General features: G+C 46.4%; 1 protein-coding gene across 1 annotated transcript; it reads right to left on the reverse strand.

Annotated features, from left to right (window-relative positions):
- Window positions 1-27,830: 27,830 nt before the first annotated feature.
- LOC126520708 (sn-1-specific diacylglycerol lipase ABHD11-like) lies at window positions 27,831-50,061 on the reverse strand. Its single transcript, XM_055064607.2, has 7 exons — window positions 49,978-50,061; window positions 39,753-39,934; window positions 35,259-35,415; window positions 33,916-34,089; window positions 30,908-31,093; window positions 29,650-29,834; window positions 27,831-28,443 (listed from the first exon to the last, which is right to left on the reverse strand). The coding sequence occupies exons 2-7, from the start codon at window positions 39,914-39,916 to the stop codon at window positions 28,269-28,271; spliced, it is 1,041 nt and encodes a 346-aa protein (XP_054920582.2). The 5' UTR covers window positions 39,917-39,934; window positions 49,978-50,061; the 3' UTR covers window positions 27,831-28,268.
- Window positions 50,062-72,089: the final 22,028 nt, after the last annotated feature.

Genomic DNA, 72,089 nt, shown 5'->3' on the forward strand with positions numbered 1-72,089 from the left:
TGGTCTCCGGTGTATTATTCAATATGCGATGGCTTATGCCAATCGCCGTGCGAAAATATATCGTGAATGCTTTAATCTACAGTGCGCTGCGTTATGGCTTGACTGGTTATGGTCGCTGCACCCTCAGATGGAGCTCAAGAATTAGCTCAATTTACGTTCACTGTTGTCAATAATGGCATACGATTTGTGCCTAAGGAAAGACACATATGCCGTCCAGTTGTTCAACTTGCCAAACTTCCCTGATTGTCGAAAGTGTTGTCATTAAACACTTTTGGAATAATGATTTTAAGATACAGAATACACCAGCACGTCCCCATAGACCGAAAGAACTGTATGTATGTGATCCCCAAGATGGCAACAAAGTATGCAAGAAGAACGCGGCAATATTATGTTCCAGCCATCTTTAATAAATGACCAACGCCTGCGTTAGAAGCTAACACAAGACGTGGGATCCAGAAATTACTCAAGATTTTCGAAGTTTAAAAGAACATTTTGTATAACTTCTTCAATATTTCGTTCCGACCTGCTAATAGCTAAGTCTGCTAGTAACCACATGCAATTTTCTGTGACCTGATTGTCAAGCAGTGCCAGTCAAGCCCTCTGAGGCTTTGGCAGGCCTGCTATCCGTATTTTGTTTTGCCTTATGCACAATAAAGGTTGTATTGTGTTGTATCGTACCTTTTTTAAGAAAGCAACATGAAGAATTAAACACGAAGAAAAAAGCAAGACAGGAAGCGGCAGAGGAATTCTCAAACAAAATAAAGACTCTGTTCACTCCGGAAAGCAGGAAGCCACTCTCGGGGAAAGACAGACTGGCCATAAAGAGAACGTTAAGTGGTTTGGGGTTTGGCTTCAGCGTCTATAAAATGGACCTGCCGTTGGCTTCCGCGATGGCAATGAATGCCACCAAAACGGCCAAAAGCGTGTCGACGCGCTTGCTCTAATGGAACGACGGTAGCTGTCGAGAGCATTGTGCGCACCTCGCGAACGGGTGCCCCGCATTGCGTGCCGTTCGAGCTCCGTAATGCTTTAGCAATGGACGCTCACAGTGGCGTTGGAAGGAGTGCATAAGAGCGTACATTAATCTGGGTGTCCTAGATGTTTGTTTTTTCCTACATTGTTTGGGACTTTATTTCAGACCTTGTCGTGGTAACTTTGTGTTACGTTGTCCGTGGTTTTGGTGATTTAGAATCCTGTGATTTATTATGCGTCGTTCATCGAGAAAACGTAGGGCTTTCTATTATGCAAGAAATGTCGTATAAGCGAACTTGAAGGTAGAAGTTGTGTTTGAATGGAAAAAGGTAAGAGCAAACATGTTAATACTTGATTTTTTTTTTTCGCTCGTCCGTATAATGTAGAAATAATAGTAAATGCTTCGAATAAAGGTTAGCTCGTTCAAGATTGTGTACAAGCCGACCCAGATGTAGATCTAAAACATAATTCCGCTCACTAATACCGCACACCATAGAGCTACCTCTCAACTGGTTTGAAAGAGGCTTCATCTATGGGCTTAACGGTTCTTCACGTGTTAACATCACAATCCACCGGGTGCAGGCACGTGGTCACGACCACAACAATGACCCTGCAAACCTCAATGCTCACTTCTTCTCGCCAGCATTTAACCTCTCCACTTACCGCTTCCTCTGATCCCCGCTCTGTTCTCATTCTTCCCAAAAATCTAACCTCCGGCGGTAGACGCATTGAATAACGCCCCCCTTCCTCGCGCATGCGTGCTTCCTTCCGAACAGTCTTTCTCGTGTGGTGGAGGCCTGGGAGCTTGACTGCGAGTCTTATATTCGATGTACATTGTAGGCTGACTCAGCCAGTGGCATTGTCGTCACCCTCCACACGTTCGCCACCGCAGGGACACCTTTCGTCTGGCAACCTGTTTATCCGCTAGGAGGCGCCACCCTAAATTTCCGACTCGCGTGTGTGCGCTAACGACGTCTGTCGGCCTGCCCGACAACGGAGTCGGGAGAAAGGGAGTTGCTTCGCAACGACATTTCCGGTGTTTTGAGCTCGCCGCCCCGGAAGTGAGTCAATTTAGGGGCAGCAAACGACTGGTATTAGTGCTGGGAAAGTAAGTTGCTCGGAGAGATGATGAGCTCGCCCTCTCTGTGTCGTAAAACTGTAAAGTGTGGACAACAGTGAGCACGGGGAGCAATAATAATTCCGGTATGGGTTCAGTCAGACAAAAGTGTGCGGCTAGAGAGCGTGTTCGTGTCGATTGCGATGGTTAGACTCCTTTGTTGACGCATTGTCATCATTCTATATTTCTGCATGTTTCTCAGTCGCTGCGGCTTTTTTTTTATTATTTACCCTTATATGTTCGTAGAAGAGCCGGTCTCCCGTCGCTTATTTGCCCATACTCACAGAATTTAAACGACAACGACGACTCCAACGAAATGTCTGTTTTTCCCTTCGTGTTTTATATACAAAAATGGAGCCGGACTTGGCAATCGGAAGTTGTTTACTTTTGTCGAGCCCGGGGAGGCGAGGCCAGGCGCAAACACCGCCAGCTACGGCTGCTTTTTGCCACCATTTGGTTCGGCTGTCTTGTTTACTAAGCAAGGGCGGGAAGTCGCCGGTCGTGTACTCTACGGGAATTTCGCGCAAGCGTTACCCACTGAATACTTTATTATTTCTGGTCGTTCTCTTTTGGGAACATAAAAAATGGAAACACGTACTCGGCACGCCTCCTGTCACGCTCGGCTATTCTCGGTCGCACTTCTATCAGCGTGCGAGTGTGACGAGTGAACGCCGTCCTACAGCGACGTGCGGTGGCGACGACAAGCCGAGAGGCGCGGAGGAATGGATGCTCATGCACGCTTCGCAGCTCCAGCAAATTCGCGGTGTTTACTAAGTTAGTTCTGTGCACTACTGTCAGAGCGTGTCCGTTCGGGCTGACAGATATATGCAATGTAGCCTACACTGCACAGCCACGATGCCTACTGAGCCGACTATAGGCCTCGTATACGGGCCACGATGCTGTACACAGATGGGCGTCTACCGTTGCTTTACCAAAGGGACTGTCAGCGGCTGCGGCAACCGCAAGTTTTCGAGCATCTTGCAAGCGCACTTCGCCACACTCCTCGCACTGCAGCAAAAGCCCCCTTTCGGGCGGTGCCGACTGATCGTACAATCGTCGCGAAACAGTGATGCTTTGTACTAGCGATACTCTGAGTTCCATTTTATTTCCTTACGTACATTTGCACCTTTAGTTAGGTACCATGGCCTCCTAACAAGGAAGTGAACTTCAACGTTGCACTGCGCGTGGCGCCAAGAAACAGCCAAATAGTTGAACTCGAAGCGCCCAAGGGATCTATCTGTACGTTAAACAGGTGTGTCAGCCTCAAGTGATGGAAGCGAAGGGATTCTAACATGTACTTTAAGTCCTGATACACTCTGGTAAACTGTTCACTCGAAGGCACCAGGATTTTGTGCCCAAACTTGGCTTTTCACTGTGAAACAATGTCAACAAGCATGGTAAACACGTTGAGCAATGACAGCTTAAGCTTTGTAAAGTTCAAGCACTTCATACCTACTGCAAGTTGAAACCTATTGCAAGTACGCGTACTCGAATGAAGGCTAAACGAATCATTCATTCATCACTATTCTTTTAGGGGGAGGTGGGGTGGGGGGAGCGAGCTATCTTCAGCAGCACTGCAATCTAATATAGAAAGCGTTAAGTGAACAGAAAGCGTTCCCATAACTCTTCCTTTATCTTCAGCACGGAAGCCTTTCAAATTTCTTGTTGTCTTCTGGTATTCTAGGTTTTCGTTCTCTGCGGTGAATCCCTATAACATTCTCGAAACCCGCCGTGGTTGCTCAGTGGCTATGGTGTTGGGCTGCTGAGCACGACGTCGCGGGATCGAATCCCGGCCACAGCGGCCGCATTTCAATGCAGGCGAAATGTGAAAACACCCTGTGTACTTAGATTTAGGTGCACGTTAAAGAACCCCAGGTGGTCAAATTTTCCGGAGTCCTCCACTATGGTGTGCCTCATAAGCAGAAAGTGGTTTTGGCACGTAAAAACCCATAATATAATTTCATTTTCTTATTAACATTCTCGAAGCCGTTGCCGTCTCCTCATTCTGCTTGCGATCGCGTTGTCGTTGCGTCGGTGGCTTTAGTGCGATCAACGGTGGTGCAGCTCTCAATTTTTCAGCGAAAGACCCGTCTCAAAGAATGTAGTTTATTTCAATACATTTTGTTGTGTGTTTAAACTGTCGTATGTCCTGTGGTTCGTCTTCAGATATGAATCACATTCGTCTGGAATATCATGCTAGGCGTGCCGACAGGCAAACCCCTCCGGTTTTCGTTAAATAGCACCCTTCTCTCTCTAAACACGCACGCACGCGCAGACACACGCACGCGCACACACACGCACACACACACACATGCTCGCGCACATGTGCACATACGTATATACCCTCTCACTCAAGCAATAGCGCGCGCGCATTCGCACGAACACTTACACACACAAGGAAGCCCGCTCAACGTTCAACGTCCCAGCGTCTCTGTCGCAACTGCTTCGTGACTAACGGCCGCAGCTTCAAACAATGCCAGTGATTAATCGACGCCGTGAGCTGCGGCTGAGTGTCCCCCCCCCACCGCCGACGTCTCCGGTTTTAAAATACGGGAGCCGCGTCTTCGGCGCTCTTTTGTGGAATGAGCGGAGGCCTTGGCGCTCGCTCCGAGTGCTCTGGACTCTGTCCTCTTGTAGTAGCGAGCATGCCGCACCCGGCTCCATGCACGCGTGGCAGCGCAAATATACGGCGGATAATAGCAACGGCCGTTTGCATAAGGGATGTGGGGCGCTCTCATCTCGGTTACGCAAAAGTAGTGGTTTCCGGTTACAAACAAAAACACTCCCGATGGCGGTGAAAAATCCGGCCGACTTCACGTGTTTTTTGAAAGGGCATTTTTATAAGACGTGTGTTGAATTGATAAATTGCTTGCGAACGTTAGTTAACGTGCATTTGTGATTCCCTCTTTCTAGGTTTATACATTAGTAGTATATCATTGTGTTAGTTTAGTGGTTTAATAACACTTTCTTTTCTTTTTTATATTCTCCGTGGTTCACGGACTTGCAGCGTTAGTATTTTAACATTTTTGCCTCGTGTAATAACGGAGAATTGCAGGGCTCCGTAGACTACATTGCCCGAGCGTCGAGAGATCCCTAGAATTTTCGATCACACAAGCCTGCCAGTCTAGGACCCACTGTTATCACTCTTGTTTGCAGTTATTAACAGCTCTACCTATCAATTTTACTAAGCAGCGTAGACGAAGTGGCACGTGAATCGATTTACGAAGCGGGTTTCTTATACAGTTGAGCTCTTTGAAACATATTGTGAGTTGTGTTTAGTGTATATACGCGTGCGTGATTTCACTTTAAATTTGACTTTACCTAAGGGTATAGTGTTTTTTTCCTCGTTGTTGTATTGCTGGTGGCATTTTATAATACCTAACTTTATGGCAAAAAGAATAGCCGGCAGCACACGCAGTCGTCAAGCTCTTCTATATCTAATATATTTGTTTTCTGCGGGCAGGGGGCTGTCAGAAAAATGCTACTGGATATTTTTTTTAGGGGGGCAGACTTTTTTACCTGATAAACATAAAGGCAATCCGTGCACCTTATGTGCACGGCCCTGAGCCTTCACAGTGTATGGAAAGCGAGAATGCGAGTGTGACACGCCGGTGACAACACACGTTGTGGGCGAAAACATTTTATTGAAAAAAAGTGTCCTACCTCGTCGTGGTGCGTACATGGCATAGCCCGAACGCACACAATGATTAAGGTTGCTTTATGACATCTTATGCTTAATGAAGTTATAGATAGCGCTTCTACATTAGGGCCTGCATGTCTTGTATTGTTTTTGGCAACCTTTTGGCAACTTGGAAGTCTGTTTCCACAATGTCCACATCTTCCCACGCTGTCTAACAGCGCCTATGAACCGCGTGGGAGAATATAGAGACGCAGAGACAGTAAATTCTTTTTGTCTTGTAGACTAGATGTAGTGCTAGTGTGTTGCTCGGCATCCGTTTAGCTTTAGCGCTAGGGAGAACCTAGGTAGTTCTCTCCCTAGGTTCTTGGCTCTCGCTATGAGTGAGAACAGACAACTGCGCGATACGTTAGAATGACCCGATACACTGGAAAGTGTTTATTATTGCGATAACAGCTATATGGACACTCCGAGCACACGTCTGCCATCGCCTTCGTCACCGTGATGTTCCGCATAAAATCCGAACACGATAACACCGTCGCCGCGCGCTGTACGCTGTATGTGCGAGTGAAAGCATACGACCGAGGCTCAATCTCGCACGCGCGTGAGAGGAAGGCGGCGGGAAGCGTGCCATCTTCTGCGTGCGAGACACCGGAGGGAAGCGAGGAAGAGGGCCTGGAGGGGAAGCCATTTTACTCCGGCGCCTCGTGCTTACGGAGTGGCTGCGCGGGCACTGTATCTTGAAAGCGATCTGCGCTGCGGACAAAGGGCGCATCAGCGCGGGCCTCGTCTTCAAAGCGATCTGTGATATGGACAAAGTGTAGGCGCCAAGTGCCGGTAGCTTGTATGCGCTCTGCTTTAGACGTTTGGTTCGCGCTGAAGCGAGAGACAACATGAAGGTCAATTCGCTCGCTGCTGCTGCCGCGTTTCCTAACTCCAGCGTTCTGACAGCAATTTTCCGCGGTAATCGAGCGCTATGTTCTTATGTTTACCTCTGCGCGCATGACACTCTGCTTGTTTATTTATTTAGTAACCGAATGTTTACAACTTTGTAGGGCCGGTAAAACTACTATCCCTACTTCGTATAGCAGTCTGCTAATTTTCTATCGGAATCGATGCTTCGCCTTTAGGGTAGAACTGCGAATTTTTGTTTTCGTGTAAGTGCACTAGAAGATGTGCAGAAAGACTCTTCCAGGAGCTTTCTTCATTATCCAAATAACTTTGTGCTCATGCAGTCGCGCTATTGGGTGTGCTGTAAGTTGTATTTCGTTGTTTCCACTCATCGTTATGCGATTTTCTACTGATACACCAGCAAAGAATCGCTGAGGAAGCTCATGAAAATCAATCCTAATGCCATTTATTATAGTTATTTTCAGATATGCAGTACGATCAGTGAACGATCCATACTCATGTATTTCGGAAGTCTTGTGTAACTTCAGCTACGATAAGAAAAAGTGAGTCACTTTAGCCTCTGCCACAGAGGGTGAATGCGAAAGCCTGCACGCTCAAGAGAAATTCATTAAATTACTTGACATTCTCATTCGAATCCGTTGTTACTGCTTATTACTGGTTTTCTCCGACTAAAGGTCGTGGGTTCCAGTGCCTTAATTACCGCTACCTTAATTATCTGTGCCATAATTATATTCGCCTTAATTAACACCAAAACTCGACGGTGCGACTCCCATAAAAGGTCGTGGGTTCGAGTGCCTTGACTAACTGTATATTACTTATCTGTGCGTTAATTAACTTCGCCTTGACACCAAAGGTCGTGGTTCGACTTACATATAAGGTCGAGGGTTCGACTCCCGCCGAAGTTCGTGGGTTCGAGTGCCAAAATTAACTCTATCTTATTTAACTCGGCCTTTTTTTTCTTGGCGCGATGAACGGCATTCGAGCCAGCTGTGGACGAAGATGACGACGAACGCACGACCAGTGACAAGAGCACATGTTGGCGCGAGGCAACCTCACGTGACTTTTTGTACAGCACGCCGCCTTTTCCAAACCACCGGGTGTATGGTGCATGAGCCATAAGGCTCATAAAGCTATTGCCTTAAAGGGAAGCTGAAACACTTTTCGAAAAAAATGTGTTCTCTGCGGCATTCTACAGTTTTGAGTCCACTGAACACGAATATCTCTTTTAAAAAGGGCGGAAACAAACGCAAGCGGCTGTTTTTTGCAAGAAAACGCGCACCAGCGCCTCAGGGCATCGGGCGAACGCCGCTGTTGCCCGTGATCGGTCGGGACCGCTTTGACGTCATTCACGGGGATCGCCGGTCGGCGCCGCCGCTTCAGAGCGTAGCACGCTGTTCTGTTCTGGCTTCACAGCTGATTTGTAAGCATTATGGAACGTTCTCGCTGTCTCGGAGAGCTTGTATTTTCGCCGTACATGTTCGAATCGACAACCGATACAGAAAACGATGGCGGCAACGGGGGCAACGACGATGTTGAGTGTGCCAACAGCGAGAGCGATGTGTGCACCTTCTCGCGCGTTGGAAGTCTTAGCTGGTACAAATGTCTTTTCATGTAGCTGCACGTTCCAATCACGGGAGAAAAAACGCGCTAAAGTGTCACTCGGAACTTGCTGCTGGAAGAATGCCGAAGCACTAACATCTCATTGGATTGTAACCATGCGTGCAGTTCCGCGATGTCATGCACCTTGCCGCTGCTTGTCTAAAGTACCGTGGTTTTTTGCGTGTTCATACACGATCGCGAACATAAGTGCCGCGTTTGGCTACTTCAAACTCAACATTATCTGCCTGTGAAACACTGGCTGCTTCAAACTCTTCGATTGGCGATGGTAGTGGTACAGGTTCATCAGGGGCTCGGTTCTCAAGGTGCTCTGCTAGAACCTGAAAGTGTGCAAGGCATGGATGTCGTGAATTTCAGCATATCACGCATATCAGCAAACATGACAACCGTTGGATGACTTACAGTAATTGAAATACTCTCAGTAATTTATGTGATGGATTAGTTGTCTAGTGATTTAGTAATGTGAATTATTTGGTGTTTGTAATTTCATGGCTAAAGTAATTTATTAATTGCGTTAAATATGCACCAGTAAGCTGTGTACGGCGTCAAAACGTTGGTAGTGTCGTGAGGTGTCGTGGAGGCACATGGGGGGGAGGGCATGAAATGTTGGCAAGTGTATGTTACCTTCAAGAAAGGTTGGCGTCTCTTTATACTTTGCTTTTTGCTTCTTGTTTGCATGAAAACGTTTTGGAAGCAATCGTAAAGTAATACCATTACTTTTTTGAAAGCGGTAATTGGTAATGTAATTCAAATCAACGAGCGTAATAAGAAAGTAATGAGTAATGTGTTATATTTACTTTCAAATAATTTTGCCATGCGTGATGCACAGCTAGTTAACGGCAAGAAAACATTTTTTGTTCAGCAGCGATGCCTGTATCGGGTTAGACCACGTTGAACGCTGACAAGTTTAATACCTCACAACGTTACCTCATTATTTGAGCCCGTTCGCCTTGTCACGGGCGCGGCTGTGCCTACGCTCGTTTTTGCAGCATTTCGCTGCTGGTAGCAAGCTGTGAGTGCGAAATCTGCGGAACGAAGTTTTACACGCCGAGTTCAACTACTCTAACGCGAGCATGAAAATATTGCCGTAACGCTTTATGCCGTGCGATTTGAACACGAATGCTGAACAGCTAAACCTGCGTGCACCGCGTGGTAGGAGAAATAGCAAATATCACTGAATGCGCAAGCGTACCCCCGGCCAGTTATTTCACCGTACCAAAACAGCGCCGAGCAAACAGCCGTAGTACAGTGTTCCGTGACAAAGCGGAGTGGAAAAACAGGATGAAAATGGCAAGCACTTTGCATGCATGTGCATATTCCCGGCTGTGCCTCCACCTCGCTTCGTCATAGGCCGCTGTAAGGCCGTTTGTTCGACACTCAGGTGATCATCCGTTTAAAAAATTGCTCGTGTGCACATTAAAACCCTTACTTCACCCTTTCTCCTCTTGGCGAAGGCCGCTCTTGGAAGTGGCGAGGTGTTTCTCTTGTGGGAGAATATAGACGGAACAATGCCGGCCTTCAGTCGCGCCGATTTAATTGGAACACCGATTGCCCGCATCGTTCTCAAGTTCCGATGACAATCACTGTCGCGGAAATGGTCCGAACATAGCACAGTTTATTTCGTCGGCAAGAAATTATCTCTCCTCAGCGCACGGACCCACTGCGCTGCAAGTTTCTTGTCCTTCGGGAACATGTGAAACACCACATCGTCTCGCTCGCCTGTGTTCGCACAGCCGAATGCTGCACAGAACGAGGGCATGTTGGGCGCCCTTGGCTTTAGACACTCACGCAGCGCAGAAAGGAAGCACAGTTAAGGAAAATCGCAAAAGAAAACAAACGGTGAGCGGCGGTAGATCTCTGGTAGCGTCGTTTAGTAAAGCGCAGGACGGAAAGAAACATGCCAGCACATGCCAGCACGCCGGTCCGCCAGTACGGTCCCCGGGAATGACGTCACTCTCGCCGGTTCTCTCCTCCGGCTGCCTCCTCGCCCGGCGCTCCGGGAAGCGTCGGGGGCGTGTCCGCGGGGGGGATTTAGAAAGCGATTTCTGCCCCTTGTATTGACAATACAAAGAAAAAATTTCAGAACCGTAAATTAATAGGTCTGTTCTTCCCAACCCCAGCAATTCATGGAAATTGAAAACCGTTTCAGCTTCCCTTTAAAGGAAGCGAGGTCGTACTCGCTAACGAGGTTCATGTGCAGTATACTGACTTTTCGAATGCTGCAAACGCATGCGAAGTGTGGTTAGTTATCAGTTATTTATGTACAGTGCTCTATGAGAAGGATAGAGAACAGGCATACACATCTTCCCTATAAACCGTGCAGTGTTTGTAAGGTATACATGGCGCCAGCCAACCAGGCGACGCCTTCCTGAAAGCTACTCTCGCCTAATGGAGCATTCAAGAAAAGCCTTCAGTCACTTTGTAGTGGTGGATATTGCTATGATAACAAAATACTTCTCATATTCTTTTGGAGAAAAAATTTATGGCCAAGGCTTCTAACCTGGGATAGCTTGCTTAGTTGAACGGCGCATACGACGAGGATAGTGGCTGTCTTGTTCCTATCACTTCTCGTCTGCGCTGTTCGGCATGTTGAACAGAAGGCCAAACTGTCCTTTTTTTGAACTTCGACTTCAACAAAATTCGTCAATAGCTTCACAGTGACGTCACATATTTCACTCCCTCCTTTTTTTTGTACGTATAATGCGTGCGTGCGCATGCGTGCGTGCGTGTGTTTGTACAGATGTAGCGAGAGGCATAAAGCCGGCCCATCAATATGAATGTTTTCACTCGTTTTCGCCTTTTTTTCTTCGTTGTGAAGTCTGTGCTCACGCAAGGCTGACCAATTGCCTATCTTGCCTGTGGAGGGACCTAACGTCCCATGCTAACTAACTGACTAACTAACTAACGAACTAACTAATTACCTAATTAATTAATTAACTAACTAATTAATTCGCTAATTAACAAACTAGCTAATTGACTAATTGCCTAATGGACTAATTAAATAATCACCTAATTAACTAATTAAATAATTAACTAACTAAATAACTAGTCAACTAGCTAATTAACCAATTACCTAACTAACTAACTAACTAATTAACTAATTAACTGAATAACCAACTAGCTAATTAAATAGCTAATTAACTGACTAACCAATTAATTCATTGACTAATTAGCTACTTAACTAACCAATTAAATAAGTAACTAATTACCTAATTAACTATCTAAATAACTACTTAACTAACTAACTAATCAACTAATTAACTAACTAATTACCTTACCAATTAACTGTCTAATTAGCTAACCAGTTAATTTACCAACTAATTAACTAATTAGCTAACTAAATGATTGACTAGCTAGCTAACTAATTAACTAACTAACTAACTAATTAACTAACTAGCTAGTTAACTAATTAACTAACTAGCTAATTAACTAGCTAACGAACTACCTAACTAACTAGTTAACTAATTAACTAATTACCCAATTAACCGATTAACCAATTAACCAATTAACCAACTAACTAATTAACCAACTAACCAACCAACCAACTAATTAACTACTTAACTAATTAACGAATTGACTAATTAACTAACTAACTAATCAGCTAATTAACTAATTAACTAACTAATGGACTAATGAACTAGTTAACTAATGAAGTAATGAACTAATGAACTAATGAACTAATTAGCTAATTGAATAATCGAATAATTAGCTAATTAACTAATTAGCTAATTAGCTAATTAGCTGATTAGCTACCTAGCTAATTAACTACTTAACTAATTAACTAATGAAATAATTAACCAATGAAATAATTAAATAATTAGCTAATGAAGTAATGAAGTAATGAACTAGTTAACTAGTTAACTAGTTAACTAATTAACTCATTAACAAATGAACTAATGAACTAAGTAACTAAGTAACTAGTTAACTAGTTAGTTACTTAGTTAGTTAACTAGTTAAGTAACTAAGTAAACAACCAACTAGTTAACTAATTAGCTAATCACCTAATTAATTAGGTAATTAGGTAACTAATTAGATAACTAAATAGCTGATTAGCTAATTAGCTAATTAACTAATTAGCTGATTAGCTAATTAGGTAATTAGATAATTTGATAATTTGCTAATTTGATAAGTAGATAACTTGATAAGTATATAATTAGATAATTAGTTAATTGAACAATTAACTGATTAACTAATTATTTAATTAACCAATGAACTAATTAACTAATTGACCAATTGAATAATCATTAAGTACTAATTACTAACTAATTAACTACTTAACTAATCAACCAATTAACTAACTAGCTAACTAAGTAATCAACTAATTAGCTAACTAACTAATTCACTAACTAATTAACTAATTAACTAATTAACTAACTAACTAGCTAATCAGCTAATTAACTAATTAGCTAATTAACTGATTAACTAACTAGTCCTTGCGCCATTAAACACCACATATCATCATAACTAACTAACTAACTAAACTAAACACTCTTTCTTTTTTATTTTTCTCTTTGCTATCACTTTTAAGAAGTCGAGTTGTTCATGCCCCTTGGCTATCTTATCCTTAGCTAATGTAACGGAGGAGAGCATCGGCCTCCAGCCAAGCGAAACCGCTCTCGCATGTCTACAAGTATTTGGATTCGTCTTCCTTGTGGTTTCAGCCGAGACCAATTTCCGTAGTACTGTACGTTTCTAGTGGTACGCAAAGCCAAACATGCGCAGCTCAGAGGGGAAACGCAGGGTGCACCTCGACGCCCAAGGAGGAGTTCGCCGAGTTTGCGAACGTGTTGGTCTCGCTGTGTGTGCGAGTACGATGACGAGATGTAAGCGCCAGCAGCCGCAGTAATAGGCAACTGCGTTCGCAATGCTATGAGAGGCCGCAGCCGCCTAACTCCTGTGTTTTCCGTCCTCTCACGTGTACATAGTACATCTGCTTGTCGAACACTGTGTACACATGGCAAGGGTTTCGCCGTCCAGAATATGTGTCCGCGGGGCATGCTTCACTGTTCTCATATGTAGATTGCGGTAGTCGACTCGCACATTTTTGCTGCGGTCTGGACGCATTTCCGCAAAACTCGCATCCGCTGTGTACGAAACTTGGAAGTGGCATATCGTACTGTGGTTATATGCGCTTCTTTTGTGCCTCCGTATGTTCGTTTGTTTATTTTTGTATCTGACACCTTCAGCCTCTAAGAGGTGCTCCTTTCACCTTTGCGCAACAGGCAATGATGTCTTGTCGGCATGTTGAGAATGCATCGGTGTATATGGGCAAGTCTGAAAGTTAGCCTTGTCGTTAACCGCCAAAGGTCATCTCTTAGAGCTGACGGTACACCACATATCTGTTTTAATTCACGCCAGATGAGGCCAGGGCCTGGTACGTTTATGCAGAAATGCCTGTTTATTCCTTTCCTTTACACGATGAAACAAACGGTCCTGTAATCGTTGTTGATACCCCTGGAACGAAGTCAAGCAATAAGGGCAAACAAAGCATTTTCATTCATTGTCCAATTCGAACAAATGATGCTATTTCGCGATGCCGTCGATCATATTGGAAATAAAGAAAATTGAATTACGTAGTTTCACGTGCCAGAATCACGTTCTGATTGTGAGACACGCCGTAGTTGAAGACTCCGGAAATTTCAACCACCTGTGCTTCTTCAACGTGCACTTAAATCTAAGTACACGGGCGTTTTCAAATTTCGGCCCCATAGATATGCGGCCGCCGTGGTGGGGATTGGATCCCGAGATCTCGTGCCCAGTAAGTAGCCCAACACCAGTTATGCAGTTATGATGCCACTGGTCAATCACAGCGGGTCATATTGGAAGAAAATTCACGACTACGAATTCAAGAGGTTACCTTCTTAATATTGGACACACACACACACACACGCATTCAGCTGGTTTAATATTTGCCTTTGTGCCAGGAATGCGGTACTCAACTTCTCCGGACAAAAACTTCTCCGGACAATCCTTTGTCACGAGCAGACGTAGTTCGAATGAGCGAGCCTTAGCAATGCTGTCGTGAGTCCCGGCCATTGTCAGCTCCCTGACTAAATCCCCGATTTTAATGTTAAAACAAGCGTTGTTTCGCGCAGCAACAAAAGTTTAGCTGAAAAGGTAAACTGCATGCCTGTTCTTTTTTTCTTTACCGTGAGGAAAAAAAAAGTACCATGCCTCAGCGACCTAAGGCAACACAAGTAGTCACGATGAACTGCAGCCTCGCAAGTCTTGCTTACAAACTTAGCGGCAGGTATCGTTCATGTTCGTCTGTCGCGAGATTATACTTGATGATTTATAGCAGCTCATGCGAAAGAGCTCGAAGCTCTCTTCCGATCGATTAGTTAGGCTTAGCTACGCACCATGCGTCAGCCGCCATACCTACGTACTGTTCCCACAGTTTGTCGAACGGATAAAAAACAAAACGAAAAAGAACGACAGTTTGGACGGGAACGAAAACGTAACCGAAACGTTATTTATTTTGTTTTTCGATCGGTTTTCGATTCAAGGAGAAAGTCGGCAATCCGAAACAACTGACGTCAGGCAACGTGAGGATTAGCGCGTATCTGAGGGGTCAGCATAAGCGCGTATCTCAGACAGGGGTAGTGCGAGCGATAGCCGGTCAAACGTTCCACTAATTTAAGCCTGCCACTCGGTGCACTAGAAGGTGCGGATGGGGGTGGTGGTAACAACTTTATTGAGACTCTGCTCAGTTATGATCGTAGCAAAACTCAAGGCTTGTGCAGCGAAGAGCGTATCGTTTCGTTTTCTGCGACTACAACACCTTGTTCCTGAAGTTTTCTCGTTCAAGTTCGTTTTATCGGAACAGCGGCCTCGCATTTTGGCGAGTACACTCGATGGCGTGCTGCTTTCGAGATCATGCTCAGTACCTTGACTCAAGGCACTGAGCAAGATAGCAGAGTGGAGTCACAATAACGGCACTATTCCACCAGGGCGCTAACATATATAAGAAACGAAGGATTGCATACATACTCGTTGCACATGCGACTGATGCTGACAAGAAAATTTATTGACCCGTAGGCACGCATACAACTGTGGTACGAAAGCAAAGTACAATATAAAGTACATCACATGTAATACATCATACTTGATGTGAACAAAACAGATTAGCACGAAAGTATTGGGACACCCATACTGTCACTGGAGCCAATCGTTACTGCAGGGCCACAAGATACCACTTTGTACAATTTGCGTAGTATGTCAAGTTACGTACGTACAATATCGTCTAATATTTGTTTTTAATATGAATATTTGGCGAAAGTCATTAGGCAGCGCAATGCTGTTGCGCACCTAGAAAAACCTTTTGTCTAATTTACGTTCGAATATGAAAAGTATTTCATTTGTCGCTAATAAAAGTTAAAGGAAAATGAAGGTCAGCCAGTCGCTACCGGCAACCACCGCCGGACCATTACGTTTTCGTTATTGGGCTAGGTCGTATAAAGATCAAGAGAACTGGCTATGAAGCGCCTATAGATTCACTATGAAGCGCTTATTTGTTTCTTTTTAATGTGTTCGCATTGTTTCGCGAGTACCCCAGCAAAATCCTTCTATCACGCGAAAAGTGTAATGCCTTGCATCCGCACAATAATCCGTAACTTGCGAATACGTTGATTCGTTGTAATAATGCAAATGTATATGACGGGTACCTTTATAAGCGATCAGGAACAAATGAAACCAAGAAAGTCGCAGTTTCGTCGGGGAGGCGAAGCACCCATTCCGATAGCAGAGAGAGAGAAAGTCGTAAAGGAAAGGTAGGGAGGTTAACCAGGCTGAGCCCGGTAGGCTACCCTACCCTGGGGAAGCGGGAGAGAGGATTGAAAGAGGAACAAAGAAGGTCAGTCTCCACCGTTACACACACAAGCGTGTACCACTAAGTCAGTAACAGGTGGTCATACAGGCTGGTGCATTTCAAGAAACGCACCAGCGCCTTTGTGGCCTCGCACATAGCAGATGCACGAGGCCACGGGCCCAATATCTTCTCTGTGAAAGGACGGTCGTCTAAGTGCTTCAAAGCGGTACGAAGGGCACTTCTCTCTTCTTCGTATGTAGGCCAGTCACACACGATATGTTTGGTCGTTTCTTTGACAGCACATCTGCTGCAATTAGTACTGCCCGCCATTCCAATTAGGAATGAGTAGGCGTTTGTAAAAGAAACACATATTCGAAAGGGGCACGGTAGCGTTTCTTCTGGTCGGTTATAACCAGGTAAAAGTTGAAATGTCATGTGCAGGTCCGTGGCGTATAGGCGCCGGTTGGTGAACTCAGGTGTGTTCCATTTTCTTAGAGTAATAATATGGGCAAGACCGCTGAGGTGCCGCGCTGCGTCCGTTCTCGACAATGGTATCGAGGTATCACGACAATGGTATCACATAGATCGTGTGCCTCACGGGCAGGTTCGTCAGCGCTTTCATTGCCGGCAATGATATAGTGCCCAGGTAGACACTGAAATACAATGTCGTGGCCTCCGTCCGCCGCTTAATGGTAGCATAATCGTATCTCTTCTACCAATTGTTCATGTAGGCTGTGGTGCAGAGATGATAAGAGTGATTGCAGGGCTGCCTTTCAATCACAGAATGTAACCCAGTGATTTGGTGGTTGATGCTGTACATACAATATAGCACTGCGCTACGGAGGGCAGAAAGTTCGAATTCTGTCAATGTTGTGACGTGGCTGATCTTGAACTTCTTGCAGATTGACATCGACACAATGTCTACCGCACCAGTAGAGCTGGTTATAGTCGAAGAGCCATCTGTATAAACTTGAACTCGATTGGAGTATGAATCATGCAGTAGATGTAGAGCGGCTTGATTGAAGCTACAAGTTGTGAAGTCGGACTTCTTTCCAACTCCTAGAATGGAGAGCCGCACTTGTGGCTGCGGGGGACACCACAAAGGACATGGGGATCTTGCTGCAGGCGTGAGATCAGACGGAAAAGAGGATCGGTACGAAGCGGCAATGCCTGAAGGTGTTGCATCTGGTCTACTTACCGAGGGGAAACACGGCGTTCAGACTGGAGTCGGGAAAGGTGACGATAGTGATTTCTAAGGGTGTCTATGACTATTTATGTACTATTTATGTATTTATTCCTTGGCGATGGCAATTATTGCTGCTGTTGAAATGCATCGCGGTGGACCCAGACATGTTCGAAGCGCTTGAGCTTGCATGCTCTCACACTCTGTGATTTGTCCTCCGGGTGCTTGACAGCACCGGAGTGCTGTAATGCAAGAAACCCATTAACAGCGCTTTGTACATTTGAAGCATAGAACACACCGACGGTCCCCATGCTTTTCCAGCAATGGCTGTGAAAAGGTGACTGACTGATAGAAATCTCTTCCTTAGGAAGGATACATTGGGGCTCCAGGAGAGGTCGCGGTGGTCAATTATCCCTAAAGGTCGATGGATTCTCACGTACAAGATGGGCCGGCCATTAATAGACACCGCGTATCTAGTCATCGATTTTCGCGCGAAGGCGACTAATGTGCACTTTTCTGTTGAATTTCTGAGGCCTTGTCTCTGAAAATCAATATACACGTCATCGTTGCAGCCTTTTGTAACCTTGTGCGAATCTGCGGCCGAGTTACTCCTGACGCCTAGAGGCACATGTCATCTGCGTAAATTGACAGACTGACCGACCGTGGCAGGAATTCCGCTAGCCCAGTTTGAACAAAACCAGCCGGGCTCAAGACGGCACGTTGTGGAACTCCACGGCTGGTGTACTGGTCGGAAGTTTCGCCATCCTCGGTGACTACAAGGAAGCCCCTTTCAGTCAGGTAGCTCCGAATCAATCGAAAAGGGCCGCCTCGGGTTGCAGCAGCCACTAGCGCGTCAGAAGGCCTTATTGAGAAACATTACCATAAGCGCTCCTGATATCTAAAAGTAGTGCTACAGAGAGCCATTTAGATGATTTCTGTTGTTGAGTGGAAGACACAAGATCAATGACGTAGTCGACCGAAGAACGGCCATGTCGAAAACCTGTCATCGTGTCTGGATAAAGACAAATTTTCAAGAAACCATTCGAGGCGCGTGAGGATCATCATTTCCATCAACTCGCCAACACAGCTGGCGATAGCATTAGGTCGATATGATGCCAGTTCAAGGGGAGAGTTTCCACGCTTCAAGATAGGGAAAGACGGCTGCGCTTCCACTTAGAAGGAACAGCTCGGTCACAAGACGTTGAGATGACGCAGCAGGATCTCGCTTTCTTCATGGTCAAGGTAGCGGTTAGCAGCGTACGTGATGTTGTCGGGTCCGGGTGAAGAGCAACGCCTGCAAGTGGCCAGAGCAGCCTTCAGTTCTTCCATGGAGAAAGGTTCGTACATTGCCGAAACTTGCCTTAAGGGAACTTGGTACAATTAAAGATCCTTTAGCAGCTCTCTGTCGCCTGCAATCGCCTAACAAAGCTTTTCCCCAGCATCCACTCCTCGACAGCCTTGGTGTAGAAGCAGTGCCTTAAAGGGGGGTGGTGTTGCTGAGAAGAGCGAAGGCCTTTGAGAGTTCGCCATACGCGAGAGAGAGCTTTGCGTGGGTCCAACGTGTTACAAAATGATTGCCATCGTTCGTTGTCTGATTTGTCCGAGCGACGACGTATATTTTTCTGCGTACGCCTGGCCTCCCGAAGGTCCAGAACCGAACTTGTACGTCTATATCTCATCTCAGCGCACCGACGTACTCCCCGAAGCCTTTCTAATTCAAAGTTCGTGACCATGAGAAGCAACGCGTTACAGTGGGCATCGCGTTCGCAATCACAAGATCCATGCTACGTCCAAGGGCGCCCTTGCATTCAGCGTTCACAAAGGTTTCAAATGCAGGCAAATCAATCGCTCGAGAGGCCATCGGGGAAGACATACTGCTCAGACCTTTGATGGTAACGTAAGTAGACAGCTATATGAAGTAAGAAATATAGTTTTATGGCCGGGCCGTATAGACTTGTAGACATTCGCTTACTAACTAAATTAACGATGATATAATATACAAGCGCGACTTAACGAGGACGTAGAAAAAAACAGACGTACAGAGACAGCGCTGTGTCTGTGTTTCTGTTTTTTCTACGTCCTCATTCAGTCGCTCTTACACATTCTATCATGCATTCAAACCAAGTAGCCCCCAAACGTGTTTTAACTAAATTAACGAGTTCGATGTCACGCTCGCACAGATAAACTTGAACACATCTCGCTCGATGAGCGCGGAAACTCGTCGAAATGCGGGAGTGTGGAATCGCGGTAGCAGCAGCCATCGAATTGGCCTTCATGCATCTCTCGCTTCAACGCGAACGAAACGTCGAAAGCACAGCGCATACGAAGTTACCGGCACTACGCGCACTTTGCAAACGCGGCAGATCGTTCTGAAGATGAGGCCCGCGCGGGCGCCTCCCCCCCCCCCCCCCCTTCCTTCGCAACACCCCCGTGCCTCGCCCGCGACAGAAGAGGCCGCACTTACTGCCTGCCTTCCTTGCTCGCACACGCGACAATGAGCCGCGTTCGCAGGCTCACGCGCACGTACAGCATACGGCGCGCGGCGACGATATTATTGCACTTGGACTTTATACGGAACCTCACAGTAATGGTGACGCCGACGGCAGAAATGCACCTGAAGTGTCCATATAATTGATATCGCAATAAAACACATTAAGTTGTTCAGATTATTCATCATTAAATTTTCTCATTATTATACTTATCATACCCATAGGGATGCATTGGGCTCGATAGACAATGCATGGGTGGGTCAATTGAAATTTGGGAGCAGGCCAACTTCAAGTTTTGGACTGGGCCAACTTCACTTTTAGAGGGGCATATTTGAAACTTGGGGATGGGCCAACTTGAAGTATGTGGTTGGCCAAATGAAATTTTGAGGTGGGCAAATTAAAATTTAGGTGTGGGTCGACTTGAAATTTAGGAGTGGACCAACTTGAAGTTTAGTAGTGGACCAAGTTGGAGTTTGGGAGTGGTCCAACTTTAAATGTGGGGTAGGCAATCTTAAATTGGGGTGGGGTCAACTTGAAACATTGAGGTGGGCCAACCGATATGTGAGGGTATGCTTACGCATACTTAGACAACTCCAGTGAAATTTGTGAATTCTCCTCATTGATTTGCACATTTTGTAGGTATTCATCGCACAAAAAAATGTTGCAGTCTCGGCCGATAGGAGATAGGAGAAGCAGTTGGGGTTAGCACCGACAACAGTTGTGGTTAGCACCGTCGGCAATCGTTGGATCAAATGACGATGCTCCAGTGCGTTCGTTATTTGTACAGTGCAATCGTGCACCGTGTAGGTTAATAGAACGTGCCATCAAGTTCGCGAGCGCCGCATCCGCGATTTAATCGACGAACCATTAAGCTTTTCAATTGGGCCACAACATTCGCACCTTTTCGAATAAAGCAAGAGCGCCTGGCGTGATACTGATAACGTGGTAACAGGTGATGCACCGGTAAATGAGACCTCCTGTCCAAAGCAAAACGACGCGCGCGTGACAGTATGAGAAAAAAAAAAAAAAAGAGCGGGCGTCGCCAGAAACGCTAACCTCGTAACACGCCATTTCATTTTTCATTATTCATTCTTATATCACGCGTGGCGCCGAGTGGCTGATATTACAACGATAACTCGCAGCGCGGGTCGGCGTTCGCGCCAATGAGCTAAAATAAAATGGATCGTTATGAAATAACGATCCAGTTCAATTTCAATGCAAGAAAGGAAACCGAAATAGAAAGCTGACAAGCGAAGCGTCACGCAAGCAAACACGCCGGATATTGTGTAGGTTAACATTAATTCGCAGAAAAAGCAGTAATGTCGACGCCTTACCGGCGGCCACAAAGTTTGTGCCAGGCCGTTATGAAGCGTTCAATACACAGCACATGCTGCTAAAACAGCTGCATACGCAAGAAAAAAGAAGCCATGAATGCGAGAATCCAGTTATAACGGCACCTTGGAATGGTCGTCTATGTAAGAGCGCTCGGCAGCACTACAAAGGTCGTGCGAGGTGGCAACAATTACACTTGTATAGTGCGAGCATCAGCGGGTTTTACGTGATGGCAGTGAGGCCTCATTGTCGCTTACTATACCCGCTTCTTGTAGTAATAAGATGACATAAAGGGCACCTCGCCAGGCTTGGGCATTGCTAACAGACAAGCGTGCTCGGAAGGTCGCGCGCGGACGACCGAGTGTGCCAAGTATCGAACCGGCGCCGAAACAGCTGCAGTTTTAAGCGAAACACTCTAGCTCCTGAGGAATGCAGGAAAGTCAAGGTCACAAGCATATCAGCGCCTCTACGTCGGGCGCACTGCCTGCAAAGTCACCAAATATGGCTCGCGACTTTCGTAAACCATTCAATACAACACACGAAAGACTGCCACTGGAAGTGCTCCGCTTAGCAGAGAAAGGAAAGGTTCTTGACTCGCAGTTCTCGCCCGCAAAAATTTAGAAATTGGCAATTTGTGCAGTAAGGTCATTAGCTACAAAACTGAATGAGCGAATCTGTGTTAATTAGTCGATTGTGAATTTCAATTTTTTGTGCATGTCCGCCCCTCCGAGTTGACCGTGCTTATGGACTAGAATTGCGCTATCTGCCGCAGGTAATTTTTTTAAAGATTTTTGAAAGCGTTTGTTGAAACACCCTGTATGCTTCCAAACCCAAGAAGGCACTTCTCTGTCGTAGGCCGTCTGTTATGCTTAAAGGTGTTAATGTTAAATACTACAGCTCATTTTGACATTTTCCACGTAACTTGCGGTGTGGTGAATCACATTATACGTGGAATGCTGTGCGAGCGTATTCACACGTGTATTTGCTTATATTTCTCCGGTGACCGCTTTTCGTTGGCTAACAAAGGTTAAACATTATCGCTCAGCGCAGGACGCGCCTGCGTGTATCGGAATTTTCTCCAATGTTATCCTTCTCCCTTTATTTCCTCCTCCTCCCTTCTGGAATGTTATCGATGGTTCTATCCGTTGACCGTTGTCACCGAGCCCCGTGTGATCTGATTGAACGCGCAATGCGAATTGCGTATAGTACTTTGTGGAAGGCAAGCGGGCACCAGCGACGACCCTGGAACCTGTACGACGAGTCATGTGTCAAGACCGACACGCTTGGCCCGCTGATCAGATTTTCGAGCATCGCCGACTTTGCTCTCCGCTGTTGCTTCGATTGAGCGTTACTTGTTTCTCGGGGCACGAGTTCGTCAAATAAAAGTTTCCGATTTGTAACTCCCAGTTTTGACTCTGCGTCATTCTTCACCGTCACCACTGGACCAGTACACCGACTGTTCAATATTAAGCTTTATGGTTTTCTTAAAGTTATCCACTGAGAGGCACGCGAAGACCACCTGTGCAAATATGTGGACAAAGGAACACAAAGGGAGATGATAATTATCACTGTATGCGGCCCAATTAACTAGAATTGAATAATTAATTTTTTTGTTGACTGCAGTATGGGGGTATGCTTGTAATTAAAAATTAGAGGCAGTCCTCTTTCTACATGGTATCAGTTGGAATAACTTTCCTAGCGTATCTGTGGTTCGAGATATCCGACTCCGATTTTTAATTGTCGTTCGCATGATTACGCATGCAAGAGAGTTAGGATCGGCGCAAAGCTCCTCCCTGGTGTGATGCGGCTGTTGCGTGCGGCGTTTAGTCTGACAACAGGGTGGAGGCATAGGCAGTGATAACAATTCCCCTTCCCATTGCATGCAGGCCCAGAGCAGCCCTCTGGGCCGGCTCTGGGCCAATGAGAGCTGGAAAGATGGACAATTCAACAACGTGGTGGACTTTGTCAATGTCCGTAATAGGCACCCTGGTCACGCGGCCGCCTCGGCGCTCACGCGCAAGGTGTGTTGCCGTACTACACCCTCATATTTCAACGTCGTAGCCGTACACGAACTCCTGACTAGCGTCAAACGTGGAGCCAATAAAACGCAACGTGAGAAACACATAAATTCCTGTGTGCAGGCTAAAAAAAAAAAAAAAAAAAAAAGAAATCGCACTCTCGACCGAAAGGGGAAGCATTCATATCGATATCAAAGCAATCGATATCGCATTGATTACTGTTACATAATCGCAGTAAACACGCGATTAATAATTAAATTAGCAAGCACGGTGTCACGCGCGCACACTCAAACGTGTACCGATCTCACTGGATGACCGCGAATAGACGCTGTCGTTGGCGTGATAAAAAGCGCGAACGCAGGTAAGCGAATGCTTTTGCTGCCCCCCCCCCCCCCCCCCTTCGAAGTCTCTCCGCACCTTGTGCACCACAGGTGCGCTCAAGAACAGCGCAAACTGAGCCACTTGCCATCTCAGCTCGCCCAAGCTTTGCACTCGCCGAAGATTAGCTCTAAGTTAGGGCACGGGCGGAGCACGGCTAGCCTAGAAGACCAGACGCCACGCTCACCTGCCGCAGTTCTACACCTGAATATCCTCACTGAAAACAAATATACACCTTGAAGCGCATCACTCCTTTTAACAAAGCCAATAGCAACGTTTGGCTATTCGCTTGCAATGACAATCGTCTTCGATAGCTTATGCACATTTCTTTTATTGTTGCGCCTGAAGTAACGTTGTAGTACTAAGAACCGCGAACCTCATCTGCCCTACCCCTCCACACAATATTATTCAATGGTTAATATTAGAGTTAGTGCCCCGCTTCAGAAAGCCCGAAGACAATTACGTAAAATAGGATGAGGTGGTACAAAGCGACTTCGAGTGACGGTATATATTGAGTACGATGTGGAAGGGAGTGAAGCTGGCGGCCTGAGCGCTGATTTTCAATCTGTTTTGAAATTTCAGAGACAAACAGGACAAGGAAATCAATTAAGCACTCGCCAGCCGCACACTGATTCGAAATATTTTTTTTTTTTTATGCACGCAGCTTCAGCAACAAAGAAGGATGCGCACGTGCAACAGGAAATGACAGCTATCAGGCTAAATACCCCTAACACGTGCCGCGCCCCACTCCAGGGGATACGCACTGTAAAGGACGAGTTGGAAGCTGCGCAAATAGTTAATTAATAAAACATCAAAGAAATGTCACGCATGTCACGCATTGTGACATCTCATCGCACGCTGTGAATGGGAGCCCGGATTTAGCAACACGGGGAACGTATATATAAAAGCAAAATGACGAGAATAAAAGAGCTACTATAAGGGCCTATGGCAAAATGTATAAATTTTTTCCAGCTTTATGGATGCAAGGAGGGCTCGCCGCTTGTTATTTTGTGGCTAGCAATGTCACCGCTTTCCGGGTTTAATAACATGGCCATGTGCACGGACACGTGAGTGGATTTGTCGACCACGTGATCTGTTTGCTTGCTTCTGACCTGCATAAGTATGGAGGGTTCACGGTGACGGCTGTGTAGCGTGTTCGTTTCCACAGCGCTTACCTACATTTCGCTGTCGGTAATTTGTTCGTTTGTTTCGTTCGTAAGCTTACGTGTGAAACATTCGGACGCCTATGTAAGGAAGTGCTTGGGACCTCCGAAATCCTTCGTTTTACAGGTCCCTTTGTTGTAAAGATCGTGCACCATACCGCTCACAATAGAGAACGGAAGAAGAGAAAAGCTTCATTACAGCGAATCTGTTAGCCTATTGTTCGTCGGCATTATTACTGTCGTCGTCCGTGGGAAAAAAATGAGGGCCGATCCCGGAGGTCATGCGATAACGGGCCGACCCACGGCGGAGGTGAAGGAGGATTCAAGCACTCATCAAATTGAAGAGAAAAAAGGCGTGCATTTTTGAAATCACGCATGCGACATACAGAACAGCATTCGTTTCAATAAAGAACAAGCACAAAACAAGCATCCGAACCACATAATTGACGATAACGCGCTCCTAATAGCCATGAGAAGCACGTAGCACTCCCCGCATACATTTCCCGCCAGGGATTACTGTTCCGTAAGCTGCCGCGGCGACGGCAGCTTACGACGTGGAAAGTGACGTCACTAGCCTTTCGTATATAAAAGACCCAGCCTAGCAACTGATTTCATTGTTGTAGCAGCACCACTATGGGTAGGCAACGCTTAGTTCGGACTGCCGAGGAGCAGCGTGAATATGAGGATCGGCAAAGGGAAGAAGAAACGGCAATACGTCTAGCGTGCTCTCAAAATTACTATCACTCCCATTACTAGCATTGCTCTAAATAACCATTACAACCATTACTCTAAAGCAACCAAGCATTGCATAACCCCCTTAGCTGTGTTCAAAAGCTTCGCTGGACATCCATTTTTGCGGGGCTGGGATGTGTGGTGAGTCAATTTCTTAGCATGAATTAGGATATAGACCTAAATCGCTATATTTCGGGCACATTTTACATGTCTGGCTCAATGTGCGACCTCAGTGCACCGAGGTTCACGGCATGCACCTCCCCGAAACGCAGGGGTAACGTCAGGTAAAGTTGTAGATGGCGGAACGCAGCTACAGCCTTCCTTGCTATCAAAATTCGTTGTCCGCTTACAGGTTCTACAGCCTTTCTGCCCCAGAAAGCTTTGAGGACGTCGTGGGTTGTCAGTTATGATAGCATCACCACATCGTCATTAACTGCGACGCATTCGTCAGCCGTCGCACCCACTCGTGTGTTACAACCACCCCCCTACGAGTTGAGCGAGTCCTGAAGCAGTACAGCAGGACCGTAACACTTGATGACATCGGCACGCTCGTCGAGTGTGTCGCAAGCGCTGCCGTAGCACTGCAGGGGAGCGCAGCCAAGTGGCGTCTGCGGAGGGCAGATAACGCGGCGTTCGTTGCAGCAAGAAGTCAGTTGTCGGGGCTCTGAATTCTTTAGTGGTAAGGGCAACTTCGTTGTAGTGGTCTTCGTTGAAGAGGTGTTCACAACACACTATAAAGGCAGGACTTAGGCCGGGGCGTACTCGGTACTCTCTTATACAGGCAATTTCGTTGCAGAGTAAAAGTGCCCTACAAGTGCTCGCCGTGCTAGAGCCGCTTATCGCAGCTCTTTATATGCTATAAAGATTTTGTTTGGCGCTTGTGCTGTTCACGCAGGGGAGGCCCACACCAGCTTCGTCCTAGCGCTTCTACGTTTAAGTTCACTCAAATTGTTGACTACAGACTTGATGCGAAACCTGATTGTGGCTTCATGGATGACATTTGTGAATGTTTATCATCAGAGTGTTGAACTTGCTTTCACCTTTGCGCATCCCTCTTGCTATGTCATCATCATCCCTCATCACATCTTTATGTCCCCGTTCCCCCTCCCCCAGTGCAGAGTAGCAGGCTAGAGCGCCTTAGCTCAGGCCGACCTCTCTGCCTTCTTTCAATTAAATTCTCTCTATCTATCTCGTTGCAGAGTAGTTTGTTGTAGATAGCCGTTCGACTGTATTTGCTCGTTCGATCGTATGAGTGTGTTTGTATGCTTGCTTTTTGTTAGTTTGTTTGCTCGTTTGATTGATTGATTATCTGACCGACTGATTGATTGATTGATTCCTGCTGCGCATGCGCATTCATCTTGGACATTTGCGCTCTGCACATAGATAATTCAATCGAGTTTAGGCTCTGTTTGTAAGTGCTTCCCAACGCCTGGATGTCCTTTGCGCACTGCAATTGCAAGGTAGACCAACTAACTCAACTCTCGGTTATTTCATTTGTAACTCACTTCCACTATCCTATTATATTTAATGGGAAGTTTAGTCTGCAATCAGTTTGTCCACCCTGCTCAAGTTAATGTTTTTGCCCCGCGTTTGTCTGAAGGCATCGCAGTATTGGGAAATTGATTTCAGCCAAATGGTACGAAAATGTCCCTGTAAGGAGGCGAAGATTTGATTTCCCTGCTTTCCCTTTCACTCAACAGACTGAAAAAGAAGTCACGCAGATCCCATGTACTGTGGAAGTAGGTCTAACCGAAGCCGCGAGGCGAGCCGGTTAGACAAAAATCTGTATTAGCATCGACGTATACTTTTCTCTGCTTTCCCTTCACCCCACTAAGGTCTCGGGTCGTACCACTAAGTTCTCAGGTCATCTAGCGTGACTAAAGGTGCATTCATTCATTCATTCATTCATTCATTCATTCATTCATTCATTCATTCATTCATTCATTCATTCATTCAGCCCCGGTGGCTGCATGTCGATGGGGGTGAAATGCGAAAACACCAGTGTACTTAGATTTAGGTGCACGTTAAAGAAACCAAGGTGGTCGAAATTATTCCGGTGTCTCCCACTACGGCGTGCCCCATTATGAAATCGTAATTTAGCACGTAAAACCCCATCACTTTCTTTTGGGGGGACTCAGAGTGTTTTATCGAAATCCCTTAATTGGATGTAGTCTTTTTTTTATATGTGTTGCTTTCTTTCTCCTCTCGTCAACGTGAGCGCGTTGAAACGAAACAATAGAAGAGCCCAGATACTTGACAAAGCACACGTGATTGTTCCATTCTTTCTTTTTTCCGGCGATGCATTTGTCAGCGGGCTCTGTCCTCATGTTCAACATTCTAATCGCAGCCAGAAATTTTATTGGCGTGTGAAATAGGTGTGGGAAGGTGGGGAAAGAGTTGGATTACTGTACATACATACGCCTATATCATGCGTGTGTTCCCAATAGATATGACCACACATAGAAACATAAGAGGGGGTGGCAACAGTTTACGATCACAGACCCCTCTCCACATTGCTTCAGCGCTACATCAAAACTTCAATGACACACTTTTATCCCGAAGGAAAAGTGCCGAAGAGTGATTAATATTAGACGAAAATCGTACAGGAACGGGTACAAAAGGGGCGTAGCCGGCCCCAGTTTGTCGACGCACTCATTCTTGTTATGCGCTTAGCACCGACCGAAGATCCCTCTCCCTCTTACGTCGCCGTTACATCAACCTTCGACGATACGCTTTTATCCTGAAGCAAAGTTGTCGAAGAGTGACTGAGACTACAAGAAACCCGCGCAGGAATAGGTGGAAATCGGTGTCGACGGCCTCGACTTTGTTGACACAGTGATTCTATAGCCCGGCGCGCAGCAGCGCCGAATGCGCGATGGCGCCTCGCACTGTCCTCCTTGTTCTTCCTCATTCAAGCGGCGGACAGAGTTTTCAGCTGCGATTCCGGGCGACCCGCAGTCATGAAGTCCCTGACCAAGTCAACGAACTCTTCTCTCTTGTCGTTGTAGACCCAGTGGTTGGAGTCCTTTACGGTAACGACGCGTGCTTCGGGAAATGTCTGCTTGATGGCTTTGATGTTCTCGTGCCTGCGAAGGCGAAACCGTCTCGGTTTACCCAAAGCCAAACCCCAGTGCACGCGCAAGATAAAATTCGCACGTTTGTATCGGCAGTTCGCAAACCGTGCTCTAAAAGGCGCAACTGTATTCCATGGGCTGTGCTTCTACGTGAGTGCTAAGGACTCTCGGGAGAGACCCATTTCAGGCATGTTTGCGAATAACTGAACCCCAACTTTCGCGATGCTGCTTTGTTTATTTCCAGGCGTCTAGCATAAATTCCTTTCTTTCTGTTTGTTTTTCTTTTTTTTTTGCAGTGGCAAGGTTAGGGATGCCTTCAACAGCCTGAGCTCGCACAAATTTACTGATTTCGTTCTCGCTAAAATCTAGATAGTCCCGGCTAAATAATTCGTTGAGACACCAAGCGTGTCCCAACACAGTGCCGTGCTAAGTCTTTCAGTTTCATTTTATGGTCATTTCAACGGTAGAGTAATTGGTTACAACTCCCATGCAGACCATGGTTCCAGATACAAGAAAAATTGCAGTTGAACCCTCCGTTTACCATTAATATGAGACAAACGTGAGTACAAAATAACAATACTGGCAAAAGTAGAAGGTTGAAATTTCACTATTCTAGACGCGCCAACAAATTCGGAACTGTCAAGACAAATTAACAATCAGCCCCTTCTAAAGTGTTCCGTTTATTTCGAAGTTCGCTGTTCAGTCGTGGCAGCTTTTCTGCAATTTAACGACACGGTGCTATAGAAATTACACCAGGTACGATAAATACTCGATTTCCTTTGCCCCCCCCCCCCCCACATATAGCTGAATTTTCGGGTGTTCATAATTCACCCCTACACCTGCATTCGTCAATAAACTTTGGGTGCGAGGGCTGGGCTCCCCCTTTCTTCAGCAACGCATAAAACGTTCGGCACGCAAGCGCCGCGGTGACAGCCGTGAATCGTATTATGCTGGGCACAGTGCGCAACGAAGGCAACCAGAGAGAGCAAGAGACGTTAGCCTAGCGATGTGTGTGACGTACTACTGCAGGACGCTACGGGGAAATGTGAACTGAAAATAAACAGAACATACGAAAGCAACAAAAAACAAAAAAAAACCGACGATACATTAATTAGTAACTTTCATTAAAAAAAATTGAGAATAAAGAAACTTCAAACGATACTCATTCACCGTTCTCGTATCCTTTTTGTTAGAGGACAACAAGCAACGTGCTCTTACGTGATGTATATAGATCTGTCGGCAGAGATGAACAGTGCTTCGACGTGAGAGGTTTCGTCGTTGAGGTAGTGAGCATCGCCCAGTATCTCGAGGTTCTCTCTGATGACTTTGAGGTTGGGCTGCCACTCGTACATACGAGGTCCCTTGCGCAGGTTCGCTAGCAAGTAGCTGCGGACATAGGATTTCTGCCGGGAAAATAGTATAAACGTCGAATGACGATTACAGAACGGGACCTTAAAGAAAGAAAGTCACAGCAGATTTGTGTGAGCTTCCAGAATGACAGCCCAATTACCATCGGAACAGTTAAACGTGGTACGCGCAACTGCCAAAAAAAAGAAAAAGCCTCTCCGCGATTTCTTCCAAATATAAACTCGGTGTTACGTCCAGGTCTCCCAGGACAACGGGCAACATTCTACGCACTTCATGATATAACGCCACTGAAGTGACAAAAAAAGAAGAGTTCTGGGTAATTATCCCCAAAATAACCCTAATTAACCTACTATCTTTAAAGCTTGGCCCACACATCACGCCGAACGTACCTTCCATTGCTTCCAAGTACAGATAGCCGGCTTCCTACGGGAGCTTCGGAGAAGGACTGGCTAAACCTTTTCGCGAATACAAGTTATTTTTTCGTAGAACTTGATGCAACATGTTCGTAAAATTGTGAAACAAACCCCGATTCGTAAACATTACGAAAAAATTCGGGAGAGTTGGCAAGTTCGTCTATGGGCACGTGTCTCTATTAGCATGCGCCCACGCATGAGGTCTTGATGTAGTAAGACGTGTTGGAAAGTCACCAAGTCACGTGCCAGAGCTAGATATACAAACCAAGCGCTTCGTCGTCAGTTTTCTTACTTTTTTTTTTAGTTCTTGTGTCTCTTCCAGTGCTAGCTGGCTGCGATAGATCAATACTGCGCTCAAAAGATCACGCTATCAGGCTCATGTTTGCTACGTATTCCTAGGCTGAGCAAGCAATTTAAAGATGAAATAAGAATAGAATGACAGGCATCACTCATGATGTCTTCATCTCTTGCACCATACATATAATAAAAAAAAAGGAAGAAAAAGAAACACCTTCCGAATTTTTATAACGCGACAGCATGACGCAGCAAACACAGAGAGCGCTCTTTTGTTCTTCTGTTTAGGTTATCCGCGTCTAAATCAAAGCATTCGGTTTAATCCGCAATTGACCTATGTTTATGAGCAGCCCAGCGCGAGCTCGGCTGAATGCTCTTCCACGAGAAGGGCTATTACTCACGGTAACTTCTCTGCTGAGGTATTCATCGGCCAGCTGAACAGCCTGATCGAGGCTCATGTCCGGTGACAGCAACGACAAGATGTGTTCCATCGCGTTTATTTGCCAAGGCAGCCATACACTGACCAGGGCCTGCGGTAGGGCGCTCGGCGCGATGTCCACCACGACCAGGCGCTCCACCGCAGAGGGCTGCGAAAATATGAATTGGAGCGACAAGAACGCGTTAAAAAACAAAAAAAAAAGAAAGAATAGAAAAAATTTACGTGTGGCAATGTGAAAGCGTTACACCGTTTGTAGATCTCGGAACGTCATGAACGCGCTCATTTTATACACGCATGATGTGGTGCCACATCCTCCCCCACTGGCTGCGCCGTCAGGTGACCAATTACGTACTCGTTAGGACGCGCCTTTAGTCAGCCACATGGCTGCGACGTGACGTGTGCAAAGAGGCGAGAACTAGGCACACCTTTACAGCAGGGCACAACCATGGTGCTGGGCAAGTGTGCTCGTCTGGCGACCCGGTGGCTCAGATTCGATTCCCACTCAGACCGTAACGTACGAAGTTTTCTTGTGAACGCCATTACATTGTTTTATGTACAGGAACTTATAAGAGAAATTTGACTGAATCCGAACATTTTTCGACGTGCTTTTACTCTTCGCGCCGTCGGCCGTTTCTTGGCACCATGGCTTGGTCGCCCCGCCGTCAACGACGCCAGACTTTCGCGTAACCTAGCCAAGAAGCGAATTTTTATAGCGCGCGTACAACTGTAAACCGCAGACGCTGCATTAAGCGAGTTATGCGGCGCTCTTCGCAGTCGTTTCGTATGATGCGGCATTCCCTGCTGCTGTGTTGCTGCATCCAAGGCAGAGTATGTGTGCATTACACGGTCAGGATGCCGAGGGAACAGTATTCCAGCCAATGTATAAGGTTCATCAACACTACGCCTCATCCCGCACCGCTGCCCCGAACAATAAATACAATTGGCGAACGTAAAACAAGCACGGTGGTACCCTTGGAAAAGAAATGGACTGAAGGTACCGAAGAGGACAAGATCCAGGGGATGCTAGAGCATCTATATTGACTGACCTCAATTTGTTCGATTCCTTCTAATCTCCAGGCGCTGGCTTTAACTTAAAGTCCGCGGTAATCGCAGTTCTTGCAGCCTTCTAAAAGTCGTTTTCTTTTTCGTGATCGCCTTGCACCCGACCGCCAAAAGTGTGCCGTCCCCCAGATTCTACTTCCCTGTTCCGCATCTACATTCCGTGCATGTCTTCGCGAACAATACCTTCCCTCAGTGTGCAATGCTGACGTTAAGGGCAAATTTCTGAAATATGTGCACATTACATCGAAGTGGTCCGCGGCGTCATAAGCACTGCTACGGGATTGTGCATACACTCTATGTATGCCTCTTTATCTGTTCCCGTTATCCTATAAACTCACATTCTTCGCTCGAGCAGAGTAGATAGAATCAGGCTATATAGAGCCCGCTGGCTAAAGCTAACCTTAATTGAATAATGTTTCTCTTTCTTCTTGCCGGTGCGCGCGAATACGTATGCTGGAAGATAATTTACACCCTTAAATGTATATAAGGGGGCAGATTGCCGTATAACTCGCACCCTTACACTCTGAAATGTGAATAAGGGTTGAAATAATTTTAAAACGTACGCCTCTACTCCCTTTTTGGGATGTAATTGGGTGTGAGTTATAGACCGATTTACACCATTATACGGTTTTAGGTGTCTAGATTATTTTACAATGTGCCCTGCCGCCACTTGGATGCATCTTTTTCCCACATGTGGACATGAGCATCCACGTGTATGCAGCAGCGGCAGACGCCGTGGCCGCCCGTATAACCCAAGATGGCGGTATCTCCGCCGTCAAAGCTAGCCTTCACCTGCCGGACCTATCATCAAGAAGGAAACCCACCCGGTTATCACTCTTTCATAAAATTTACTATACTAACCCAGAAATTATTAAGAAAATTACCCTTTTGTATCACCCCCTTACATGTCACCGTGAATCGACCACAAGGTCAAGACACAAGTACCAAGTTGCCGTATAAACATTTTCTTCTACTCCAATTGATGCCCGAGAAAGCATCCGAATAGAGCCACGTTCCCGCCTCGGTCACCAGCAATCCGGATCATTTATCTTTTCAGACTGCTGTATCTCAATTTGTATAATGTGCAACAACACCTCTCTGTAACGTCATCAGGCATTGAGAGTATTTTAAGTAAGTGAATAAAAAAAAATACCCCAGCCAAAAGTGCGTTATTTTTGAGGAATATCTCAGTGATATTTTCCACAGCTGGCTGATCTGCTTGGAGTATATAGATTACGAGGGTAATAAATACTTTCCGAGAGGTATACATCGCTGTGGTCCGTTATTTCCCCGAGTTTGAACGGGATCAGCAACCAAGTTGTCGAGCAAGGCCGTAACGCTGTCGACACCCCAGCAGACTCAGTACATCGCTTAAATGTGGACAAATCTGAACACGGGCTCACCTGTAGAGGCAGCACATGCAACACTAGCGATTGATGATTATTTATATATATATATATATATATATATATGGAGAGGTTATAATGAATTTGTAGCATAACTCGGCATACCCGTCCAGATGATTAGGGTGAAAGGCAAGAAATACGAAGAATAAAGGCTAATAAAATAACGATACTATTAATGAGAAATAAGGAGTAGATGATTGTTTTTAAGAAGACCCTACAAACAACACATAGGCACACATTCGTTAAACATTACTAAAGCCCGTTTCCAGCGCGCTCGGCAGAAGAAGCGGCATCTCGAGGGTCCGCAACACAAGGCGTGCATCGGCATGGACATTCAAGAGAACTCCTCAAGTGGCAGTCTTTCGAGCGTGTGCAGCGTTCCAAGTTGGGAAATACGCGAGCCACGTGCCCTTTCAAACACGTTTGGCACTTTTGAGGAGGTGCACTGCTGTCCAAATTCGAGAAACGATCCCCGAAGTGTTTGACGCGGGCGCTCGCTGACCTTGGTGACGGCGAGCTTCATGGCCGCCCGTCCGCCCATGCTGTGTCCTACGAAGGCCACCCTGCGCAGGCCCCGATCGTGCAAGAACAGCTCCAGGTCGGCGCACATCAGCGCGTAGTCCATGTCGTCCGTGTGAGGGCTGTCGCCGTGGTTGCGCAGATCCACAGCGAACACCTGCGTGTAGAGATTTGATTGATTGAGTGAGTGAGTGGGCGAATGATTGATTGCCTGTGCAAGAGCATTGATTGATTGATTGATTGATTGATTGATTGATTGATTGATTGATTGATTGATTGATTGATTGATTGATTGATTGCCTTTGCAAGAGCATTGATTGAGTGATTGCCTGTGCAAGAGCATTGAGTGATTGATTGATTGAGTGAGTGAGCGAGTGATTGGTTGTCTGTGCAAGAGCATTGATTGATTCATTGATAGGCTGATTGATTGAGTGAGTGAGTGAATGAATGAGTGATTGATTGACTGATTGATTGATTGATTGATTGATTGAGTGAGTGAGTGAGTGAGTGAGTGAGTGAGTGAGTGAGTGAGTGAGTGAGTGAGTGAGTGAGTGAGTGAGTGATTGATTGATTGATTGATTGCCTGTGCAAGAGCAACGTTACTGTAGTAGCAGTTTATTTATTGAGCAACGCGAAGGCAGGCTATGCTAGAGCAAACTGCAAGTAACGGGTGACCGTCACAGTGCTTATGGGTTGAACGGTTATTGCAGGGTCTGATGAGGGACACTGTTTCACAATATTTAATTTTCCACCTTATCTAACCCATATCGCTGATATATGGTTCGGAGGATCTGCCAGCGTCGCGGCGAGCCGTCACTCGAGGAAATAATGAAGCAAAAGAAAGAGTTAAACGCAACTGGCGTTTTCTCCGGTCACAACTCGTTCCACGAGCATACAGACCAGATGACTGTGAACCGAATTCCTTTCCTGGCTCCTGACATCAGTCTAAACAAAGAAAGTTGAAGTAACGAAGCAACAGCGATGCGCGTGATCGTTGAATAGATGGTGACACAATAATTGTTGGGTATTATAAATAAAACAAAATACTATAATTAAAACAATAAGCTACGTGTCCTGCCTGCTGCAATAGATGGTGATAACTGAATTCATCTTGAGTTAATCGCGCAGGCATCGAATCGATGAGAAAACTTACGCCACTTAATTTAGGGGGCGGCTCGGGCGCCCCTGGGTACGTGCCTGACTGCAGCGATTCATTTGGGAGTCGCCATAAATATCGCTTTAAGGGTCACCACGAGCATTTGACGCACAGCAGACAAAAAAAAAAGAAAAGAAAGAAAAATAAGCAGTGATATAGATGTGTATTACGTTACGACCCGTCGCAGCGGCCAGCGCTTTGGAAACAGCGGTCAGGTTCTCCCTGTGGCCAAACAGTCCGTGCAGCGCTACAATCGGCGGCAGTGTGGACGCAGTTGCGGCGTCTTCCGACTCGTGGAGAGTGTAAGAGAGGCGCACTGCTCCGGTCCTGAAAATCAATCAATCAATCAATCAATCAATCAATCAATCAATCAATCAATCAATCAATCAATCAATCAATCAATCAATCAATCAATCAATCAATATGCCCACCGAACGCACTCGTTTGAGTTTATGCGAAGCGAAGCTTTCTAGAAGCGATTCATTAAACGCTGCGTATAAGACTGTTCATCGTCTGCACCGTGTTTTTCGTAACACCGATTGCGTGCTTGCCTGGCAATGCGCGGAGACCGCCACCAGAGGAGCCACGTGACCCACGCAACCGCGTAGTAGACTACCTCCGGAATCGGCCCAGCTTACTGCTTCCCTGATCCAGGATTATTCGGAGTGCGACCGACCGAGCAGACACTTTAATCAAGGAACGATACACTCGAAGGCGCATATTTGTAGCAGTGAGGATATTTGCGTACCGTTTCTTTACTTTTTCTTCTTTTTTTTATGCGAAGCTTCCTTTGCCTCTTTCTTTGCCTCTTTTCCACTGCTGCTGCTGTCGCTGTCATGCGCGCCGCGTCGGGAGGTAGTTCAGAGCGTGCGTGCGTGCGTGGATGCTATGAGCGTTTGCTTTTAAACGGGGTAGTGGGTTGCGCCACCAAGCTCTCGTTATTGTTTTGCCTAATGTCCTACCTAAATTTAAACAAAAGAAAAGCCCAAAGAATTCCCTGCATCAAACTTTCTGAACCACTATTGGGAACTTCGTTTTTGTACACTTACGTTTTTTGTGGTCTCCCCACTTTTCTGCCACCAAACCTCTAATCGCCTCTTACTAATCTCCAATGCGGACATGTTTATTTTCCTCCTGCTCTCATGGAAACGCGATGTGCTTGTACCGCGTTTTTGCCATACACATGAAAGGAGCATCACATCGAAGAAAAGCGACGCGAAAGAACTTGTTTGGACATTTCCATCGTGTCGCCACAATGCCCTCTGAACTCCCTGGGCGTCCTCACAATACCCTCGCGACTGCTGTAATTATCCGTGACCCCCACCAAAAGCAATTCATAACTGCAGCGCTTACCTTTGTACTAACGTGCAACAGTCCATATGGGGAGGTAGAGAGAATGATAGAGAGGTAGAAAGAAGTCTGTCGCCGCTAGCATACATGGGGGGAAGGCGGGAGAGGGAGAAAGCTACGTAAGAAGGCAAGGAAACGCTACCACTATAGACACGGCAGCAGCTACGGTCAAACTGTATCAATTTAAATTTAAGCACGCTACTGTACGCTTCCGCCAATTCTGAAACACCGCGCAAGTTTGCCAACCAGACAAGTGACGTAGAGCATGCGGACACACATCGCAGCGTCTAGACGACACGACGGAAGCGACCACCCGTCAAATCAGCACTGCTCTACCAGCCCCGGTAGTGTTGTGGCAATTACATTCACTGCTCGAGACTGCGAATTGATTCCAATTTTGGTAAATATTTTATTTAATACTGAAAGTAAGCTAACGGGCCTCTAATTTTTCAATTCTTTAACATCTCTCTTTTTGTGGATTAGTATAATGTTTGCATTCGTCCAGTTTTCTGGGACCCTTGCAGTCGATAGATACTTCGTATAAAGAGCCGCCAGTTGTCCAAGCAGTATGTCTCCTCCTCCTTTAATTAAATCGACTGTTATTCCATCTTCTCCTGCCGCTCTTCCTCGTTTCATGTCTTACAGGGCCCTTCTGGCCTCATCACTAGATATAGGAGGAGTTTCTGTATCCTGTTCATCACTGTTTGTAATTGAGGTATCCTGACTCCTCTGGGTACTGTACAGGTCAGTATAGAATTCTCCCACTGCTTTTACTATATCTTCGAGATTGCTGATGATATTACCCTGCTTATCTTTTAGTACATAGATCTTGGTTTGTCCTATGCCAAGTTTCGTTTTCACTGATTTCAGGGTGCGTCCATTTTTTACGGCTTCTTCAGTCTTTATAACGTTATAGTTGAATGATCAGTTTTGACAGTTCCGCGAATTGGACAATTTCATTTTTTGTCGTTTCTTTATTAGGTCCTTTGTTACTTGGGAGAGCTTGCCTACTGGTTGCCTTGGTGCCTTGCTTCCCACTTCAATTGCAGCATCTGAAGCCAACCTAGTTAGGTTTCATTCATTAGCTCTGTCATCTTCATCACTCTGTTCTAAGGCTGCATATTTGTTTGCAAGTAGCAGCCTGAATTTGTCTGCTTTTACCCTTACTGCCTCAAGGTTGACCTGTTTCTTCTTGACCCATTTTGGTCTTTCTCTCTTCAAATGGAGATCAATCCTAGCCCTCACAACCTATGGTCACTGCACTTTAGGCTACCTAACACTTCTACATCCTGCACTATGCTTGAATCGGCAGAAAGTACGAAATCAATTTCATTTCTTGTTTCACCATTAGGGCTATTTCAGGTCCACTTTCTGTTGCTACGCTTCGTTAAAAAGGTGTTCATTATTCACAGCTTATTCCTGCCTGCGAATTCCACCAGCATCTCTCCTCTAGCGTTCCTAGAATCGACGCCGTAGTTGCAAATTGCTTGTTCCCCAGCCTGCCTTTCCCCCACTTTTGCATTGAAGTCGCCCATTAGTATATTATACTGAGTTTGCACTTTTCTCATCACTAATTCAACACCTTCATAAAACTGATCTACTTCCTCATCATCGTGACTTGATGTTGGAGCGTAGCCTTGTACTATCGTTAATCTATACCTCTTATTAAACTTGATTATTAACTTGATTAAACTACAGCTACCCTCTCATTAATGCTGTAGAATTCGTCAATGTTGCCCGCTATGTCCTTATGGATTAGGAATCCTACCCCGTATTGCTTTTTTTCTAGGAGACCTCTATAGCAGAGGACATATCCGTTATTCAGCAATGTATAAGAATCGCCAGTTCTTCTAATCTCACTAAGGCCGATAATATCCCAAGCAATGTCTGATAATTTCTCAGAGTCCTGCTAAGCTAGCCTCACTCGAGAGGGTTCGGGTGTTAAACTTTGCAAAGGTCAGTTTCCATTGGCGGCATGTCCGGATCCAAAGATTCTTAGCATCCTCTGTTGCGTTACAGGTCTGACCGCCGCCTTGGTCAGGTGCTCCACAGCTGCTAGGGACTGAGGGCCATTTGGTAATTGAGTAAGCCATGTGGGAGGGGGGGGGGGGGGCGAATACTGCACCAGGGAGGCCAATTCCTGTTCTGGTGAGGGAGTGTTATGTTGAAGCTTAGTGGGCCTTCCTAATTTGGTTGTACCTGGATTAGTATAGCCCGACACGCTCTCGGCACCTTATGCCGGTGACAGGCATCGCTCCAACCAAGCCTGCAGATGTTGTGCACTGCAAGAGGTGAATTTTAAGCTCACCATCATAATAAAAGAAAGAAAAAAAGAAAGAAAATAAAGAAAAAAAAACCTCTTATAGCGGGATTCGAACTTCCGACTATGGCAACCGAGCATTCGACGTAGCTCAGTCAGCTAATTCCACAGGCGGCGTGGCATGCAAATTATGGTTGTCAAATGTTGTGCTACACTCTCCCGCATTAATTAAACAAGGAATCTCAATCGATGAACAGGTACCTAAACATTGCCAGATTCGTTATCTTCTGTTTGTTATCTCGAAGCTGCTTTTCTCTGGAAATGCTTTCATGCTGTTTTAACGCGATAGCGTTAAGTGTCGCAGAAAATCCGGCGTCGGCGCCGATTTCCTGCGTCCAGCGTCCAGCGAGCGTCGGCCTTCTTTTCGCAAAATATCATTCCAAACCACGCATACCTAACCACTCTCCTATAACCAAAGTTGCTCATACCTTGTCTTTCATTCTTCATAAAGTTATTCCTCGGAATTTCGAGAATGACATTCCAAAAGCAAATTACATTGCATGAAAAAAAAAAAAAGAACTGACGGCGCATACCTTTTAAGTTAGATCTTCTCAGACTGAAATATTAAGAGTGCGAAACAATTACAGGAGATCGGCCCGCGCAAGAGGCCGCGTTTCTACCAGAAAGCTTGCCTTCCTGCATAGCGTTCGCCACCAGCGTTTCCTGGTAAATATTACGGTTACGGTTACAAACTGCAGTTGCCGGGAAGCGTGAAAAGCAGTCAGGGGTATGTTAATGCTATGGCGTTCCACTCTTAACGGCAAAGCTTAAGCATCCTCCAAAATGTTTTTTGTATGTTCTCATGTAACGCGGCCGAGCCTCTGTAGGATGCGTCGGTCTCATCAAGCCTTCTCACTGGCTTTTTGCCGGCGCATTCAACATCCTTATGATGTTAAAGAAATATGTTGTATTGTATTGTATTGAAATATCATGTCCGATCGCGAAATTCGCGTAAATTCTTTGGGCAAAGTCGCTATACAAAGCAATTACGTACCTCGGCTGGCTGCAGTAACGGGCCACTCCGGGTCGACGCCAACCCACGCACGTTCTCCTGCTCGTAAACACCGTCGCGTGGCACTGCGCGAAGCTCCCCGAAGCCAGACGCCGAGGCGTCGTCCACAGCGAACGCGCCAGCTGAAGGCCTCGCGTCGCAGCCATGCTGGGAATAGCCCTTCCCTGCAGTGCGTGGAAGCGGCCAGAGTCACACATTCAGGTTCGTCGACTGGACACATAAAGCGAATCTGACGTCGCACTGGTAGCGTACTGTACAAAATGTCGCAGTGTCGCCCGCGACATGAACCGTCAATTGCGATAGCAAATGCGTAGACAGCTGTGCGAAGTCAGAGTAGTAGATTTATCCGCCGCACAAACTGGAAAACATTCTCTTACTACCTAAATTAACAAGCGCGGTGTCAGCGTGCACCGGCAAACATGTAACACTATGTAGGTACGCAAACATGTACTACATGTCACACTCGACGACCGCGGACACTCGCTGTCAAAACGCTGGCGTGAGGAAGCGCAGCAGCAGCAGCGAGCGAAGTGACCTTGGTGCTGACCATCACTCCAACGCAAACTGAGCGGCGAGAACGCAGCACGCGCAAAGGTATGCGCCGCCGTCGCAACTAGACAGCCCCCGACGCAGATCGCTTTCAAGATAGGGCGCGCGCGGCCGCGCAATACGCAGTAGCTGCCGGTGTACAATGCCACCGCCACCCCTCCCCGTCTTTGCCCTCCCCTCGGCGCTATATGCGCTGCGTAAGACGGCGCGCTTCTTCCCCACTTTCCTCCCTTGCGAGACTGAGCGCACGTGGTGCATGTATGGGCTCGCGTTTGAGCGCGCTAGCACTCGATCACCGTGCGTGCACGTCCATCCTAGCGCCTTGCGATTCAAGCTCACGAAGGCGTCTTGCGCGCCGTTTGCGTCACTTCGCTCGTCACTTTACAGTTACTTTTTTTGTGCCTAGTGCGGCGTGCTTACGCCACGATCTGTTTGAAGTGGTTGCCCAAACGTTCGCGCTTTGCTTGACGGCCTCGTACGTGTGTGCTTGAGCGCCGAGTGAGACATCCTGTCTGCTTGGGTGTTGACATCTCGCTCGCTGGCATTTCATCTTCCGGCATATGTTTAGGTAAGCGCTTGCCTCGATGCTGGTGCAACGATCTCTGTGGTATTTACCAGATCGGCGGGGACGCGACACTTTCGCGTAGTCGACTTCAGAGCTGCAGATTGTTTGTTGAATGCACCAACTGGATGCCCCCTCCCCCCAACTTCCGAACGGATGTTGTTTCTCAGTGCACGGGTACCTTCGATCGTGCTCGAGCCAACTCCGATCGGTTGCTGCTACGCAGTCACTTTCCATCGTGGTTGAACCTTAATCCGAATCCAGTCGGTCGTGATCTGCGCGTCGTGATCGAACTGCCCGATGGTGATCGGAAACCAACGTAAGTAGCCTCTAGCTCAGTGTGTTAGAAAACGAGGCACAACGAGAAAGAAAGAGAGCCGAAGAAATAACTTCCTAAAAAGGCTATTTTACCAACAGTGCAAAAAATTTTTTTTTTATTTACGTATAAATTTGTAAACCTCTGTCTGTAGCGTCGACGCCATGTATTTAGTTCTGAGTTGCAGATGGTCAGAATTGGCAGACGTGGCCCGTATTTTACCTAAAATAACGAATGAAGAAGCTGTCTTTCCGAAAAAGGTATACAACTGCCTATACTACATATTAGGCACGTTTATTATTTGCTTCGGACCGATACTCATTTACACTTTCGGCGTAAGAGCTCAACCAACACGATCCCGATCCTTGGTCTGTGTAGTGGCAATCGTTTTCAATTGCGTTCGAAAGTCCGAGCCGGATAGAGGCTCGATCGCGATCGAAAGTGACCGTGCGACAGAGGCATAACTGGCTGTGACTCAAGTGTTTTCTGAATGAAAGCTCCCGTTTCAACCTTTCGAACTCTTCATGGGAGAGCAACACCAGATTAGTAATCCTATCAATAATTATTAACTATTGGCACTCTAAAACTATTTTCTTAGAAATCCAAACCATCAGTTTAATATCAGACTGCATGTATCGTGTTATCTCAGTTCTTTCAAACATCAGCAGATGTCTCGAAGAGGCAATAAAAATCAGCTTTCCTAATTGCCTTTTTTCTTTGCCGCAGTACATACACATGTTTCTCCCCCCGTTTCTCAAGGCAATCGAGCGAAATGGGAAGCCCGCACAGAAACGGCCTCGAGCATGGGCACTCCCGACGCAGCGCGAATTTCATGCAACGACGTGTTCCACTGCTTCATATCTCTATCACAGTTCTTGCATCCGACCACAGCACAAGAATTTCCTCTAAATCCCCACGTTGAACAGAATAATGTTGCACGTCGCCCGACAACGCACAGCGTTCAACAAAGGACGCCGCTGGCTACGCTTTCGTGACAGTGCAATGCGTGGAGGAAGGAAAAAAAAAAAACTACTAGGAGGGAGCGTCACGTGACAATCTTGAAGCCTAGTCACAAAATTTTATAGCAATGGGATGATGGGAAATAGGCCCTGGAGCGATAGGCAAGCGGTAGATTTAGTCAGCTCGTTTGGTTGCGTCTGCTGCGGGGGTATTGCAATATGCGCACATAGTAGTCGTCGCAAGCGCACGCCGAAGTTGAGTGAAGGAATTTAAGTGTGTGAAGCAGTCGGAGGCTGTTATGTCAGTCAGGTAACGCGCCGAACCACCATGCTGCTCGCAGACATATCGTCAATGCTGTAGGGAACGAAGGCGTCGGGTAATTAACCGGCATTGCGCCCAATGACTCGCGAGGGCAATCTCAAGAACAACTGGTCGCGTTTCGGGACGGTTTCAGGGAAACGAGGAAACCTTTCGCCCTGCAAGCGTGTGAAGGGAACGAAGTAGCCCTTCCGTCGGCCATTCGTCGCGTTTGGAACCATCTTGTGTCTCATCTTGTGTCCCATCTTCTGTCCAACGGCCCAACGATGGACTGACGAGCCGGGGACCCCGACCATATTTAAGGCCTTGCCGGCCCTTTGTTATAGCAGAAGGTCCCCGTCGATGCTGTCGTTCTGCTCAATGCCTTCTAGCTGCCTCTCAACAGGCGGGTGAGAACTGCATAGGCACCTCTCAACAGCGCAACGACGTCACACCACACAATCTAACAAAATAGTGCGCGTAACTCTCAAGGAAAGGCGACGACTTCGACGTTTAGTGTGCAGGATAACGCTATCTGTTTCTTTCGCAACGAAAGACGCACAACAGAACCTTTTACTAAGCAAACACATGACGAATAACTATCCCGCGATACATCTCGTCTCATCCTATACAGATGCAAGACAGCGAAACAAAATTAGCAAGAAAATACGCACCGGAGTTTAAAGTACGCAGCTGATTCCATGAAACGGTAGACCACGCTCGGGGATACTCTGGTCGGGTTTCGAGGTGAGAGCGCTAACTGCAGTGCTGAGCGCAAGTTATGCTTTGAAAGTTATGTCTTCGTGGATCTGGTTCCCCCTTCTCTCTCGACGTCTCAAGGCAACGCATTCGCAGCGAAGAACGACGCCTCCGGAAGCAGAAATCCACGCGTTACTGGCGGCGAGGACTTACGGAGTCCCCATCTGCCGGAAGCGCCTCGCTTGCGCAGTATGACGGACGACGCGGAGCGCTCCTCACAGGTTTGGCTGTCGGCGCTCAGTAAAAACACCACGCGAGAGCCCTCTCAGATATTTCTGAAAGTACTCCTGAAGCGGCGGATTTTTTTTTTTTTACTGTCAAAATAATAATCTTGGGCAAACAGAAAGCACAGAATGTTTTAGAGACGTTATCTATATATTTACCGAACACGTACAGTGAACGCCCACTGCGCCCGGTCGCCGAGATGGAGTCCCCCGGACCGGGTTTCTTGCGTGAAAGGTAGCCAATCGCTGAGAGCAAACTATGTCAGATATTTTTGCATAGTGGGCTGTCTGTATAACCAAATGGAGCATAACAGAATGAAACCTCAACGCAGCGATTGTACGGGTTCACAGCGACCGACTGCGCGTCTGCATGCATGTCCGCGCACAAAGTTTCGTTTTCGCAGCCAGCATTTTCGCACCGTGCAGTGAGCTTTAGGCCGCAGCATACGAGCATTAACAGTACGCAAGCAACCGCTGTGGCGTCTACGCTATCAGAGCTGTCCAAAAATAATTTCGTCATCACTATAGTCGGGTACAAATTTAGAAAAAATGGTAGGCTCCATCCTGATGACCGAAGCGCCACAGCCGATTGCCTGCGCGACTAAAATAGTTCCGCTCAAGAAACCGTGCTTCTAAAAGGCGTGATTCTCGGTATAAATAAATACTTTTGTATTCTGACGACTGCTTTGGTAGAGCTCTCGTGACTGGAATGCTACAGCACATGCCGTATCGCGAGAGAAAAATAACCCCGTGCCTCCTAGAACGCTGCGCGTCGTCTGCTTTTTAGCTTCATTGCAAGGGACAAAAGTAGAAAAAGCAGCTCTGCATGGCTTTGCGCTGGTTTACATGTACACGGCGCATTTACTACCCGTTTTCAGAGCTTAAAATGAACCAGTTGCTATTTAACAAGTACTTATAAGAAACAACGCAGTTATCGAAACCATTAAAAGCCTGGGACGAGATGACGATCGAGGCAGGAAAGGTACAAAAATGCTTCATTCGTCGTTTTAAATAAACACTCTTGGTCTTAAATAGCATAAGATTTCTACTTGTGCGTGTGTGTTGTCACAAACTTATGTTCAAGAATGTGATAGGTTTTTCTTTTCTTTCCGTTGCACTTCATTTTTTATTTTTTCCAAGCCTACAGTCTCACCAGTTCGCGAAGCGTAGCGTCAGTGATGCTCGCTGCGATCTTTCATCACCGGATGACAGCTCAGAATAAACGCACCCAGCACAAATGGAGCATCCTACGCTCGCAGTAATATTTCCAGCATGATAGACCACCACAAGCAGTTTGGGAATTCATTCTGACGAGGGGCAGACGCCCACGACTGACGCGACTTGGCCCAGTTAGAAGCGCGGGCGGCATCTCCATAGGCGGGGTCACCAGCCGTCCGGCTCGTGACGTCAATCTAGAGTGCGCGCCCATTGGTGGAGGCTCGTGTGCATCCGCCTTGGAGGAGTAAACGCCCCTTTCTTCTAAAGTTGTACCCGACTGTAGGATCTTCAACGCCTATAGGCGGCTTGTGATGTGCCTTCGTAACGGTTCAACCTTTGTTTTTTTTTTCTTCATACATATTCAGGGTCCCATGCCCTGTGGCCAACATTATAAATGCGTAAGCATTTATGTGTCTACCCAACGAGAAATTTGTCCGTCCGCCACGTGAGACGAATACAATGGCTTATACCTCCTAAACATTGGCTCATGCCCCCATACGCAAGCAAGAAAACGAAATGCTTCATACCCACGTAATGCAGAGGCTACAAGCGCTCAGCAAAGTGAAGCGAACAGTGCATACATCCATTGGAATCAACCGTACAACACACAACAGTACACGTTTCAATAAAGAACAAGCTGAAAACAAGCATTCGAACCATCAATAAAGCATTGCATAGGCCCCTAAGCAATTGTAGTGGTCGTTTTGCAACAGCTCCGCTGGAAATCCAGATTGATAAGGACCGATAGGAGTTCACAATGGTCGGATCATGTTCGATAAGGTTAACATGAGGGTTGACAACTGTTTATGCTGGTCGAATCAAGTTTCATAACATGGATGATGACACCGGGCTGCGTGGAGATGAGCAAGGGGTACAATGCTTACGCATACTTGGACAACCCCCAGGGTAGTTTCTGCGTGAATTTTTTGTCTACTCGGGAATACAGTATTCGCAAAGTTTTAGAAAAAAGGCAAAGAGTTTTTGCTTCAAAATCAAGTAAGTGTATAGGAATGCATGTGAAATACCCCTCATCTAACACCCTCTCGGGGCTTGTGAGGTATTGTAAATTATAATAATAATAATAATAATAATAATAATAATAATAATAATAATACATGAAGAATATCATAATCTGTAGGCTGGTGAGACATTTCTAAGTGTATTCCAATGTTTCTTGTATATTTGGCACCTAATTATGCGCCAAGTGGTGGATCTGTGGCCGTTGCATTCAGCTATCCAGCACGAGGTCCACAGTTCGATTCCCCGTCACGGTTGTTGCATTCCAATGGGGTTAAGATGAAAATTAAAACCACGCGTGTACTTAATTTAGGTGCAAGGTTAACGCATTATCGGCGCGTTAGAATACATTTGCTTTGTTTAGGCTGCACTACCTACGAGATCGGTACAGATTGTTTATGTTGCACTTTTTCGAGGATCGGCCCATCTGGGCCATCTTGAGTTCTAACTTCTGTCTTCGTGCACAAACTATGCGTTGTTACTGCTCAGTACAAAGCTCTACGCCAACTTTGTCCGTCTTTTTCCTTGCAAGCTTCATTTTGACGCCTTTTTCGTTGTTTTACGTGTGCCATATAAGGCCTCAAATCATATAAATTACGACAAAAAAGTGGTCTCAAGTCTCCAAAGAATAACTTAGAAAATAAAGATCACTCGTGTGCTTTGATTTAAGCGCGCGCCTCCGAAAACTGCAGGTACAGTCTAAATCAGCTGGAGCCCTCGACTAAACGGCCACTCTCATATAGCCAGTGTACTGTTTTAGGACGTACAACACCCCTCCCCCCCCCCCCCCCAGTCTCTCATTGTGCATTCCCAAGGCGAGAAATTCGAAATGTTTTCGGAATGCTTTTCTCCTGCGCAGCGTGATCGATGATTTGCTCAATTACCAGATATTAGAAGGTCATCGACGACACAGAGGTCGCGTGAAGAGAAACAATGCCTCCAAGTTTTGAACACGAGCTCGCCCAATATTTCTTTGTGGGTGGGTGCTTTTTAGCGCTAGCGCACCCGCCCCCTTCCCAAAGTTACGGTCACCACGATCCGGAATGAGGTAGAGGTGCGCCTTAGAGTGGGGCCGCAACATTCTGCTTGCTACAGACGGCGGGCCACACCCATCTTCTTTTCTCTCCGATAGAGGGCGCACTCCGTGCGCCCATTTAGTTCAAGGAGTTTGTTCATAAACATAGCCGTGTCCTAAAGATTGTATCAGGGGAGGGGGTTTCTACAGCTGAATCTTTTTTCGTCGCCTCTCTCTCAACGTCTCACATATGCTTGCAAGCAACAACGTTAGGCTGCGCATCTCTTATCCCCGGAGGACCTCATCAGCGTTGTAATTTGTGCACGCACTCGATGAGAGGCAAAAGGCAAGGGCTGGTCGTTTTCCCGGGAACGATAAAGTCATTGCGGAATGTTCAAGTCAGCTTTTGGTATGCATCTAGATCTTTCCTTCAATAAAGCTTCTCTCTCTCCACCCGTAATGGACATGTGCCTGTCATTGTCATACACGTCTAGGGGGAGCGGCGACGGGGCTGAACTTGTGCGTTCACTTCGAAAACGCCTTGACAACCGCCGTGAATAAAGCTGACGCGCCACAATATTTCTGGAACCTTTATTCAATGGCCCATCAACTTGCGACTCTTAATGGACTCCTCTTAATTGTCTGCTCGTCCTGTTCATGCGCACAAGCCGGTGTGTCCTGCGAATGGGAGGCGAAATGTCCAAGTTGCCCTGATATTCACTGTAAATACGGCAATTATTCGTAAAAAGGCCCTCTGGGGGGTTCTGGAGGTCAGTGGAGTCTATCTAACTATCTATATCTATCTATCTAAAATATCTATCTATCTATCTATCTATCTATCTATCTATCTATCGCTATCTATCTATCTATCTATCGCTATCTATCTATCTATCTATATATCTATCGCTATCTATCTATCGCTATCTATCTATCGCTATCTATATATCTATCGCTATCTATATATCTATCGCTATCTATATATCTATCGCTATCTATATATCTATCGCTAGCTATATATCTATCGCTAGCTATATATCTATCGCTAGCTATCTATCTATCGCTAGCTATCTATCTATCGCTAGCTATATATCTATCGCTAGCTATAGCTAGCTAGCTATAGCTATCTATCTATCGCTAGCTAGCTATAGCTATCTATCTATCGCTAGCTATAGCTATCTATCGATCGCTAGCTATAGCTAGCTAGCTATTGCTATCTATCTATCCCTAACATCGGTGCCACCTTGGCGCCAGAAACAAAACAAAGCCAGCTGCAACTGCACATACGCCAAAAATGCACTTTATGTAACGAACAATTCGCAGAAATCATCTCACTATGCCTGTTGGCAGTAATGCGTTTAGCATTGACTCAGTATACTAAGGACGCAAGGCATTGTCACCGCCGAAACGAGTTATGTATGAGGCGTGTACTGCAGCAGGACTCCTCCTTCGTGTTTCGCTAAGAACACTCGGCGCCATCTAGCGCCGCCGTGTAGCCCTCGCGTGGTTTCCGAAATGCCTGGCTCGGCGTTGCGAACGCTGAGAAACGGGCCTTGCGGCAGCCGGGCTGCTCTTTATTGCTTCTTTCTGGACAAGCTGCGCCATCTATTGGCACTGCCGACAAGGCCGCGCATGTCCTCCAAGACAAGAGGCGTAGCGCACCGGTGCCTGCGAAAGCGTTGAATTGTTTCCTCGCTTGCCGCAACACTACGTGGCACATATTCAGTGATCCAAGTTGGCGAGATGTTCATTGAAGAGCGTCACATACACAGTGCATTCATGGCGGAGCTCGCTAAAGCGTTGAACGAACGCATGCATGGCCATATGCGAATTACTCGGTGACACAAGGAGAATGCGTAGCTAATTTACTCATCTATTATTTCTCATTTTACAATTTTATATATATTTTTTTTCCTTCTAGCCTGCTTTCCTTTCAACGACACACGTTTTCCTACAACCGTTTTTCGTTTAACTGCCGGCTTCTTGGCCACTTCCCTGTAGTGGGTACGCGCTACGGAATAGGAAACAAGCAAGCAAAGCGATGGCGTGAGATGTTCATTGAAAAGCGACACATGCCCAGTGCATTTGTGGCGCAGTTTGTGAATGCGTGTAGATTCCGCTCAGCATCGGACAAATTTAAGAAATATTTTTTGTCAGTGGCACACACTTTACCAGTGGCACACACCTAGCTACACAAGTCGGCATCAAAGAGGTTCATTGAATATCAGCACAGAACGAGTGGCACATGTCCAGTGTGCCAAGTGTGCGTCAAAGAGTTTCTTCTAACAGCTGTGCCTACCCAGTTCCGCATATACAGTGACAATGTTGGCGTGAATGAAGACTGGAACATATGTACACATCACCACATGCTCAGTGTCCCAGTTGGTCCGATGGTTGGATTCGGACCTGCTGCCTCTGCACAGCAGCCCGATGCGCTACAGATTCCACCAAGGAGTACCCAGTGATCCAAGTAGGCGGGCAAACGGTTAGACAGACGGACGGACGGACGGACGAACGGACGGACGGACGGACGAACGGACGGACGGACGGACGGACGGACGGACCATTCACAGGGTCTCATGTTATCACTAAGATGACTTGAAGGTGAAAGCGCATGCCGATGCATTAAAGACGCCCCCACTTAACTCGCTTCGTCTGCTTCGCTTGGTCACCCCTCTTAATTCCAAAGGTCGAGGGACAGACTCCTACTGAAGGTAGCGGGTTCGAGTGCCTTAATTAACTCCACTTTAGTTATCTACGCCTTAACTTCTCCGCAATTACCACCGAAGGTCGTGGTTTCCACTCCCACCAAAGGTCGTGGGTTCGAGTGTCTTAACTCTATATTAATTATCTGTGAATTAACTAACGTCGGCTTCATTAACACCAAAGGTCGCGGGTTCGCATTAACTATAACTTAATTAACCATGCCGCAGTTAACATCGCCTTCATTAACACCAAAGGCCGCCAAAGGCCGCGGATTCGAGTGCCCTAATTCTATATTAACTTCGCTTACATTGACTCCAAAGGTCATGGGTTCGACTTCCTGCGAAGGTCGAGGGCTCGTAGTCTTTCTGCACCTGTCGTGTCGTAGACGGGTTTTCACTCTAGGTCGATTGACGGATGAGACACACAAGGCTTTCGCCTTAATAGAGATTTATCTATTATACTAATATATTATCTATTATTATAGCTATCGATATATTAAGGCTTTCGCCGTAATAGATCGATAGCCATTGCCCCCGGAGAGTGTGTGAAGTGCCCTAATAATGCTGACGCACTAAGAGATACTTCACCGGTCGTAGGTTTCTCCTGCTGAGTGAGGTCCGGACGGCGAAGGCTGCACAGCGATGATCGCAGACGCTTTAGAATGGTCGAGCGCCGCAGCTCCCTGGCCGTCGATACGCCACCCACGTCACCTCACGCTCAGTCCCCATGTGGTCGGGGAGCTACGCTGCGGCCGTGCGGAGGTCCCGTCAGCCCGAGTGCAGTCACCCGTCGTGACCACACCTCCGCATATCATTAACCTTCTCCTCAGCACGATGGTTATGACGATGATGATGATGCCCCTAAAGTATGGCTCGTACCCACCCTGTGGGATTAACCAAGAATTCGGGCTTTTGCATAATAGTTCAAGAAACCACAGTTAGTCTGCAATTTAGTAACCAAACCAGAGAGATTAATAATTTTCCTAAACAGTAAAATTTACTATAGCAATGCTATGATTGAACACTCAAATACCACAAAGAGAATTGTAAAAGTAGGAATTTAAAATGATATTGGTTTTGTTGACTGAATGAAACCACAAACGAAATCAGACGTCCCCGTGGCTAAAGGCCAATACTGGGGCACCGTAATTTAGTACTGTTTCTGATGTTAAGATTACGCCTAATTTACCAAGCGAAATTTCGAGAAGTCTTTTTCTTGGTAATTTATACCGGCGGCATAATAAAAAATAGTGTTCTGTGGTTTCCACTTCTATGATGAATTGGAACAGGGGGCGATATCGCCAAACCAGCCCTGTGTAAAATAATCTTGCGATCAATACTCCCGACTGTCTTAATGGACACCACTGTACTTTCGATGGGAATTTTACGGACTGAAAATCAGTGCATTATGTTATTGTTTCAATGATATCTCAATAAATTTAAGCTTTTCAATATCTGATCGCCGTTACGTGTGCCACTTCTTGAATAACCAATATTATCGGTCTATTCAGTGACCTGGTACCCACAATAGTTCAAGACTCAGCTGTGGAGGAACTATTGCTAGAAACGTCTTTAGGGCTGGTGAACTGGCTGAAGCTGTAAGCGAAGTACAGAGAGAAAGGGAATTTGTTATAATAACCACACTGGTTGCATTCAAAGGGAGTTTCCGCAGCACTAGAATCATTGACAAAAGCTCGGCTTCAACAAAGGGAGTAAAATACGGCAGTCTGAAAAAGAATGACCAGCCAAGCGAAAGCGAGAAAATGCCTACGCCCCCCTTATCGTTGTTCGCTAAAGCGTCTGTGGCTATTATGTTATTTGTGTTGACGTGTGCAAGGTAATTTTGCAACCCCTGCTCAACGCTGCTTCTTTTTCTTTCTATCACGTATGTGGCTACTACCCACAATGGGGGTTTGGCCAAGAAATCGATGGATTATTCCAATTTATGATGAAGAAAGTTTCGAATAGTCATGGACTTAACATTGTACAACGTAGAATTACCTGTTAAAGTAAGACCAGTGAAGTCAGATCGAATGAATAACAGTTCATTTACAACTACACAATAAGGAAAAGATAGAATTTAGCAAGGCATTCAGTTGGATTCTGTAAGACCCCGCTTGCTTGCTTCTATGCTTGCTGCCTGTACCATGGCACGTACCCACGACGGGAGATTGGTCAAGAAGCCGGAGGAGACACAAGGTAGAGGAGAGAAAGTATATAGCAGGTTGTTGTCGTCGTCGTTGTCGTTGTTGTTGTTGTTGCGGCGCATACCCACAGTGGGGGATTGGCCATGAATCGGGTGGTTACGTCAGGTGTATAAAAAACAAGGGATTGGTACAATTTGAACGTTGGAGCTTAAAAAGTAAAGTGCAAGTTGCACCAAAAACTTGAAGTGGACTAGTTTTCGAGACTTCCTTCTTTTTTCCTTCAGAGTAAAATGTGCGTTTTACTCAAGAGCAGCAAATTTGAAGGTAATAAATTAAATTAAATTTCGTCTTGCAACTTCATGAAGTATCAATTAATATTTAAGCAAGTTAACCGGATATTCTTCTTGTGTCAAAAAGGAATTCGCAGGTGTTCATGCATACGTTCCGATAATGATTTGTCATGGTCGTAGTTGATGTCTTGCGAACATGTGGTTCATACCCGAGGATTGTACAAGAAATGGGTGGGCGATTATTGTAAGTTATAAGGGAAAATAAATTTTCATGACTGCTATAGAATAAATGCTGTTGAAAGAAGAAACTACATGTTAAAATGAGATCACTAGCAATAAGAATTAAATATTACTAACTGAATAGTACAAAAAGAAAGAAAGATACAAATTTAACGGGTCATTCGGTTGGGCTCCATAAGAACTTGGACGGCGGAGAAAACATCCCTGTTGCTCAATCCCGTAGCGGAGACCCCAACCGAAGAAAAGCAGGTTCCTCGAATCGTTCGAGGAGGTAGATGCAAGATTCTTTTTTCTTGCAGCAGTAAGGGGGCGAGAGGAGTGGTTCTTGTGGGAAAGGAGGAAAGGCTGGCACTAGCTTCTGCAACCCATGCGGGAGCACGGCTCAGCGCCAGTAGGGTCGGGGAGATGGGCTTGAAAGAAAGAGAGGGTAGGAGGGAGAAAGGTAGAGGGCCGTCCCAGCAGCATCAGAGCAGCCCGGCCGGGAGGGCCCAGCGGTTCGACCGGAGGAGTAGGCTGGAGGTAGACCGTATCGGAGGTGGCCCAGTAGACGCGAAGTAGTGGCGACAAGATATCTCTCGGCATCATCATCTCTCTCTCTCTTTCTCATCGTCGTCATCATCATCATCATCTCTAGAATCTTCGTTAATGAAATCTTGTCATCACTCTGCGATCCTGAGTTTCATTGCGCAGTTAAATAGGCTGCAGGCTGCTGGTTACCCAAGTATGGTGGTGACGTCAGTCTCGGAGGTATTGCTTCAGAAACTGAAAGGGAAGCGGCACAAAAGTAAATGCATCACACAAAAGAAGAGGCCTGAAGTTGTGCCGTATTGCCACAGAGTGGCTCACAATCTAAAGAATGCCGCCACTAGAAAGCAAATTCTGGTAGTGTTTTCCGCTCCTCAGAAACTGTTAATGTTGTGCAGCCGTATTTCTAAAACAAGCAAAAAACCAGATTGTCAAAAGAACCACGCGAAGTTTGTAGATTGCAGCGTTGGTGTGGTTTATAAGATTCCCTTGTCATGTGGCAAAGTGTATGTAGGGCAGTCAGGCCGTTGTGTTAACGAGCGCCTTAGAGAACATGAGCGATCCGTACCAACAGGCACAGGTTCTCATTTGGCTCAGCATTGTAAAATATGCAAGTGCAAACCCATGTTTCGTGACACCACGATTTTCAAAAAGGGCCGTGAAACCACCGCCCGAGAGTTATCGGAAGCATTCTTCATTCAGTCATTGGGGTCACGGTGCATTAGTGTGCCTTCCTTAACCTTGTACAGCGCTGATTTTGGTTTTTTGGATTCTGTCGCATGAGTGCGCTCTTGTGATCGGATGTTGGTGGCTCCATCACATGGTGCTCACTGCGCATGTTCCTCTAGTTTCAGCTGTCTATGAAGGAGTGACGCAATAAAATGTCAGTTGAGAGTAGCGCCTTGTCCTGGGGTGGGTCATCTTTCTTGTGTCTGTTGTTTTGCGCTAAACAAAGTGTTCATGGATTCGCACCAACTCGCCCGCCAACACATTGTGCTGAACGATCTGAAAAGTTGTTTATACACATCTAGGGCGCCAGAGAACATTGCCACGCATCGCAATTAAGCAATAAAAATAACCACAGATTGGCCTGGTATTGCGGTTCCGAGATTGGCCCATATACAGGAGAAAGGAATCCGCGACAGCTGACGGCAGCGGGTAGTAGCTTGGATTCATTGTGTTCAGAGCACGTGAGGCGTCTGCACGTGCTGCGCTTTCTGGCGTGTACAGGGTGCGAGGGAGGCAGCGCAAAGAAGGGCACTTAGCACCTCTCATCCCACTTAGCAACTCTCATCGTGAGGGGTGCCGTTATGTGCACTTTTTTAGCTGTCAGTGAACGCATATTGCTGTATATACTGACACGGGCGTCGTACGTGTTTGCTTAGTATCGTATACCGTGTGTATACCCCAGCGAACGTTAGACAAGCTGTTAAAAAAAAAACTGAATAAACATCCACGATGCAAGGTACAATTGTAAACTCTATGCGTTCCGTCGTGAGCAGTCTGACAACCGAACACCGTAGATAAAAATTGTATCTTGCGCCGTGTTTTTTGTAACCATATTTGTGTTAACAGCTTGGAATAACGTTAGCTGGGACGCCCTACAGAGTTGCGTAGTGCCCACAGGTTCCACCAACACAATTCTTCTGGAGTGGCGTTAATAGAAGCATTTATTTTTTTTCATCTTGTGGCGAAAAAGCGAGAGCTTACACTTTCTTCGGACGTGTTACCATTTGCACTGAAGAAGCAGGCGGAAGCAGAACCGCACGCTGGTGGTGCCATCTTGTGACATAGTGTTATAGCACACGCTAGAACACTTGCCGTGTAGCGTAAGCGTTCTTCTCGAAGAAAAAAAAATTGAATTGGCCATCTGCGTTGATGATGACTGTGCTACTGCCGAAGCTTTTACGTCAGCTCATAACTAGAATACTGTCTGCTATTGCAGTAATAATCGACAGCCAACGTGCGAGGGATTCTGCTCTAATCTTTAGTTATATATGAATCGCTGTGGAGAGATCCAGGTCAACATTGCTCCGGCTACTCGAGTTCCCTCTGTTCTAAAGCAAGCAGAAAAGTTATGTCTTCATGTCTTCCTGTTTCCACCAGTCCTGTTAGAGCTTGCTGGTATCGATCCTGTTATACTTGTGCGATGCATTTACTTGATGGGTTATATATTGAAGGCGCAGCCTTTATAAGTGCGTACCCTCCCACAAATTGGAATGTGTTCCCGTGCAAGTACCCGCCAGCATTTGTGAAAGTGGCCATCTCCACATCAAGGGTGATTTTGAGGAGAAGCCAACTCTTGGCTTGTAAGCGGTGGCCAACGTCGTTCGTTCTGTAGATGATTGATTGATTGATTGATTGATTGATTGATTGATTGATTGATTGATTGATTGATTGATTGATTGATTGATTGATTGATTGATTGATTGATACATACTATAAACAGGCTTCTTGAGTGGATGAAACAATTACAAAATATAGATAACGCCTTGCGCGTTAGAAGACGGAATGAATATGTTAACTCCATTGTAACCTTAGGATAGAAAACGTGACTCGCTAAGTTCATTGCAGACAAATTCAACCAGTGGAAATCCGCGGCACTGCTTCTGGACAATCGCTGATTAGAAAATGCGCTAGGAACACAAAATACAAGAAGAAATAACAATGGAATGCCGCTTCCGCGATAACGATATCGCTCGCATGTGTTTTAACAGAAGTAATTTTGTCTGTCGCCTGATTCAAGAGTAATTTACTACTGTTTTCTGGAACTGCAATCAGCAAGAGATTAGGAAGGAAAAGCCAGAACACAGCTTAGTCAGAGCTGGATCTACAATAAGCTGTGTGCTTGCAGAGATAATGAACAAACGGGTAACGAGAACTTAAAATCTTTTTTTGTTCTTGTTGTTGCCGCCATGAGATTGCGCTTCAATTCGCGAAGCTTTAATACGCATTCACACTGGACTTCCGCAAGGGCAGAAAGCACAAACAGGCTTTCCTGGAAATCGCTTCTGTGCTGACAGCAAGAAATGCTATAGTGGAAACCACATTTTAGATTAGAGTTTAGTGAAATTTGCAGTTAGAAACTACCAGCCTAAAGCTAACAACGGGCACGCTGGAATTAGCCAAGGACACGTCGCCGTAAGAGTGTTGATTATATTTGTCCTGAAGGACAAGAGGCCAGATACGAAGGATGTCTACTTTTTTTTTTGCTAACAATTAAACGGACAACAAAGTTCGCAGTCAGAAGAATCAGATCTCTGGGAGGTCGCTTAATTAAAAGAAAAAAAGACAAGAACCTGCTTTTACGTGACACTTTCGTTTTCCTTGTTCTTTTTCTTTGTTTCATCATTTGGTCGCCTAATGAGGGACCATCCTCGCGAACGTGTGGCTCAGTGCTTCTACACTTTTCTTTCTTTCTTCTCCATTTCTTTATCCTCGTCTCATTACCACGTTTTTCGCGTCTCTTCACGAAGGGATCGATTCCTTTAATTAGGAAGAGGTCTGGTTCACGAACCTTGCAAAGTAAACGAGAGACGAAGGGCGAAGGGTGCGCAGGGAAGTCAGAAGCGGTAGAATGGCGGGGTTAAAAAAGCGCAGACACACACAAAGAAAAACCTGAAGGTCTGCTCCCAGTAGCGTGCCGGTCCGCCGTCCTTGAGGTGCATACACTGTATCTCACTGCACTGGGGCAGTGCTTTTGAAGCTTGCTGTAGGCGATGTCAGCTGATGGAGATCATCGGACGTCAGAAAGTTATCATCCCACTCCGAAAGTTGCGATGACCTCCGGCCCAAGTATTTGCTTCTTTGTCAGTGGGGTGCCGTGATTGGGAAGTCACGTGGGTTATGACAGAAACATTTCTTGCACGTGCGAAGAAAAACAGCCCTGAGAATGCGGTGCTAATTGACTGCGCTGACTGCCTTTCACACTGCTGCATCGATTTAACGGCCTGTGTAGGCGGCCATGCGCGGCAATTAAGAGGAGTCCTCGAGAATAAACTGAGCGGGCAAATGAAATCTCGTAAAGTGAGCGACTCAACTCTCGGAGCGCCTATCTTTTTACTTATCTCATTTTTTTGGGGGGGCCCGGAGCGTATGCATTGTCTCTGTCTATATTAATTGTTTGTTTGGGCCAGTATATTTTTATATGTACCGTTGGCCTAAACGAGAAGGATTAGTGGGATCCCCGATGATGCCAACATCGCCTACACACAGACTTCTAACTTAAATATGTGTGGCGCATTTGTTGCTTGGCGAGCTTACATTGCACCAGATGTACTACATGAAGTTGTGGCTCTTTCGTTTCTGCTTACTTCTTTGGTGGGTAGCGTCGATGACCTTAATTTTCTGTCACCCGTGTTAACACCTACGACGACGTTACTTTCGTGGAGCCATGAGAGACATTTGCATTAAAGCTGTACTGAGTGATTGAGTGTCGCTGTTCTATCTGAGGCATTTTAAATGATCCCCTTCGCACACCGAAGTATACGTGACCAGAAAGGATACACTGAACTAGGAGACAGATGAAGACCCGAATGACAGTAAAAAAGACTCAGGTGGAGCAATTGCTGGCCTTCATCGCCAAGCCGGCAATAGCCGAACCCGCCAAACCCGCCTGCAGCTACGACACACCACCGCCACCACCTACAAAGAAAATTAAGTTTATGAAGATGAATTTGGCCTTACCGTCCTGCCATTAATTTCGCACAACAGTTTTCTAAAAGGAAGCAACTCGTTCACAAGAAATGAAAGCCGTTCTCCTACTTTCCCGGTGACTTAAGGAGACTGGAAGCATGTTATGTTCTATCAGCCTCGCTGTAGTTCAGATTAAAATTTATACCCGCGTGGCAGTGGACCTCTGTATGAATGATGTTCTGTTTTGTTGCGATCTTTTTTAGTGTGTGTGTGTGTGTGTGTGTGTGTGTGTGTGTGTGTGTGTGTGTGTGTGTGTGTGTGTGTGTGTGTGTGTGTGTGCGTGTGTGTGTGTGTGTGTGTGTGTGTGTGTTACATTTAATTGGTCAAATCTTCCTTTGAATAACACGTCTTCTCGGTTTGCTGCTTTAGTGGTTGACTTAGTTGTTTTTCTTGCCGTTTATCCCGTGTCCAGCCTTTCATCCGGTGTTACCCAGCCAGTATGACTTAAGCGCATATTCCTAACTTACGTTGATGATTTGCGAGCGTTAAGAGCCTGTATAGGTTAGCCAAGTCTCACAGCTGTTGCGGTAATTGGCGAGTTTAGGGAATAGGCTACTGTAATTAGAAAAGGTGCACATTCAAGAACCACGTGTGATATAGATTAATCCATACCTACCGCTTTGGTGTCTGAAGTAGCCTAATGGTTGTTTCAGTAAGTTAATTTATAACTTGAGAAATTGATAGCACATGAAATTCATACAGCTACGTAGATTCTACAGACCAGTGTCACTAAGTGCAAAAACTTCAACGAAACTTACAGAGAAGGACACATACATCAGTTACATCAATCGCATTCTCATCAATTCAACAAAATTGTTTTCCTAAGTCTTTATATAACGATAGTGTGAGCTCTATAACGATATAGTCGCAGAATCTCAGCACTGAATTAAAAAGAAAGCAACCGAATCTTTTTAGATATTATTTTCTCGAAGCATGTTTGAAACTGGTGTCGCTATTCAAGGGTTGTACGCTCGCGAACGTTATGAAACACGGGTGGAGTTGAAAAAGATTATAGGCAAACATACGTGCGCCTGCACGATATTACCGCCTTTTTCGTCTTCATACGTGAGGCGCATATGTGGAAACAACGTTATGGCCGCGCCATATTTCCTCTTTAGGAAACAGCACGTCTCAGAGGCACGCAACATTGATGCCATGTTCTTTTCAGCTTCTCTGGAACGCGTTTCGTGACCGGACGGCACTGTGGGCTCCTGCGAATGGCGGCGCCAAAAAGGTGTCCCACGAAGAAAACGGAGCCGAATACCAGTTTTCTACGTCGTTAGCCTGTCGGGCTTTATGGCACGCAATGGACGGCAGGAAATTTAAGATCAAGAAGGCGGCTGACGGAAGAAGTCGCACAAGTGGTGTAAAGCTCATAAACAGTGATAAGGTGCCCCACAAAGCCTGGGCAACGTTTCGACGAGAGAACCTATCTTTGTCAAAGACGACCTTGTCATCCTCCGCAGGTTGAAAGATTGAACTAACCTGCCAAGGATGACAAGGCCGCCTTTGACGAAGAGAGGTCCTCCTATCGAAACGTTGATCAGCCTTTCTGAGGCACCTTGTCCCTGCCTATAACCTTTATCCTTTATACCCCAATGAAGAGTATGAAGAGTTGACGGGAAAAGTTTAGGAAATAAATGTTGTTTGTAAATACGGGAGGGAATATTTGTTTGTCTAACAGCAGAGCACGTGTGTAATGCGTCCCAGGACTGGAGAAGGGAAAAAAAGGCAACAGTAAGGTAGATTAAAAAAAAAGAATAAGAAGATGGAACAAATGTACTGAAACAAAATTGAAGGAATAAAAGAAAAGAAGGAAGCGATAACAAACTTCAGAAAAGGCCGCTGGCTACAAATTTCGTTAGAAATTATGCACTTCTTTCCGGGATTTCCTGCCAGATGGAAGGCACAGCAAAACAGACAATAGCAGGCTCTGCATCGCCAGAAACGAGCAAAGACAAATAAAAAGTAAAACGAGAAAAAGCAACATCAGTTCGACGCCCTTCAGTAGGACACACGTATGTTGCAGTTTTCGTGCAGAGCTTGTGGCCTAGGTGAAACACCGATTGTATGAAATGTCAAATAAAAAATCAATGCTGAGAAAAGGAAACATATATAGCGAAAACAGGGATCGACGACGATGTTTTGAGAGGCAATAAAGTCTGGAAAGTTTGCACACAAGTCTGCCGGTCGAAAGCATGAAAGAGTTAGAAATAAAACTGAGGAAGAAATAGAATACACACGAAACCGCGTGCCAGCCTTTATAATAATGATCTTTGCTCATTCATTCGAAGAACTTGACGTAATATTAGCCAACGCTGCTGTTGGCGCTTGCAAAAAACTCTCGGCTGAAGCAACGTGTATAAATTACATGCGTATTAAATGAATATTGAATATATCTTTATTTCCAACAGATTGGGGGAGACAGGGAAGAAAAGCTGCAAGTGCAGCTTGAAATAACACCCTGCCCCCTATGACCACAAGACGCAAGATATTACAAAAGGAGCGAGCAATACTGAGAAAATTTTGCGGTGAAGCCTGAAGTAGCATAGCAAGAGACAGCGGCTGGCGAACAGCAAAAAATACGAGAGGGCAAGACAAACATTATGTGCTCACGACAGGGTGCAATATGACGCGGAAGAGGGTAGATGTTGGCTTAGGAAGAGAGGCAGGTCACGAACTTGCATTCGCAGCATGTTACGTCACCCTATAACGGCTCCTCTGCAAAAAAAAAAAAAAGCAACGTTATCTGCTGGGTCAATCTTATACAGTACGTGAGCAAAACGTAGTATGCTTTATTATTTCACGGTGGGCTTGTTTGAGAGTAGGAGCAAATAAATAGTAGGAAATGCAGCAAGAACCGTCAGCGTGTTGAAATCTGGTGATAGAAAGCTAGAGAAGCCCGTTCATGTCACCATACGGGGTGTGTGATGCGAAGAATATTGCTCGCGATTGCTTGGCATTATGGCCACACGTTCAGTAAAATTTGCAAGTTTTGTTAAAATGGGAAAAGTGACCCGGTTACAAAGTTGAATTCCAGCTTTCAGTTAAAACGACAAAGTTGTGAAATCGTTATTCGATATAGGTTGACTTCGGCTCTCTTCTAAATCATCTCGGGGCAAACAGGCTACGTTGCAAGCGCAGAGGTACTGTCACGTGTATGGTTTGAGTTCGACCAGAACAGGCTTCGTAAACCAACGATCTCAGCGTAACGTCCTTCCCAGAAGAGCTTTAGTGAACAGTTGTAGATGTTTGCCTGGCTAACGACCTGGTGTATGCTACTGTAGGTCTTCGGTGAAAACTGTGATGTACTACAGAATTGTCCCAAGCACTGCAAATTCAGTCGTATATCTACACGCACGTACGCACACGTACACGCACACACACACACGCGCGTACTTGCATGCACGCGTACTTGCATGCACGCGTACTTGCACACACATACATGCACGTATGCGCGCATGCCAAGCTTTTACGTTTTTAACGGCTCGTATGCTAAGCCGTACCATACGAAGCCGCGAATTACCAGAGCACGGTCTGTGCCTAGCGTAGCGAAGTCGCTCTTCCATGAGAGAAGCTCCATATTACGTGCACCGCGTTGATTTCGTCTGGGCGCGAGGAGTGGAGGTTCATTAGAGCACATCTTAGCCATTAGGCTCATTAGGAGCAGCGCGCCTTTCCAGACGTTCCGCGTTGCGTGCATATTTGAGACGAGCCGGCGCGCCGGTACCGTCGGTTTCGCGCTTAATGACCGGGAACGCGCGATCGTCGCAGTCGCGACGCGTAGCACTTAATCTAAAACTTGACGCAGCAAAGCGAATGTTCGTGAGTTGCGTTGCGAGCTGTGTGTGCGGTGACGCACTCTCTGCGCAAGCGCGGTACTCCGGTACAGTTTCTGTCGCCTCGCGTGTCAAGGTCGACCGACTTCCAAGGCCGGCCGTCTGAATGTTGTCCGTCTCGCCAATTCCATGCACTGTTGGTGACGCTAGAGCTGGCGCGATTGTGTCAATCAATCAATCAATCAATCAATCAATCAATCAATCAATCAATCAAACTTTCAATCAATCAATCAATCAACGAATGTCTATGTGCCTTTGACAAAGGCTGGTCCACCAGCCGTAACATCAGTCAAATATACTCTGCTTATTCAACGTACGTCGTACTCTTCGTCTTCTTCATATGTGTGTGTGTGTGTGTGTGTGTGTGTGTGTGTGTGTGTGTGTGTGTGTGTGTGCGTGTGCGTGTGCGTGTGTGTGTGTGTGTGTGTGTGTGTGTGTGTGTGTGTGTGTGTGTGTGTGTGTGTGTAGACGGGCAAGTCAACGGGAGCAGGCCCCTTGCGCTAAAACTAAAAGCGCATGCGCTACAGTTTTCCCAAGAATAAATTCCTGCCAATCCTGGTGCTGGACATACAATTGGGGAAGGTGGCCTACGAGTAGCAACGAACGCTGACGAGCGAAAGAGCTGCATGAAATCTGCCCCGGAAGAATACCCGGTTCTTCCTTACACTAGGGGACAGGGGAGGTAGACGTACAAACATTGGAATACGAAGGGGAGAGATGTGCATCGCACCAGCACATGTGCTCCCATCTGCCTTTGTAAGTCTATTGGTCATGAAGAGGTGTAAAAAAATATTTTCCGCTTCTTCCAGCCGAAGGAACGTGAGGTCAGAAATACGGAGCGATTATTTCGGAAGGTGCTGGCGCATCAACTTGAGCATGTAACAGTCACAAGCGATTGTCCCTGCTTACTGTATATAGCTATTATTATTTGGTTTGAAAACATATACGCCTGAGAGGAAAGGGCAAGCGAGGAAAAGACTGGCAACTGCCACAGGAATACTTTTCAGGAAGGAGGGGACAGTCTCATTTAAATGGATGATAAAATGAAAGGAAGGAAAGGGAAAGGAAGAACACTATACCGTGTGTTTTATTTTAACGTTATATTTAAAAAAACAGCTGGGACATTTAGATCAAATCTACTTATTGAGCCGTAATACTCGAAGGGGTGTGTATTACTTGCAGTGGAAATCAATACGCATAAACGACTAATTACCAAAAGTGCGACAAATAAGTTTTTAATTAATTACTTTAGCACATACATTGCAATACATTTCAGCCTGCATACAACCTATCGGCGTTCAACATCGAACCACTATAATTGGCATTGCATAGCATATGTTAAGGCACGCGCTATGTCTCGTATTAAAGTCGCAGGTGTTAAGTAATCTTGGAATGCGTACTCCTCCAACATCCTCTGCGGATTACCACACTAAGTTCTTGCAAGAACCATCGCGAAACTTTTAGGGCCAATTTTACGCATATTTTGCTCGTAAGCTGCCGTTGGCCGTCGCTGCATGTTCGGCATCACAATTGACTCTCATCTGTTCGTGCGAGCAGTTCTAGTATAAGAAATGCTTAGTGGAAACGGGTTCAGTTGATCGATTGCTCTCCGCTGTCGGTCTTAACGAGGTTTCGTTTACGTGCTAATTAGATGCGAATTGGAAAATGCTCTCATGTGAGAGATGTCTCCTGAATAAATGCCATGGGTGATTGCACTGGGAAATCTCCATTTGAATACAAGTTGTCATACCAGTTCCGTCGTCATTTACGCACTCGCTGAAATGGGCTACCGTGCGAGCACGCGATGTATTTGCCAAAAATATTCATGGTTAAGTGCGTCTACCGTGGACGTGCGACTTGTTTTCCTTCTAAGATGACACGACTCTACCGGACTGCGACAGCCCCGCTGCCATTATCTGCGTACTCGAAGTTTAAAGCGCGCACTAAACAGATGGAGAAGGCCACGACAGGTGTTTAGGTGTCCGCGTGCTCTGTTTGCGCTTCGAATTATAAATGTACCTGCAAACTTGCCCAGTTTTCCGTGCTTCTTCATTTTGCATGCGTTTCTCCTTGTGTTTATCGTCCCCGCCTCATCTTTTTGCCCTTTGCCTTTGCGGTTATATTTCCGATCGCACGAAAGGCGCTTTTCCTGTCGGCCTCTATATAGCTTCTGAACGGTCATTTCTCTAACGGAAGTGGGATTACATGTACATGTGCCTTCAGCGCATATGCTTGCTGAAGGGCTGAAAACTGATCTTGTTTGTGTACGTGTCTACTAGAATACTCGAAGACAACGCAAAAAGAAAAACAAAACAGGACAACATCAGACAACGCGAGCACGTCTACGCTGGCATATTGTGCAAATCTAAACCGGCGTGGCCACGTGGGCCTGTATCGTAAGCACTCCAAGTATATAACTGAAACTTATTGCACATTGCGAAAAAAGAAAACTAGCATTATAAACGTTGTTTCAAACGCATTTTGTTGCGTGCATGATTGATTTATTCTGAAGAAATGGGAAAGATTGGCAAATCTAGTGTCGCAGACTTCTCCATAAACAATACATTGTCCAATGAGCAATTGACAGGCAGTAATATGAAAAAAAAAAGGAAAACATACGAACGCTGCGGCAATAAACCAGTTTTCGCACACATGCTTAACGAGAACAAAAAGGTATTTTTTTTGTGGCCTTGCGTGCTCAAGAAGTGAAGAAAATATACAAGCCGATCGGCAATGTTTGGCGATCCGCCATCCTAAATTGACCTTCAGGACATGTATTGTACTCTGCCAAAGCAAATAAAATAAGCTAGGCCGAAAGCTTGAGCCGTTTCCTTGGAAAGGCCATTAGAGCTAAAAACCAATTTGGAAGCTCATATATAAAATAAAAAGAACGGTTCGAAGAGAGAAAATGCTGGAAATCTAACGGCTGCGAGAGACACGTGTTCGTAATTTTCGCCCCTAAAAAGCCTTTGCCGATAGATGGCACCGAAATATATTATAGAACGCGGTCTCGGACTCGTGGAAAGTTTTTCACAGACTTCTAAGTTTATTCGCTGCACTTGAGAGCGCCGCGGTTTGTAGCTTCGGACCTACTATTTAATTAAGGAATGAACGGCTTCTACGTGCGTTGTCGCCATTTGGGCTACGTTTTCGTCAGCGCCAATAAATTTCGTTCGCACCAATTTTTGTCTGCCTCTCTTACGTTAAAGCTTGCTCTTTGGGGCCTCGTTAACGGTTTTAAGCAAATGTGATGGCACTCCTCGACGAATGCTGAGTACGACAACAATAGGATATAGAAACACTTAGAGCTGTGAAAGTGTGCCTATTGACCAACCTGAAGACTATGCGCGATGGTTTATCGAGGGCAACCCTCATATGTCTATGCTGAAGCGTCCGCAGGTGGCGAGGAACAACGCTTACATTTAGCGTCTCAAATTTATTGTGTGTTTGGCAATTCATACGAATAAACAAATAACATACTCCATTGCTTCCTGCGTAATGCCCGGAAAGTGGTAAGAATTATCAGGGTACTTAGGATACTTCTGGGTTTACTTCCTAACTTCAACGTAAAGGAAGTTGGGGAAGCTTTTTCTTTGGTTTACACGGCCATATCCAGATTTTGTCCAAGGGTGACCTCGTTTCGAGCATTGATCTGTCAAAACGCTATTTTACGCGAGTAGTGCAGTACACTGGAGCAAAGTTAACGTGGTCATGCAGCACACGGGATGCCTTTTCCGTGTTCTCGTGCAGACAGTTACCTCTAAGCAGACGGAAGCATGTTGCTACCGAGTCTCAGAACCATGTCGGGATGAAAACTTCAATAATTAAACGGCCCCTCTCCTATCTTTACAAGGTTAGAGGAAGGCTTACAAAATCACTCAAATGAGTCCAAGTGACCTGCGCCATAGTCCTTAAAGTACGCCTACTGTCCTGTCAAGAAAACTGCTATCGCCACTGAGGAGAAATAATGATAGTCACGGAGCACGCTGAAACTCTGGTTATTCCTTCTAATGTTGTCGTAAACGCCAATCAATCGATAGGGCAATGGAACTGTGACCTCAGGTTACCAGACTAAGAACACAAGACTTAAACAACAGATGCATGTTCATGTACGGAAGTTAGAGGGCGGAAAAAGAATGATCGAGAAGGCCTTGGTGAATTCTGTGTAGCCTGATGAATGCTGTGGAGGTGTCACGCGACTGATTTATTTTGTTTTTATCTTCTCGAAATGACGCTGAAAGAAAGAGATTTAGGGACCTTGCAAGGACACTGCTGCTTCTTTATTTCTTCATGTCGCAATCAGAGAAGCGAAATAATAGAAGATAGACGGTAACGCTACAAGTTCCATGAAACAAGCCCCCACCCCCCTTGCCCCGGAGGGCGCTAAGATAAATTATACAAGCTTGCAATATAGCCTGAAGTATTCACGTGCATTCAGCCCCTAATATCATATCATCGTAATCATCATACTCGTTGTTCTACTGTTCTACTGCTTCTTCAGCAACAACAACAACTACTACTACTACTACTACTTACTACTACTACTACTACTACTACTACTACTACTACTACTACTACTACTACCACCACCACCACCACCACCACCACCACCACCACCACCACCACCACTACTACTACTACTACTACTACTACCACCACCACCACTACTACCACCACTACTACCACCACTACTGCCACTACTACCACTACTACCACTACTACTACTACTACTACTACTACTACCACTACTACTACTACTACTACTACTACCACTACTACCACCACTACTACTAACTTCCGCCACTTTTTACCCTCTCTCTCTTCTACTTCGTATTTGGGCACCGTGTTCTTTTTCCTCTGACATTCTTCTTCCTGTTCTGTCACTCTTCCCATTTTCCCTTTCTATTTCTCCCTTTCCCTTCCTCTTATTTCTATTCCGCTTCGTTTCCCGTTTCCCTCTATCCCTTGTACTTTCTCGCCATACAGTACGTTCCTCCACGTTCGTCTTTCCCCACCCTTTGTTCCTCCATCTTTTTCGTCTACTTCTGACATGAGCCCTCAAGCCTGTGGCCTTTATATTTCCTCTCCCGCCACTCTCCCCTTTAAACTTTCTTCTGATCTCTTCCTGTTCTTCTTAATATCGAGCATTGTTTCGAAGATCCGCTCCCTGCGCCACTTTTCTCGCCGGTTCTAAAACTAGAGTGGTGCCTACGTCTGTGTTTAGGGGTAAGGGGAATGGAGGTCAAGGTGCGGCGAGAATTTCCGGCATAGGCCTCGCTTTGTGTTTGGGCCCGCTTTGCCTCTTTCAGCGTATGCACCGCGAGGTCGATATTGAACAGCTCGCGATCGCGTCTGCGAGTTGGCCCGTGTTTTATTTTCTTCTTTCTCTTTTCCTTTAATACGTAAGGGTGAACTACAAAGAGGCACGCTATTGACGCGAAAGTAGAGTTGTGCCGGAGTAAAGCTTAAAATTTTACAAGGGAAGCCATGCAAGCACTGTTGTACATGCTGAATACTTTTATGTGTAACCTAAGGTAACCTTAACACACATGCGTGCGTAACACCGACGCATTTCTGGCTGAAAGCAGGCCGCGGGCAGTGCTTGGCACCCCAGTCGACAAATCGAAAAGACCTTGTACAAGCGGCGTCTACGAACTAGACGACGCATGCATACACTACGCTCTAATGTTTCCGTAGTGACATGATGAGCAGTGCCTCTACAGCAGTGTTTTATGATTACGACGAGGTTTTATAAGATAGCCAAATTTACTGCCTTTCTAATTCTGGCCATGAAAAACTAATATTTCGTGCCGCTTTAAGCCGACTGGACGGCAATGCGTTCGCAGAATAAAAAGAAGATATTTCGGCCATGGACTCGGACGTCATCCACGCAGAGGTCTACAGGAGCACTGTTGCACTATTATCCCCGCTTTGCCCTCTCCGATTGCAGGGTAGTTAGCCAGGTGCGAACTGGTTAACCTCTTTGCCGTTCCATTTCTTTACAGTTACTTACAATCCTATCACACGGACATTTTCGAGCAAGTTCAGTTCAATGCACAATAAACTCAATGCAGACAGAGCTTATACTTCCCCGTAATTTTAGAGTATGCTTGATTTCAATCCTGACATAGTGGCTCCCTTCTTGTGCTTCAAACGGACTCTAAAAGTTAAAATTCAGATCCAGGTCAACCAAAATCGAAAGTGCCCGTCTGACAGTGGTATATTAGATCACACTTCGACATGTTTGAGACGGAGAAAAAGAACACAATGTCATTATATGCATTCTCGATAAATATGTACACAGCTTTGGCAGCCACAACACCAAAAGGGCATGATTACGATGGCGCAGCATGTGAAATTGGACGAGCGTATTTATCACATTTTGTTCAAGCGCAGTGAAGGAATCAGTCAGTAAATGAATCGATAATTGGTCGAAGGTAAAGCATATTTTGGATTTATAAATATTTATCGTGTTAAATTCTAGTGACCGATAGGTTAACCGATAGGCCACTCCTAACACCGACTAGCCTTTTAGCAAGCAAACTGATTGAAAATGCTCACTGTTATATTTTGAATCAACCAACCTGCTTCAACAGCTATCTTATTCTCTAAATTACCAAGTCTACATTAGGTCTCTTTAAAGAAAAACTGCCTGAGCAACCACTTTGAAAGCAGCACGAGAAAGCACGCAGATGCAATGCAATTTTGGAATATAAGTTATCCAAAGCTCGTCAGAGTTACCGAGGTAGCAGCAATAGTGGGTGGCATGGGCACAGCCCATGTAGCATGTGGCTTGTAGCTTGTAGCTTTCACGAGCACGTAGGCGATGTCTTATGCCTGTCGAGGGGATAATGTTGACGTGAAGTGTATGCACACAGAAGTACCACACATTTCTGAATGCATTCAAGGCTTCATTCCGCGCTTAACACGGTGGCACATTTTTTCGGGGGGATAGGCCGAGAATGGACACATACCCACATGCCAGTGGCGCATATCGTGGCAAATAACGAGTTCCGTAGTTGTCTTCTATGCCAGTAGCAGCAAGCAGAAAATTGTCTATTCGGGCACATACCGAGTGACCCGAGTCTTCTATTTGTCAAGATAGCAGTCAGCTGCAGCAGCAGTAGCAGTAGCAGCAAAGAAAGCTTCGCTTTGAAGCAACAACGAGAGGAAGGAAAGGAAGGAAGGAACGAACGAACGAAGACATTACGAAAGAGAGAAAAGAAGGAAAGAAAGGAAGGAAAGAAAGAAAGGAGGAAGGAAAGAAAGAAAGGAAAGGAAGGAAAAAGGTGTAGGAGGAAGGGGAAGGTGAGAACATGCAGGTGATTAATTCCAGCAGCTCAGAACCGCCCACATGCTTTTCGGCCATCGTCAGCGATCACAAGCGTGTACCACACGTTAGAGCACCGAAGCCAACGCGTATGCGTCTCGCCGCGAGCGGCAGTAAAGAAGCCACGCCGGTGGGCGACGCTCCGAATGAGTCCAGCGCTCACGTAATGCATTTTTTTTTATATACACGCACCGTATTACGGCGACTCCCTCGCATTCTGCCTTTTTCGCGCTGACACCGTCGCGCACGCCAAGCTTTCTCTCTCTCGCTCCGTCGCCCCACTTACGCTCCAGCGAGCCGCTACAAGGTGCCGCGGCAGCTCTCATTAAATTGGAATTCCCGTGCGTTCTCCTGGAAGCGCTCGCACGTTTTCTCGGCGCTACGTATTCGTACCCTGCCCCCTACCCTCCTCCTTCTTTTTATTTCTGTCTCTCTCTCTCTTCCTGGCTCCACATTTCTGCCACTCTGGTTGCGATATTATCGCGTATATACATATAAATATTGTTTTTCTATTGAGAGGTAGCTTGTGCAGTAGCATATTAGGGGCTTTTCCGTTCAGTCGGGGAAGATAACAGATAAGAAAGAGAAATGAAGACAGAGAAGTAAGGCCGTGTTAAGGAAACATACGTTACGGAAAGAACAAAGGCGAGGTCAAGGCGACACGGCTAACATATATAGTGTCCCAGCTATCATGCATCACATAAAAAACAAAACAAAAGATGGGTCATTGTACGCGAAAGTAACGAACTGCATATTGTTCACAGACGAATAAAGAGGCCGCAAGTAATAATGTGTTGATGCCAGCCAAATAATTAATTGCAATAAGCTTATTGTATTACCTAATTAATTAGGATCTGCTGCTGTCGGTAAAGAATTTGTTGAAAGTTGTAAGAAACTTAAACTTGGTATGTTTTCAGCGATGTACTTTTTGCCCGTTTATTTCTTTCCCGGTGATAAAGAAGGCCTGCGTTAAAATGCGTTACAAGGTGCCGCTACGAAAACCTCACCGGTCACTGGGTATTCCGCAAATGGTGATGCCTCTACGGAGACCCTAAAATTTCTCTATAGCTTCGCGTAAGTTTAGTGCATAGCAGAGCGGGTGAACCCTCCTATACTTTTCGGAACACGCACATACGCACACGCCCACACACGCACATACGCGCACACACCCGCACGCCCCCGTGCGCAAGCACGCACACACACGCACAAGCTGGCTCACGCCTGCACACACGCACACACGGGCACGCGCGCACGCAGGCACACGCCTGCACACAGGCAGACACACGCGTACGCACCCGCACGCACGCACCCACACACATACGCGCACATACGCACGCACGCGCATGCTCATACGCATGCTCACGCACGTATGCGCACGCACGCGCGCACGTGCACAAGCACTCACACGCACGCACACGAACCGCACGGGCACGCACACGCGCACGCACTCACAAGCACACACGCACATATGCACGCGCACCCGCACATACGCACACGCGCGCGCACACACGCACATACTCACACACGTACACACACACGCACGCACATGCATGCACACACGCACGCACGCGCACGCACACACGCACTTATGCACATACGCCAGCACACGCACGCACGCACGGACACTCGCGTACACCCCCGTGCAGAAGCGCACATACGCGCACACCCACACACGCACGCACACGCTCATACACACACACACACGTACACGCACACGCGCATACGGACGCACGCGCACACACGTACGCACACACACCTACACACACACGCACGCACGCGCACACACAAGCTCGCACATACACGCACACCCGCACACGCCCGTACATGTGCATAGGCATGCACACACACTCGCGCACCCACGCACACGTGAACACACGCACATACACACGTACGCTCACGCCCGCACGCACATGCACATAGACACACACGCAGCACGCTCAAGCACACACGCACATAAACACGCATGCGCACACTGCTAAGAACGGCCCGCTGACGTGCAAGTTATGCCAGCCAGTTGCGACAGCGGGCGTAAACTTTTGCTGGAACGCCACCGCAAACCTCTAGCCACAGCGTCACTAAGTCGACTGTGTGTGGAGAACAATACGCGCGTCCTCGACTCTCCGTCGCTGGAGCCTAGATGAGTGCGACGAAGCAGGCTTTGTGCCTGAACCCGCCACCGCATACCTGGTCTGCTGTGAACGAGGGAGTCCCCGAGGGAACGTAGTTCGAGGCCCCTTCCCACGCGCCGTTCGAGACGCAAGACCGGCCGCGCTGCGGGGGTCAGCTGGGGGAATAAAAGGCACTTTTCTTGACGTAAGCCCCGAGTTCGGCGAAGACCGCCTGACCTCGGTTGAGGACCGTGAACCTGTGCGGAAATGTGTGTGTGTAATCCCTCGTGCAGAGAGGCGACTCGTTTACGATGACCGGTTGAACGTGTTTCCGTCACCTTGGGATCGAGGGAGGACCGAGTGTTTATAAACCGCTGTTCTGCGGCTGCTCGAGTGTACTTTCTCTCGCAGTCATGCTAGACTCATGAGCTGCAACGTCCTTATGTAGATACTGTAAATAAATCCATATTCCTCGTTCTCGATGAGAAGCAGTCCTTCCCTTCAACAACGTCCTCAGCGTGGATAAGTTGGACGACGGCATGGGCCACCTACCTTCTAATTCATGCCCGACTTCAATCTTGACAACTGATTACGAGCGACGGGATTGAGCCCCCAATCCTTACAACTGGATGTCAGCGCTGGGATCGTTCTACAACTCTTACAACACACGCACGCGCACGCACGCGCACACAATCACGCGCACGCACACGCACGCACAGACGCACACACACGCACACGCACAGACGCACACACACGCACACATGCGCACGCAGGCACAAAACGCACACACGCGTGCGCGCGAGCGCACATACACACATACACGCGCCACACGGGCGCGCACACGCGCATACGCACGCACGCAGATACACACACGCGCACACGCACGCACACACACACACGCGCATGCAGGTTCACGCCTGCACACACGCGCGCACGTACCCGCATGCGCACGCGCCACACGGGCACGCACCCGCTCACCCACGCACATACGCATATACGCGCACACGCACACACGCGTACACACGCACGCAGACACACGCACACGCTCATACACACACACGTACACGCGTACACACACGCACACACACACACACGCACACACACACACACGCACATACACACGCACACACATGTGCATATACGCACACATGCACACACGCGCACACGCGTGTGCGCGTGTTGGCCGTGTTGCTCGTTGTAGACAGATCAACAATTCTATTTGTTTAGACGTGCGAGATGTTGCGGGAAGCGCAAGGAAATGACAGAGGAGTCAACTGCGGTATCTCGACTACAATTACATTCTGCATTTTAGCGACGCTGTTTATATGTTAGTGTGCAGTTTACCTGGCGTTGTTTCTTTGCCTGGAGGCTGTCACGGCAGTCTTTCCCGCATCGCGGCAACAAAATATCTATTCTTGCTCGGACGCGAAGCGTCTAACACAGTTTAAATATTGGCTCGTCCTTTGCACCATTTTCCTTCGTCTCACTATATATATACTCCATTTAGTTAGCTTGTTTCTCGATGA

This window comes from Dermacentor andersoni, chromosome 3 (genome assembly GCF_023375885.2).
Source record: "Dermacentor andersoni chromosome 3, qqDerAnde1_hic_scaffold, whole genome shotgun sequence".
In the NCBI taxonomy this organism is placed as follows: Eukaryota; Metazoa; Arthropoda; class Arachnida; order Ixodida; family Ixodidae; genus Dermacentor; species Dermacentor andersoni.

Excerpts from the sequence above, each read along its gene's own strand:
- LOC126520708 (XM_055064607.2), bottom strand. The coding sequence starts at position 39,916 with ATGGCTGCGACGCGAGGCCTTCAGCTGGCGCGTTCGCTGTGGACGACG. Across the intron at positions 29,835-30,907 it reads ACCTCAGCAGAGAAGTTACC|AAATCCTATGTCCGCAGCTA; the intron begins GTGAGTAATAGC and ends TTTTCCCGGCAG. Across the intron at positions 28,444-29,649 it reads GACAGATCTATATACATCAC|GCACGAGAACATCAAAGCCA; the intron begins GTAAGAGCACGT and ends TCGCCTTCGCAG.